Raw genomic sequence first — 72089 nt, 5'->3', positions numbered from 1 at the left:
TTAGGAATGTCCAAATTAGTGGACATTACATGGGAAGTCCTTGCTGGGCAAATAGAGATTAGGACAAATAAGTATTCTTTATATTTTATTTACATCATTCACTTTTGTTTTAAGTTGACCATATTTATTGAAAACAATGACGAACATATACAGAGCGCTACCATATGCCAGGCACTGTGCTAACCACCATATATGCTTGCAACCCAACAGTCCTATAAAACAGATAACCATTCTCTCCTCTGTAGGGATGAGGGAATAATTTGTTAGGGAGCAGTTTACTATAGTCACAAAGCAAGTAATAAACAAGCAAAACGTGTAAACAATTTCTGTGTGACTCTAAAGGTCAGTTTCCTAACGACTGTATTATACTAGGAGACTCAAACAACAAACACGACCACAAGTGTTTTGAAAGCCTTTTCCTGTTGACTGCTCAAGAATCAATTAATACTTAGGACTGATGTGACCCAAACTATTGACATTTGCTCATTATTATCATTATTGATCTGATTCAATTTTGATTCACATTGAACTACCAAAGATGATTGAGTTGTATCAGCACAAGTTTTCCCTTGGTGCCATTTTCTATAAATATCAATATTAAAAGTTTTAAATAGTAGCTGAATGGGAAACAAATTATATAAAATGTTCAATCCATGTATAATTGCCACCTGTTAATTTACTAATCCATGACTGCATGAAACTAACAAGATAGACCAATGATATTGGCAGGAAAGTTAAAAAGATTATTTTTCTGGGACCCACAAATTTATTTCCAAAAGGATATCAAAGCATTGTTCATTGTTGAGAGATGACCTTTGATCCTGAGTGTGTCCCATGATTTTTCCATTTTGGATTATAAGTCCCTCCATGGTTTCTCCCAGTACTTTGGATTTACTCCTATCAGAACACTAGCCTGTGAACCCTTGAGGTGCAGGGCTTCTAATGTTTGTCCTTCAATCCCCTGAGGGAGCTGTATTGGTTTTGCTTTGTTTAATTGTTTTTATTGAAGTGTAGCTGATTTACAGTATTGCATTACTTTCAGGTTTACAGCAAAGTGACTCAGTTTATAGATATATTCTTTTTCAGATTACTTTCACTACAGTTCATTACAAAATACTGAGTATGGTTCCCCATGCTAATACAGTAGGTCCTCATTGGTTATTCTTTTGTTATATGGGCCTAATTCTGGACATGGTCAACAATTTTTTTTTTAATGTAAAGGGAAAGATAATACATATTTTAGGCCTTTAAGATTATATCATATCTGCGGCAACTATTCATCTCTGCTACTGGAATGCAGAATTGGGGATACACAATGCACAAGTAAATGGGTATGGTTGTGTTCCAATTAAGCTTTCTTCATAGACACTGATATTTTGCTTTCAGTTTCTATGTGATACAAAGTACTATTCTAGTTGGGATGTTTTAAAATGTAAAAATTATTTTTGGCTTGCATGTACTCTCAGTCACTAAATCGTGTCCTACTTTTTGTGACCCCATGGACTGTGCCTGCCAGGCTTCTCTGTCCATGGGATTCTCCAGGAAAGAATGCTAGAATGGGTTGCCATTTCCTATTCCAGGTGATCTTCCCAACCCAGGGATTGAAGCCCTGTCTCCTGTGCCTCCTGCATTGACAGGCGGATTCTTCAGTTCAGTTCAGTTCAGTTCAGCCGCTCAGTCGTGTCTGACTCTTTGCAACCCCATGAATCACAGCACGTCAGGCCTCCCTATCCATCACCAACTCCCAGAGTTTACTCAGAGTCGCATCCATCGAGTCAGTGATGTTATCCAACCATCTCATCCTCTCTTGTCCCCTTCCCCTCCTGCCCCCAATCCCTCCCAGCATCAAAGTCTTTTCCAATGAGTCAACTCTTCGCATGAGGTGGCCAAAGTACTGGAGTTTCAGCTTTAGCATCATTCCTTTTCCAAAGAAATCCCAGGGTTGATCTCCTTCAGAATGGACTGGTTGGATCTCCTCGTAGTCCAAGGGATTCTCAAGAGTCTTCTCCAACACCACACTTCAAAAGCATCAATTCTTCAGCGCTCAGCCTTCTTAAGGACAGGAAAAGAATTCCTAAGATAGTAATTAATAGGCAAGGCCAAAAGGATGCAGTTGTTGTTGTTTAGTCTCTAAGTCATGTCTGACTCATTTATGACCACAGGGACTGTAGCCTGCCAGGTTCCTCTGTCCATGGAATTCTCCAGGCAAGAAAACTGGAATGGGTTGCCCTTTCCTCTCCCAGGGGATCTTCCCATTCCAGAGATCTAACCCAGGTCTCCTGCATTGGCAGGTGGGTTCTTTATCAGTGAGCCACCAAGGAAGCCCAAAATGAGGCAGGGCCACATAATTAATATCAAACTAAAGATTTCTGGAAAAATCCAGGTCACATGTAGACTGACTCCACATAAAAAAACTATAGTAGTCCATCCTCATCAACAGATAAAGACTTTTAGTTGCTTCTCTGACCTCTTGTTCAACATCCTGTGGACCACGGACACCTGTTCCCGCATCTCACTCTCACTCTGATCCTCTTCCAGGCTCATATTAATTAATTATTTGACCACAGTTGCCTTGATTTGAAAACTCAAAGTTTATTCATGGAGCAAATCTGAATTTTTCACAGACAAACTGCATTACTGTGCCCTGGCATTTTGTGTATTTAGTTTGTCTGGGAAAACATCTTATAGGACATACACCATCCAGGCAGATCTAGCATGGTGCTTGTAGGGCTGGGCAAATGACAGAAATGAAGATGAGACCTGAGGCAATGTTAGAAGTGGGCATACCTTGTCCTTGTCTGCCTCCTGAAACCCCTAAACTCAGAGGAACAATTTATGTCATCCCACAAGTCCCTGCTGAGGATATAAAGCAATAAGACTTTACATAAATGGATTCCACCACTTTATAGTATAGGTTTCTTAAAAGACACAGTACCCTTCCTTCCATTACTAAGATGCCTGAACTTCTAGGATATAAACAGACAACTCCTTGCCTTCTCTCTATTAGACAAGCCAGCCAATAATCCCACATGCTCACATGTCATCACTTCTCCTCTACAACCCAAATCACTCAAAGCAAGAGAATGCATGAAGAGTTACTTGGTTTATTAATTAGGAAAAATGATGTGCCTTACTTTAGAAGTTGTTCTTTGAACTTCATGAACTGGTATCTGACTGTTTACAAATATGATATTTGATCTCTGGCCTGAAATACTTGACTTAAAAAGGAAATAGTGGAGAGTATTGTGACATGGAGGAATTCGGTAGGGGATTCAAGACTGCTTGCAACAGTCATCCTAATACGTGACCATAAACTTATTTGCTGAAGTACTTATTCATTGTCACCCTCCTAGATGGCGAACCCCATTGGAGTAAGGACTATGCTTTTACAATGGTGTAAGACAGAGCCTGGTATACAACCAGGACTCAATTAAAATGTATTAAGCAAATAAACTATTAAAGTGATCAAAAGTTAGTTGACAAATAATCATGATTATTTATTTACTTATAACAGTAAATAAACAGACATTTCCAGCTCACTTTACCACAGTGCCAAGCCAAACAATGACATGTCTCTGCTTTAATTCAAGATCTACTCATAATATCCAGAACATGTGTGTCAGCTTCAGCTTCATGTGATTCTGACCTTCTGCTTCAACCATCTTATATTTTACTTTCCTTACTATAGTATTATTACTTTCTTTACCATATTACTCACTGCCTGTTTCTTTTTTTCTTTTCTTTTATCGTCTCTGTCTTCAGGAACTTCCATTACCTTCCTAGGCCAAAATAATATCTTCTGCTCTCTGAGATGACACATGCATGGTTTGTGGAGTTAGTGAGGACAGTAGCAGTTTCCTAGCTGCCACTTCTTAGAGCTAATAAAGAGAATGACATCTATATCTATATACGTACATCTGTCTATCGTTCCATTGATCTACCTATCTTTACCATTTGCTTTGATGCTGAAATAAAGCTGTCACATCATGGTACATGTCTACATCTATCTACTTCTGAACACTGTCAGAAGCATACAATGTGCGCGTGTGTGCTCAGTCACGAAGTCGGGGCCAGCTCTTCTGCGACTCCATGGATTATAGCCCACCAGGATCCTCTGTCAGTGGGATTCTCCAGGCAAGAATACTGGAGTGGGTTGCCACTTCCTCCTCCAGGGGATCTTCCTGACCCAGGGATGGAACCATATCTCCTGTGTCTCCTGCATTCTTCATCACTGCATCCTGGATTCTTCATCACTAAGCCAACTGGGAAGCCTGTTATGTCTCCTATAATCAGGAATAATGAGAAGTGGTGACCAAATTCCAAGGAACTCAGCAGCCTTAGAGGTATCAGTTCAGTTCAGTCACTCAGTCCAGTCTGACTCTTTGCAATCTCATGGACTGCAACATGCCAGGCTTCCCTGTCCATCTTCAACTCCCGGAGCTTGCTCAAACTCATGTCCATCGAGTAGGTGATGTCATCCAACCATCTCATTCTCTGTCATTCCTTTCTCCTCCTGCCTTCAATCTTTCCCAGCATCAGAGTCTTTTCCAAAGAGTCAGTTCTTTGCATCAGATGGCCGAATTATTGGAGTTTCAGCTTCAGCATCACTCCTTCCAATGAATATTCAGGACTGATTTCCTTTAGGATGGACTGGTTGAATCTCCTTTCTATCCAAGGGACTCAAGAATCTTTTCCAACACCATAGTTAAAAAGCATCAATTCTTCAGCACTCAGTCCAACTCTCACATCCATACATGACTACTGGAAAAACTATAACTTTGACTAGAAAGACATTTATCAGCAAAGTAATGTCTCTGCTTTTTAATATGCTGTCTAGGTTGGTCATAGCTTTTCTTCCAAGGAGCAACTGTCTTTTAATTTCATGGCTGCAGTCACCATCTGCAGTGATTTTGGAGCACACAAAAATAAAGTCTGTCACTGTTTCCACTGTTTCCCCATCTATTTGCCATGAAGTGATGGGACCAGATGCCATGATCTTCGTTTTCTGAATGTTGAGCCTTAAGCCAACTTTTTCACTCTCCACTTTCACTTTCATCTAGAAGCTCTTTAGTTCCTCTTCACTTTCCGCCATAAATGTGGTGTCATCTGCATATGTGAGGTTATTGTTTTCTCCCAGCAATCTTGATTCCAGCTTGTGCTTCATCCAGCCCAGCATTTCTCATGATGTACTCTGCATATAAGTTAAATAAACAAGGTGACAATATACAGCTTTGACATACTCCTTTCCCAATTTGGAACTGGTCTGTTGTTCCAAGTCCAATTCTAACTGTTGCTTCTTGACCTGCATACAGATTTCTCAGGAAGCAGGTAAGGTGGTCTGGTATTCCCATCTCTTTAATAATTTTCCACTGTTGGAGGTATAGGGATATGGAATACAAAACAGATTATAAAGAGAAATACTATTATTTGCCAACCAAATGATTATGTTATGCAAAGGCAAATTAGTTAGGATGCTTGTAGTCAACTGTCAGACACCCAAATTTAGCTACCTATATAAAAACAAAATTTATTATAAAGGTTTACCAGTCTGCCATGTGAAACCAAAGGCTAGGAATATGGCTCAACCTCAAGAAAAGGTACACTCAAGGACTCAAACGTACTGGCTATCTTATCTTTCTTTCATCTCTCTTCTCTGCAAGTGTTTAATTCTTCTCTATTTTTCTGGTTTCTTCAGCTTCTTAAGCTATATGGCCTGTTTCTATAACAGTAGAGAACCTGGTCCAACCACTTGAGGCTCTAAACCCAAATTTCTATAAAGATATTTCTTAATCTGAGGGCTTTTACCTAGACTGAGCTGTAGCCATGTGGAAGAGAGTGGGTGAATAGAGTAAAATTTCTGGAAAATGTGTCAGGGCAGGGGCTACAAACAGTCTCATGAAGAGTGTACTACAAAAGGGTAAAAATGATGAGTTAAATATGCCTCCAAATTCCCTGATTTTAAGGTGTTCACCTCCTGTGGATAGACAAGGAAAGGAAACAGGAAGGCTCACAAGGGACAGAAGAGTAATTCTCTTCAACCTACATTCAAAGTGAAGGGGAGTTCTAATACTGTAAATTTATTGTAAGATACCGAAAGTTGTTGTTGGTTGAATTATTAGACATAGATGTCCTCATCTCCTATTCTGTTCTAAATGAAGCTCAGAAAGGATGGAGAAACAAATATTAGCAAAGACTAAACAAATAGCATTAGGTAAATCTGGGGAAATTCTGAAGGAGAATTTTATGTGAAACTCAAACTAGACAATCAACAGATCTCATTTATCGGTTCCACCTTTATGTGGCATGTTTAGACACAGAGCTAATGACTGCAGGTGTGATTTTAATATGAGGCCTGCTTCCCTAAAGAATCTCATGTCCAAATACATATCTATGAAATAATGTTAACTGCTAAAAGAGAATATATATAATCAGAATTATGGGTTCCTAATGGAAGATATTATAAATCAGCTGACCATCGAGGAAGACTTCAGGAAGGAAAAAGAATTTCACTTGAGTCTTCAAAAATGAGCAGGAGTTCACCAACTAGAGAAAGCAGAGGACATTCTGCGTCAATGGGCCAGCAGAAACAGCACTGGACTATACCATGCTTTTTTGTGGTTGTTGTTTTGTTCACCTGGGAACCAGGCACTTGATGAGGAAAAATTAAGTCTGGCTCACTTAAGGCCAGATATCAATCCGCTTTACAAAGTAGTAGATGAAAATGCTTGGAACAGATTCATGGAAGTAGAAAAATACATGCAATAGTCTAAGTCATAATTCTCTGCAGCAGTCTAAGTGATAGCCTAAATGTTTGGGGATGAATGCTAAGGGATTTATTCCTATCCAAACTGGACATCTCTGCTTCCACCTGTTCAACTACTGCTGAGTCTTCCACTCTCCTTGGCCCTCACTAATATGCACTGGTCTTGCATATCATTTGTTGTTATTGGTAAAAAGTCTTATTCTTCATGATGCCCGCATTCCACCAAGTGCCACGTCTGCCATAGCCTATTTAAGAAGATTCAGTTCAGTTCAGTTCACTTCAGTCGCTCAGTCGTGTCCGACTCTTTGTGACCCCATGAATCGCAGCATGCCAGGTCTCCCTGTTCATCACCAACTCCCGGAGTTCACTCAGATTCACGTCCACCGCGTCAGTGATGCCATCCAGCCATCTCATCCTCTGTCATCCCCTTCTCCTCCTGCCCCCAATCCCTCCCAGCACCAAAGTCTTTTCCAAAGAGTCAACCCTTCACATGAGGTGGCCAAAGTACTGGAGTTTCAGCTTTAGCATCATTCCTTCCAAAGAAATCCCAGGGTTGATCTCCTTCAGAATAGACTGGTTAGATCTCCTTGCAGTCCAAGGGACTCTCAAGAGTCTTCTCCAACACCACAGTTCAAGAGCATCAATTCTTTGGTGCTCGGCTTTCTTCACAGTCCAACTCTCACATCCATACATGACTACTGGAAAAACCATAGCCTTGACTATTTAAGAAGATTAGGTTTCCTCTAAGACATGCATCTCGCATGCTAGCAAAGTAATGCTCAAAATTCTCCAAGCCAGACTTCAGCAATACGTGAAACGAGAACTTCCAAATGTTCAAGCTGGTTTTAGAAAAGGCAGAGGAACCAGAGATCAAATTGCCAACATACAATAGATCATCAAAAAAGCAAGAGAGTTCCAGAAAAACATCTATTTCTGCTTTATTGACTGTGCCAAAGCCTTTGACTGTGTGGATCACAATAAACTGTGGACAATTCTGAAAGAGATGGGAATACCAGACCACCTAACCTGCCTCTTAAGAAATCTGTATGCAGATCGGGAAGCAACAGTTAGAACTGGACATGGAACAACAGACTGGTTCCAAATAGGAAAAAGAGTACACCAAGGTTGTACATTGTCACCGTGCTTATTTAACTTACATGCAGAGTACATCATGAGAAATGCTGGGCTGGATGAAGCAGAAGCTGGAGTCAAGATTGCTGGGAGGAATATCAATAACCTCAGATATGTAGATGATACCACCCTTATGGCAGAAAGTAAAGAACTAAAAAGCCTCTTGATGAAAGTGAAAGAGGAGAGTGAAAAAGTTGGCTTAAAGCTCAACATTCAGAAAACTAAGATCCCATCACTTCATGGCAAATAGATGGATAAACAGTGGAAAAAGTTGGCTTAATGGTCAATATTCAGAAAACTAAGGTCCCATTGGAGAAGGCAATGGCACCCCACTCCAGTACTCCTGCCTGGGAAATCCCATGGGCAGAGGAGCCTGGTAGGCTGCAGTCCATGCAGTCACGAAGAGTTGGACACGACTGATCAACTTCACTTTCATTTTTCACTTTCATGCATTAGAGAAGGAAATGGCAACCCACTCCAGTGTTCTTTCCTGGAGAATCCCAGGGACCAAGGAGCCTGGTGGGCTACTGTCTATGGGGTCGCACAGAGTCGGACACGACTGAAGTGACTTAGCAGCAGCAGCAAGGTCCCATCACTTCATGGCAAACAGATGGAGAAACAGTGGAAACAGTGTTTCATTTTTAATAAAAATAAAACCCTTTTATTTTCTTGGGATCCAAAATCACTCCAGATGGTGATTGCAGCCATGAAATTAAAAGGTGCTTACTCCTTAGAAGAAAAGTTATAACCAACCTAGACAGCATATTAAAAAGCAGAGATATTACTTTGCCAACAAAGGCTAAGGTTTTTCCAGTAGTCATGTATGGATGCGAGAGTTGGACTATAAAGAAAGCTGAGCACCGAAGAATTGATGCTTTTGAACTGTGGTCTTGGAGAACACTCTTGAGAATCCCTTGGACCACAAGGAGATCCAACCAGTCCATCCTAAAAGAGATCAATCCTGGAAGGACTTATGCTGAAGCTGAAACTCCAATACTTTGGCCACCTGATGCAAAGAACTGACTCATTGGAAAAGAGCCTGATGCTGGGAAAGATTGAGGGCAGGAGAAGAGGATGACAGAGGATGAGATGGTTGGATGGCATCACTGACTCAATGGACACGAGTTTGGGTAAACTCCTGGAGTTGGTGATGGACAGGGAGGTGTGATGTGCTGCAGTTCATGGAGTCACAAAGAGTCAGACGCGACTGAGTGACTGAACTTAACTGAAGACATTCCATAAATGATTTGGCCCCAAGGACAGTATCCTCCCTTATGGAAACTGTGGCTGCTCAGCTCTGAGTCTGTGTATTACATCTATTTACTCAGGCCAGTATTCTGTACCCCTCTGGTGAAGGCAAACTCTATGCCTTCCAATTTGCATTTTGTTCCTTTGCGCTTTATGTGACAATGAGCTCCTAAACTGAAAACAAATCTCCCATTAGGCAGACAAATGGCTGCCTCCTCATTTCTGATTGAATACTATTAAAAGTCCTACCTGACTGCTACATTTTGGTCGTAGAATTTACCATTTCCCTCTGATAGTCATGGGATTTCCCAGGCAAGAATACTGGAGTGGGTTGCCATTTCCTTCTCCAGAGGATATTCCCAACCCAGGGATCAAACCCACATCTTCTGCACTGCACTCTCCTGCATTACAAGTGAATTTGTGAGAATTACAAACGCTGTTTGTAATAAACAATGTTTTTTGTTTAACCAACTGAGCCACCAAGGGAGTCAAAAAATAAAGAGAGAGAGAGAGAGGTCATATTACTTTTAACAAACACACAGCCAGAGCTGACTGGAACACAAATTAGGTACAAACAAAGTAGAGGTATGTGTTTTGTCTGTGTGTGAGTTCAAAAAGAAAATAAATTTTTAAGTTTCAGAGATTTTAAAAATAATTTCTCTTTCAGAGGGAGCATTCTCATTTCTCATTAATTATAAATAGGATAAGAGATATAATTTTTAACTTTTACGTTAACACTGCAAAATAAATCAATGAGAAAGAAACAGCTAACTGAAGAGCACTGCACTGAGATTTGAAAGACTATGAAAAGATTTGGGCTGAATTCTGTTTTCTTTTATTTTTTATAGTCATTCCTTTTCAATAATCACTCCTATGAATCTATGTGCATCAAAAAGTGAAATGCTATATATTTTCAAAACACTCAAAATAGCTCCAGTGGTTCAAAATATGCATGATGATCAAAATATACACCTATAAATATCATAGATCTATCATGTGATAAATACACATTATCAAATATTTGTATATTCACACATGCATACATATGGAGTGGAAAGGAAAGAAGAGATAGAGGGAATATTTCTGTTAATGCTCATAACTAGTTGGCAAATATATACCCCACAATATGACTACATCACACGGGACTTATGGGAATATGTATTTCTGTATTGTACACATACACATAAACATAGAAATTGGAATGTTCATATGTATACATGCATACATATTTTAAATAATGTTTTAAATGCAGTTTGAAAATACATATGTATATACATACTCACACATATTCTGAAATGCCATCATTCAACATAATTCATGATGTGTATTGAAATATATCAAAGCAGAAACACATTCCAGAAAGAAATACTCACTGGTGCAATTAAATCATAAAGGAGTTTAATTTGTTCACTTAGTAGCTAAATGTTTTTTTTCAACATTTTGGCTAGCAGTTTCTTTAATGAGAAGGTACCTGGAATGAATTAAATTTGCTTATTATTTAAGCTCATGAGTTAAAGTGTTTCTTCAGGGAGTACTCTTATGCTTTGATGCATTTCAATGAATATTGTTCTTGAAAATGCCTATTTCAACTACTTGAAACTTGAAACCTGAAAATTCTCATAATAGTCTGGTTTATGAAACTAATCATGAATATTTGTGGGATACACAGACAGGATGTGCCTCTCACCCTTTTTTTTTTACATAGCACCTTTATTAAGGTCTAATTATATATACAATTCACCTACCTAAGGCATACAATTTAATTTTTCAGTGTATTCACAGAGTTGTGCAACTAGCTCTACAATTAATTTTAAGACATTTTCATTACCCCATAAAGAAGCCTTGAACCCATCAGAACTCATTCCCCATTGTCTCCCAACCCGCCTCCCCTCAGTTCAGTCACTCAGTCATGTCCGACTCTTTGCGACCCCATGAATCGCAGCACGCCAGGCCTCCCTGTCCTTCACCAACTCCCGGAGTTCACTCAGACTCACGTCCATTGAGTCAGTGATGCCATCCAGCCATCTCGTTCTCTGTCGTCCTCTTCTCCTCCTGCCCCCAATCCCTCCCACCATCCCCTAGGCAACCTCTAATCTACATTGTGTCTCTATGGATTTTCTTATTCTGAACATTTCATATAAACACAAACAAACAATATTGAGGTCTTCTGTGACAGGCTTCTTTCACCTGGAATACTGTTTTTAAGGATTATCTATGGGGTATCATGCACTTCGTTTCTTTTTATTGCTGAATAATATTCCACTATATGGATACATCACATTTTATTTACCTATTCAACAGTTGAAGGACATTTGGGTTGTTTCCTCTTTTTGACTATCATAAGCAGTGTCACTACGAACATCTGAATAACAAGTTTGTGTGGACACCAGTTTTCATTTCTTTTGGTATATACCTAGGAGTGGTATATAACCAATGGCTGGCCATATGGTAATTCTATGTTTAAGCTTTTGAGAAACTACCAAAATGTTTTTCCATGGTGGCTGCCCATTTTACCTTCTTACCAGTAGTGTATGAGGATTCCTACTTCCTTGTGGGTCACTCACTTTGATGTCAATGATCATTCCTCCTAATTCATCAAATCAATGCATTTCCTAGATGCTGGATTATGTGCCCTCCTGTGTCCTGACGGATGCATGTGAGCATAACCATAACAGATGGGATATGAGCCCTTGTATGCTGCCTTGTCACAGCATACTGTAGACCCAGAAATACCAGCCCTCCTTCAAGCACAGCTTTCACACTGCCCTAACAACGCTGTCTACACTGAGTTTTACCTACTGTAAAATGAGGGAGCTTGTTCTAGAGTGAATCAGCCCACTTCCACCTTGTTTGTAGAACTAATTGTTTCTGTTTTAAACCCATTTGGTGGCACCTCCAGCTCCATGGGGCTTCCCAGGTGGTGCTAGTGGTAAAGAACCCACCTGCCAATGAAGTAGACATAAGAGAGGCAGGTTCAATCCCTGGGTCAGGAAGATCCCCTGGAGGAGGGCATGGCAACCCACTCCAGTATTCTTGCCTGGAGAATACTATGGGCAGAGGACCCTGGCAGGCCAAAAACCATAGGATCTCAAACAGCCAGACATGACTGAGAGATTTAGCACTCACACATACACACACACACTCCAGCTCCATGAGCAAACTAGGTATGTAAGGAGTGAGCACAGATGGTATTTTAGATCAACTTAGAATATTTTGCAAATACAAACCTTGAAACCATTTAAGCAATAGCCATGTGAGCAATGTATCAGTCCAGTGAGGGAAGATGATCCTATAGATTGTTTAGATTCTTAAATAAGTACCCTTCCTTGTTCTCAGAAAAGACTCCATTCTTTCACTGCTAGAATAATTTTAAACACATTATTGCTCTTTCCTAAAATTATCATATGGCACATGCCTTAAAATTTGAGTGAGTTATAATTTACTGGATTATGTAAAGGCTGCAGCTTGTTTCACTATATCCAAAACAGCCTTGAAAGTGTAGTTGCTCAGTCGAGTCTAACTCTTTGTGACCCCATCGATTGTAGCCTGCCAGGCTCCTCTGTCCATGGAATTCTCTAGGCAAGAACACTGAAGCAGATTGCCATCCCTTCTCTAGGGGATCCTCCTAACCCAGGGATTAAACCTGGGTCCCCTGCATTGGAGGCAGATTCTTTACCATCTGTGCCACAAGGGAATCCTCCAAAACAACCTTGAATAGGACATAATAAGGGAAACAGTAATGAAGGTCAATTTATTTAATTAATTAAATTGTTCACTTTTTCATGTTTTTAGCACACAGTAGACAATCTCAGAGAGAAGGCAATGGCAACCCACTCCAGTACTCTTGCCTGGAAAATCCCATGGACGGAGGAGCCTGGAAGGCTGCAGTCCATGGGGTCGCGAAGAGTCAGGCACGACTGAAGCAACTTAGCAGCAGCAGCAGACAATCTCAGTGAATAAGGAGACTATATGCCACCTTTCACTATAGTGAAATACACTATCATATACTGAGGTTAAGGGGGTTAATGGCACAAGAAAAGCAACAATAATAATGATATAACAATAACATCCGTATGTGCACAGTATGTGCCAGTAAATATGCTAATTGTTCTACCTATAAAGTAAGTTCGTCTTCACAGGTACCCACTAGAGTGGGTGCCATTACTCTCTCCAGTTTAGAGATGAGAATACTGATCTTGGGATGTTAAATTACTCACTCGTCTTTTGTTATGCAGCAAGTAATGCTGGGCCAAAACTAGAACCCAGGTTTATCTGATTCCTATGTAACCTCTAGGCCATGCTGCTAACAAAAAAGGTTTTGAGCACTAAAAAATGAGACAGTTCTATAATATATTTTCTACAGCTGCAATTCTCAGCATCTCTACTCCTCATTGAAAAGCATGTTATTTCAGGGTCACTGACAACAAAACAGTCCATGGATTAACAAAAGAGTATGTCTCTCACACATATTTACTCTTTTAAGTATGTAGAATATCTCATGCTTGATAAAATACAAGTTCATTACTGCTAAATTACACTAGCCTTACTATGACTATGTAATATTTCAATCAACAGATAATTCAAATACAACTATCAATATGTTAGCATCTGGAAAATTGTATTATTTTGGAAAGAGAGGAACGTCATATCTGAAAATGATAATACCTATAAGAACTAAAGAATTTTCATAGCCTTAATGAATAAAATGTACTTCTAAGCATAGATAAAGCAAATATATGCCTATTAACTGTAAAAATGTTATGAAAAAAACTATAAAATACATGTGCTTGAAAAATCTCTTATTTCCATTTTATAAATATGGAATCTACAATACTAAAAGACTAATTTTCTTGGTATTAACAGAAATAAAGAATCATTATCATAACAAATAACTACATCTTAACTATTCACTTAGAGTCCAGCTCCTATAACATACTATGAATTTAACCAATATCTTAAATGCGTAATTTGTGACCCTCATTCTGTGCTACCCTCTGGAGACCATTTTTGGGGTTGCTAAATTTAAAGCAGCAGTCTTAGCATTGTCTTTAATTAAAATTCAATAAAACCCCTCAGTTTAAAAGTTACCATGGTCAAAACTGTGGGTGAGCTACAGAATCCAGAGATAAAGGCAGTTAAAATGGATTTAGCCACCTGTGAGGTGTAATAATCATGCTGAAAAGCATGGCCCAGAGTGTTTTCATTGCTTTTACAAAATGAAACACACATATAAAAGTAAAGAAAGCATTCAGAGATGACCATAAATAAATTATTGCCACAAATGAACAGTAAATAAGGAATCACTTATTAATCATGTTACTTAACATTTAAAAACAAATTCAAAATCACATCTGGTAAAATCTATGAATTTATGAATCATACACATGTAAAAATGCTACGCATTGTCTAGACTGTGTATTCTCAATATTAGCAGTGAAAACTGTAGAGAGATCACTGGATCCAAAGAGGGTCTGTATCTGAATCATTCAAAGGTATGTCATATAGCACAGACAATTTATATAGAGGTAAAAGAGGTAATTCTACATTTTGAGAATCATAGACCATGATTCTCAAAATGTAGAATTACTGTTGCATAAATCTAACCCATGAATGGGCTTCCCAGGTGGCTCAAATAGTAAAGAATCTGCCTGCAATGCAGGAGACCTGGGTTTGATCCTGCATCAAGAAGATCACCTGAAAAGGGGATGGGTACCTACTCCAGTATTCTTGCTTGGAGAATTCCATGGGCAGAGAAGCCTGGCGAGCTGCAGTCCATGGGGTAACAAAGAGTCAGACAAGACTAAGCAACTAACACTAACCAACCAATATTCACTCAGTAATATAATTTTGTGATAGATAGATCATATTATAAAAGAGAGCTTTTAATAATATTCATTGATTAACAAATATTTATTGAGTATATATGGTGTCATGCTATAAAGTGAATGGCATTTTGAAAGATACTGGCTTAGAATCCAATATCCAAAATCTTATATCACTGCAACCCAGCTAGCTATGAGTATTGAAAAACCTAAATTCTTTATCATAATTTGATTTTGTCACATGTAAAATAAGTTAATTCCACCCATCTCATAAGGTTGTTTGGAAAATTAAATAGTTATAATATTTTGTAAACTGTGAAGTAAATAACAAAATTGGCCAAATTAGTAGTTTGTCATCAATTTACATGAAATACAACACTGCCTAATTTTTTAAAACATTTTGAAAACATCCATTTTGGCAAGCAAAAACCCAAATATATTTTTAATAAGACAAAATGGTTATAATTTATAAAACATTAATAATATTTATAGTTACAATTCATGTAAGTAGAGTGGCTTTGATCCAGCTGATTCAAGCCAATATTCATTAGTCCAAATATGAGTACCTACTAGTGCAAATATCCTGTATGACCACAATGGTATGGATATTTTCTTAACCTTTTTCAATTTTCTTTTATCTATATGATATCAAAGTGATCAGTTTCTTTTATTACACACAACTAAGAATAATAAGTTAATTTCCCCTGTAGCATATTCTCCTAGACTACTAAACAGAGTTGTGAAATCCTCTCCAAGGCTCTCATCAGTTTCTTTTTTTTTTCTTTTTTGAAAAAATAAAGTTTATTGTAGATACAACAAAGCTGACTCAACCTTGAGTATAATTATAGAACTTCGAAGTGACCTTCCAGATAATGTCTTTCTGAAAAGGAGATTTAGACGATCAAGAATTAATGACAGTGTTGATAAAGAGCAAGCAACTAGAATCATCTGGGAAAATACTGAGAATGCATATAAGATGCGCAAATGTTAAACTCTTAAGCATATTATTAACTCACGCAACAGATATTTGAGGGTTTAACGCATCAAGCAACAAGCAGTAGGATTATAATGATAAATCTTACCAAGATCGTGTATATGAGGATTTTGCACCAAATAATAGAGTTGAGAACGACACATTAGATACAGATGCAGATAAAAATATGGATTCAAATAAAGCTGCGTAAGAGAATTGTACCACAATATAAAAATTGGTGTGGCACACAATATGTATAAATATAAAAACATTTCAGGAGTGATGACCTAAGTGGAAAAATTGGAGAAAACATCTTCAAGCATAGGGTCTTGGAAAAGCGTGGTGCCACTGAACATAATAATGGGGAAAAAAGTTTTGTTAGACCTAGAACCATGAAAGTAAAGACACAGCATGGGAAACTATCAATTGAATTCAGATAGTAGTGAAACCACTTTACTAGAGTAAGAGAACCTATAAGTAAATATGTGGAGATAAGTTTGTAAATATCGTAGAGCCATATTAAAAGAAGGCATTGAGCATCAAGTTAAGAATATTTGATTAATATCTGGCAATTTTTTTAAACTTTAGAGACATTTTATGCCAATATAGTACATACCATTGTATTACATTTTAGAAGTTTCATAGGAATATTAAACTGGTAAACATTCATAAAAGGAATTAAAATGAGGAAAAACTAAAGAAGAGAGTAATGGGACCTATTGTAGCAGCAAGATGCAATGTAACTGGCAAGTGGGAAATTAAGGAGGCCTGCACTTAGCTACAAGAATGAGCAAGAGAAAGAATGTCATAAAGACGTTTTAAAGAGACGATTGGCAAGCAGTAGTAACCATTTGGATTTAGAATTAGAAATTCTATTTTTTCCCTCTTTGGCAAGTATTATCTGGCATTTATCCTGTAAATTTCTGTATCTGCAAAAGCTATTGGGGTAGAAGTAGAACGAGAAAAGAAAGAAGGATGGTGATTTCCCTATTCTTCTCCATCTTTCCAAGAAATATTTGATAAGGTAAACAATTCTATAATACCAAGTGCTCACTATCCATTTAATTTTTCATCTATAAATAGACTACAAACCTATATTCTCCCCCGACCCTAACCTTGATTTAAAAACATCTCCGTTTATGTGCTGATGCTCTAGAACCCCGGGAAATAGCAGTGGAGTCCCCACAAGCTGAGGTTAAAACACCAGCAGGTTGCAACAGCACCAATAATGATTTAAATGATAATTTTTTGATGTGTGTTGTATCGAGACATGTTCACATCCTAAGCTGAATAATGAGCTGAAGAAAATGAAAGATTAAACAACAAAAAAAAAATCATCAAATCAACAAGATGAAAATAAAAATATGAAACGCAAAAAAAGTCAATAAATTTGGATAAATATCAAAAGAACTTCATTCCATCAGTACCTCTGTGTCCTAAATGTTTACCATCTGCTATGTTTTCTCCAATTTGCATTTTAAATCTCTTGGTTCTATCTTTCTCTTGCAACTTGGTCTAATCCTTTTCCGTGTCCCAACTTTCTATCACTTATTTCTCACTCTGAACTTACTAATTCCTTCACCTGGGATTGAACTAGCATTTTCACATTTATACTTATTCTTCTTTCTCTATTATATTCCCTCTTGAATGACTCATTCCAGATACAGTTCTGAATGCCTGAGCACATCATTTTGCTGACAAAGGCCCTTGTAATCAAAGCTTTCCAGTAGTCATGCACAGATGTGAAAGTTGGACCATAAAGAAAGCACCAAAGAACTGATGCTTTCAGATTGTGATGACAGAGAAGATTCTTGAGAGTCCCTCGGAGTGCAAGGAAATCAAACCAACCATTTCTAAAGGAAATCAACCCTGAATATTCACTGGAGGGACTGATGCTGAAACTGAAGCTCCAATACTCTGGCTACCTGAATCAAACAGCTGACTCATTGGAAAAGACCTTGATGCTGGGGAAAATTTAGTGCAGGAGGAGAAGGGGGCGACAGAGGATGAGATGGCTGGATGGCATCACAGACTTGATGGACACGAGTTTGAACAAACTCCAGGAAATAGTGCAGGACAGGAAAGCCTGGCATGCTGCAGTTCATGGTGTCACAAGGAGTCAGATACGACTGAGCAATTGAACAGCTACAACCTGAGCACAAACAGTATCAGCAGCTTTAACCAGTGATGTAAGGGATCAAGGTGCCAAATGCACGGTCAGTATCGCCTCAGAACTAATAGTTTTGTTATCTTCCAGTCTCCTGTATTCTTTCAGGTTCTAAAGTCAGAGGATTTTCTTGACTATTTTTTCTGAGGAAATATTTCAAGTTTATGAAAACTTAAAGCTAGTCACAGAGTCAGAAAAACCTAGCAAAGTCTGAAAGATGTACAAGCACTTCAGCATGATAGGGAAAATGAGTCATCCAAAAGAAAAGATGAAAAATAGATCTAAAAAAATAAGAAGATGGGAAGCGTGGAGTGAGAGCAAAGGGTAGAGGTGGGTGTGGTAGACAGGAGAGAATAGTATTCTATCAAATCTTTCCCACCAGTACATCTTGTTTGGATCATGCAATTTGAGCAGAATTTGAGGGTCAGTTTTTGTTCTTCTCTGCCATTTTTAGAATTAGTTTGCCCAAAGTTATGACACACATGTTCCCAGTTACCATAATAGACTACATATGTAACGTTAACTACATCATTTCAGAGCTCCATTTGCAGATTCTACATTTTATTTGTCTCATACTCCCCCCTACCCCAAAGGAGACAGGCTGTTAATCCCCTCCTCTGTGGGAAGGTTATGCTATGGCTGGCAAAATATGAAAAAAAAAAGTCTTTGTATTCCAGTTGCTATGTTAGCTGTGATATACACACATATACATTTCCTCTCCAGTGTTGGTCTTCATTAATTCATTTTGGAATTCATAATGCAGCATTTCAGCATCGTCTTAGAGAAGCTCAGAGCAAATTTTTCTGAAGTTTGCAGCTAATGTGAATAGGGACATCTAAATTTGTACTCTTTAGAGTGAATCTTAAACTTTTGATAAGCCCTGCCTGGAAATCCAGGCTCAGGATTTGTCACAGAGAATGTGTCCCATAGTACTGAGGGGGAAAATTAAAAGAGATTGGCTTTTTCCCACTATGTGTCTGATGTGAAATCTAAGTGGAACAAGAAAAGAAGAAAGTTCTAAATCATTTGAATAAATAGAAGAAGGGATTCAGTCATAGAAACACAACATTTTCATATATATACTTTCCAGCTATGTTAAATGTTAAGTATATCTTACTTGCTAAGAGTGGAGAGTTAATAAAAGTGACTGTTTGCTTTTATGTTAAAAAATGTAGTTAAAAAGATATGTATTAGGAAATGAAATACAAAAGCAAAATGATTACTAAACGTTTTGATTCTCACATTAGAATATCAGCACTTTGTATTTTGACACTTTAGAAAAAGATTTAATTCACCAAACAAAGCTTTACTATTAGTTCTGGTAGAGCTTTGTTCGAGAGAAAACATTTATGCTTCATTTATGACTTCTTAGGAAAAGTATATAAAGATGGTACGAGTGTTAAAAAAAAATGCATTTAAAGTAGATTTCTCCAACTACAGGAAAATTGTATATATATGTATACATATATATATATAACTGATATATATGTAGCTGAATACTTCAATAGGATTAATGCTTTCCTAGGATAACAACTTTTTCAGATATAAGTGCAATTTTCTAAGAAAAACTTTTCCATAATGCACTATCTCTGTTTTTCTCTCCAAAACGTTACAAAACAGGACTTACAAAAAGACCATCAATTATGTCCATTGTCCTTTGATGCTTTCCTGCATGTTCACTTTTGGAAATTCTTCCAAAATTTAAAGTTTCTCAGTTAAAAAATACTCTATTTATATGCAATCATAATCTGATATAATACACAAAAAAACCTTTCACTCTTTCTCCACTTACTTTTGCTTATTTCTTAGAGAACTCAACAATAAAATCATTAAACAGTATGATTTCTGAGACCTGGACAATCAAAAATATTTTTTTTCTTATTCTAAAGTTGCAATGTCACCACAGACATATAAAGAATACTTTTTTATTTTAAAATGACAATAATTAATATATAAAAACACCAAGGAGAGCCTTTGGAAACCTTAAACTTAAGCAAAATTAAATAGTAACTTTCCAAAGAAGAATATAAACTAGAAAACATGATTGCAGAATATCAAATTAAATATAGTAGCAAGAGTGTTGAAAAATTATCTGAAGTTTTATTGCCTTTTTTTTATTTGAGGATTTGTATAATTTTCATCCAAATAAGAAAAGTGATACAATTATATGCACAAATTATATAGGTCAGTTTTCCACTCTAAAAGTATGTATTCCCTCAATTAATAGTATCTGGTCAATTCAATGTGCATCAAGAAACTCTATATTAAAGACAATATTATATTTTTCTTTTGAAATGCTGCTTGGAGATTGACAGAATCCCATATTGTATGGTACATACCTTGATCTCTCACTCTCATCTATCACTCTGCATTTCATATCAAATTGATTTTGACACATCACGTTTGAATAAAACAGTGGTAGAACATGCATACTCATTTACACTTCAATATTAATTGTTACACTTTTTATGCACTAAATAAATGTACATAATTGGTAAAATGCATGGGAATTAAGTCAAATCAGCCAAATATGCATTGTAAAAAAGAAAGCATTTCCCTATCATAGGCATAGCTATATATGAAGATGTATAGTAAGATATACCCTGTTATAGAAAAATGATGCATATATTTATGTAAAATTACATTTTAAGTAAATATTCTCCCTAGTCTAGTGAAAACAGAATAAACTTTCATTGGGTTTAGAGTTCAGAAAACAGAGTTTGTCTTTATTCTAAAATTGAAAGAAATTATTTCCTACATAGAGACGATTAAGTGAGAAAGTCAGAACTTTTGAGATTTGCAGCCCCAAATCTTAGGCAATGAGATCTTCTTCAGGGTCAGTGACCTCTAACTACTGGAAAATCTATGAGAAGGGCTGAAGAAGGCCAAGATTGGAATTAATCGATTGACTTTCAACAGAATCTCCGTTTAAAAGAGCTATGCCACTATCGACATTTTACCCTTTTTCTGGCCAAAATCATGTATCCCCAAAGAATGTTGTTTTTAAAAAGTAGGGGGCAGGGGATCAGTTGGCCACAAATTTTTCTAATTCTATCAAATCAGAGCAGAAAATCGTGTCTGATGATTTAAACAATAAGGTCACTATTACCAAAAAAATGATCTGGAAGAGAAACGTGAAAGTCTCTTAAAAATACTACATACTACAATATTGATATCAGTGATAATTTTTTCAGATAGCAATAGTGTTTGAGCCAAATCACTATGGAAGAGAAAAAAACTGTGAGCTAATATTTCTTAAATGAAAATGGTTTGCGTGTGCACAGAAGTGTTAAATACCTTAGTTCAAGGGCAAATACTAATGGCTTACTCAAATTGAGGTCAAAGAATTTCAATCCATGAGAATACTTTTGTTCTTATTAGGTAGGAAGTTAGGCATGAGCAATGGGGGGTGTCCTAGCCTGGAAGGATGCAAACTGATCTGTAAATGCCATCCCAGACACACCCAGGAGAGCACACAGATATGCTACAAAATAACCACAGAGACTTTCCAACTCCTACACATGCACCCTAAGCACACAGTGGATACCAACTAACCACAGGGACTTCCTCAAAGAACCTTAGGCAGCTAGGAGAACATTAAGGGTTCATAAGTATTCTACACATAGATACATCTGATTATAATAGACTGAATTATGGGAAGACATACACAACAGAACCCACTGGTATATAACTTGCAACTGTCAATAGGCCTTGGGCGTATCCCCATTTGCCTTTCCTTTCTTGATTGGTGGTAGGTACAAGCCCTATTTTGCACAGGGCACAACCAAAAGGAAGGTGCAGCAAGTATAAAAAGCGGGGGAAGACAAAAGAGATTAGAGATGACTCTTTGGGTTGGCTTGTTCCCATGTCTAGGGAGTGTCTGTTTAAATAAAGATCTACCTGAGCTGTAACTTCTCTGTTGTGTTAAACCCTTTAGTCTGTCATTTCAAATTTCATTGTGACAAAATAAGAACCGAGAGAGAAACAAAGCAACCTGACATTCTTAAAAATAAAACTGGCCCCTGACCTTACCAATAGCCATGAACAAACACGGATCGTATTTTTTAATCTTAGACAAAGCTTCTGGATCCTCCTTTAGAGCCTACTCACTTTCCCACAGTTCTAGAACAGTGTTTCTAAACCTGGGCCCTATTGACTTTTTAATGCAGATAATTCTTTGTTCTGAAAGTCTATCTTGTACATTGTAAGAGATTTAGTAACATGACCTCTACCCACTAGATACCAGTATCCCTTTCAAATTGTAACAATAAAAATGTCATCATACTTTGCCAAATGTCCCTTGGGAGTAAATTTGCTCCTGTTGGATCTGATGTTCTAAAGGGTGGGGAATAACTTTTCTTAAAGATTGGCTCACCACATTAACAAATTGAAAAATAAAAGTCATATGATTATCTCAATAGATGCAGAGAAGGCCTTTGATAAAATTCAACATCCATTTATAATAAAAACTCTCCAGAAAGCAGGAATAGAAGGAACATACCTCAACATAATAAAAGCTATATATGACAAACCCACAGCAAACATTATCCTCAATGGTGAAAAATTGAAAGCATTTCCCCTAAAGTCAGGAACAAGACAAAGGTGCCCACTTTCACTGCTACTATTCAACATAGTTCTGGAAGTTTTGGCCACAGCAATCAGAGCAGAAAAAGAAAGAAAAGGAATCCAAATTGGAAAAGAAGAAGTAAAACTCTCACTGTTTGCAGATGACATGATCCTCTACATGGAAAACCCTTAAGACTCCACCAGAAAATTACTAGAACTCATCAATGAATATAGTAAAGTTGCAGGATATAAAATCAACACAGAGAAATCTCTTGCATTCCTATACACTAATAATGAGAAAGTAGAAACAGAAATTAAGGAAACAATTCCATTCACCATTGCAACGAAAAGAATAATAGGAATAGATCTACCTAAAGAAACTAAAGACCTATATATAGAAAACTATAAAACACTGATGAAAGAAATCGAAGAGGACACTAATAGATGGAGAAATATACCATGTTCATGGATCGGAAGAATAAATATAGTGAAAATGAGTATACTACCCAAAGCAATCTACAGATTCAATGCAATCCCTATCAAGCTACCAGCCATATTTTTCACAGAACTAGAACAAACAATTTCAAGATTTGTGTGGAAATACAAACAACCTCAAATACCCAAAGCAATCTTGAGAAAGAAGAATGGAACTGGAGGAATCAACTTGCCTGACTTCAGGCTCTACTACAAAGCCACAGTCATCAAGACATTATGGTACTGGCACAAAGACAGACATATAGATCAATGGAACAAAATAGAAATCCCAGAGATAAAGCCACACACATATGGACACCTTATCTTTGACAAAGGAGGCAAGAATATACAATGGAAGAAAGACAATCTCTTTAACAAGTGGTGCTGGGATAACTGGTCAACCACTTGTAAAAGAATGAAACTAGATCACTTTCTAACACCACACACAGAAATAAACTCAAAATGGATTAAAGATCAAAACATAAGACCAGAAACTATAAAACTCCTAGAGGAGAACATAGGCAAAACACTCTCAGACATAAATCACAGCAGGATCCTCTATGATCCACCTCCCAGAATATTGGAAATAAAAGCAAAAATAAATAAATGGGATATAATTAAAATTAAAAGGTTCTGCACAACAAAGGAAAATATAAACAAGGTGAAAAGACAGCCTTCTGAATGGGAGAAAATAATAGCAAACGAAGCAACTGACAAACAACTAATCTCAAAAATATGCAAGCAACTTATGCAGCTCAATTCCAGAAAAATAAACGACCCAATCAAAAAATGGGCTAAAGAACTAAATAGACATTTCTCCAAAGAAGACATACGGATGGCTAACAAACACGTGAAAAGATGCTCAGCGTCACTCATTATTAGAGAAATGCAAATCAAAACCACAATGAGGTACCACTTCACACCAGTCAGAATGGCTGCTATCCAAAAATCTGCAAGCAATAAATGCTGGAGAGGGTGTGGAGAAAAGGGAACCCTCCTACACTGTTGATGGGAATGCAAACTAGTACAGCCACTATGGAGAACAGTGTGGAGATTCCTTAAAAAATTGCAAATAGAACTACCTTATGACCCAGCAATCCCATTGCTGGGCATACACACTGAGGAAACCAGAATTGAAAGAGACACATGTACCCCAATGTTCATCGCAGCACTGTTTATAATAGCCAGGACATGGAAACAACCTAGATGTCCATCAGCAGATGAATGGATAAGAAAGCTGTGGTACATATACACAATGGAGTATTACTCAGCCGTTAAAAAGAATTCATTTGAATCAGTTCTGATGAGATGGATGAAACTGGAGCCAATTATACAGAGTGAAGTAAGCCAGAAAGAAAAACACCAATACAGTATACTAACACATATATATGGAATTTAGGAAGATGGCAATGACGACCCTGTATGCAAGACAGGAAAAAAGACACAGATGTGTATAACGGACTTTTGGACTCAGAGGGAGAGGGAGAGGGTGGGATGATTTGGGAGAATGGCATTGAAACGTGTATACTATCATGTAAGAAACGAATCACCAGTCTATGTTCAATACAGGATGCTTGGGGCTGGTGCACAGGGATGATCCAGAGAGATGATATAGGGTGGGAGGTGGGAGGGGGGGTTCATGTTTGGGAGCTCATGTACACCCCTGGTGGATTCATGTCAATGTATGGCAAAACCAATACAGTATTGTAAAGTAAAATAAAGTAAAAATAAAAATTAAAATATATATTTAAAAGAAGACTGGCTCATGTAGGAAAGCAAGGAGTAATACCTGACAGCTTTATAAGGAAGGAAAAGACAGGAATGAGACAAAATGATAACAATTCTGCATAGCAATCTTGATCACTTGTGAAGGAACTTCATTTACTACATACACTAAGTATGACCAGATAATGAGAGTGTTAGTCGCGCAGTCATGTCCAACTCTTTGCAGCTGGCCATGCTCCCCTGTCCATGGAATTCTTCAGGCAAGAATACTGGAGTGGGTTGCCATTTCCTTCTCCAGAGGATCTTCCCAACCCAGGGGTCAAACCTGTGTCTCCTGCACTGCAGGAGGATTCTTTACCTTCTGAGCCGTCAGGGAAGCCCTGTAAGTATGACCAACACTACAATAAATATAAATAGCAATTATTTTATTCTGCACTAATATACAGATACCCTACAGTGACAGCATCCTAACTTAGTGCTAAATAATATAAATTATGTTCACTACAGTGAGCCCGAATCAAGAATTGTTAAGAGTTTCCTCAGTGTACTCCATCAAAGAAAGTAAAAGAAGATATAACACATTTCAGGGAGACTTCCATCAAAAAAAACTGAACTTTCCTAAATTCGGGCCTTTTGATGTTAACTGGGGAAAAAGAAATTTGTGTTGGTACATATTTTAGATTTTACAAAACAATGTTGATTTGGAATTTTTTTTTTTAGCCATTCCTTAATGGTGATTCAGAAAAGAGACATCACCCATAAAGGGGACACCTTATCCCTTGATAAAATCTTACAATTATAATGTGTGCCTAATTCAGCTCACAGGTCTGATCAAAGATGAATCCTGCAGCTCCCACCTGGTCAGGGATGCCTGTGTGAATGCTAGAGAGAGGTGTGCAAAACTAGAAAAACTTTGTCAGTTTCCAAAGCCCAGCTCAATGAAATCTTTATCAGACTGGATTCTCCAGGGAAACAGAATCAATGGCATACACATATATAAGTATATATACATATAAAGGGGCTTCCGAGGTGGTGCTTGTGGTTAAGAACCTGCCTGCCAATGCAGGAGACATAAGAAACATAGGTTCAATCCCCAGAGTGAGGAAGATCCCCTGGAGGAGGGCATGGCAACCCACTCCAGTATTCTTACCTAAAGAATCCCATGGACAGAGGATTCTGGCAGGCTGCAGTCCATAGTATTACAAAGAGTCAGACAAGACTGAAGCAATTTGGCACACACACATGCATACACATACAGAAATAGGAAAAGAGATTTACTATAAGGAATTGCCTTACGTGATAATGGAAGCTGAGAAATCTGAAGGTATGCAGTCAATGGCCCTAGAGACAGAGAACTGATGGTGTATGTTCCAGTCCTGCACCAATCTAAGTCCCAGTAAAGGCAGGAGGAGACCCATGTCCTGGCTCTAAGACAGTCAGGCAGACTGAAGGTGAATTCTTACTCAGACTTTTGCTCTCCTCAGGCCTTTGCCACCTTGGATGAGACTCACCCAGGTTGGGGAGAGTAATCCTCTTTACTCAGTCTACAAATTCAAATGTTAATCTCATCCAGAAACTTCCTCATAGACACACCCAGAGTAATGTTTAACCAGAAACCCTGTGGTCCAGTCAGTCTGAAACAGAACATTAACCATCACAAAACTTGATATGAACAGAGCCTGTAAAACACACTCAGGATTCAAAGTAGGAGAAAGAACAGCAGAGAAAAAACAAAGGAGCTCACTACCCCCAAGCAAAACAGTGTGGCAAGAGTCAGAGACCAGATGGATATGTATAGAACAAAGTCTTACCTTGGAGAAATTTCAGAAATTTTACTTACCCACTACTAGAGTAAACAAATAATGAGCAAGCCCACTTGTGCACAGTACATGTTTCATTTTCTTAAGTTTTGTACTTTTTGTCATAGAACAGACCATCTAAAAAGTATTGTTTCTTAGTAACTTTGCAATAGTACAAATACGTAATTTCTGTGACTAAATTTCCTGAATATCCTTTTGGTGTCATGGTGACATTTTACAGTATCTACTTAATAAGGCAGGACAAAGCAGGTCTAGGTTCTGTGGAGTCTTACATTAATACAATTTTGTAAGCCTTTTTTAAGAAAAAAATGTACAAAATCATAAACAAAGATGGGCTCAATAAAGGACAAAAATGGTATGGACCTAACAGAAGCAGAAGATATTAAGAAGAGGTAGCAAGAATACACAGAAAACCTGTGCAAAAAAGATTGTCATGACCCAGATAATCATGATGCTGTGATCACTCACCTAGAGCCAGACATCTTAGAATGTGAAGTCAAGTGGGCCTTAGGAAGCATCACTACGAACAAGCTAGTGGAGGTGATGGAATTCCAGTTGAGCTGTTTCAAATCCTGAAGGATGATGCTGTGAAAGGGCTGCACTCAATATGCCAGCAAATTTGGAAAACTCAGCAGTGGCCACAGGACTGGAAAAGGTCAGTTTTCATTCCAATCCCAAAGAAAGGCAATGCCAAAGAATGCTCAAACTACCGCATAATTGCACTCATCTCACAGACTAGTAAAGTAATGCTCAAAATTCTCCAAGCCAGGCTTCAGCAATATGTGAACCATAAACTTCCAGATGTTCAAGCTGGTTTTAGAAAAGGCAGAGGAACCAGAGATCAAATGGCCAACATCTGCTGGATCATGGAAAAAGCAAGAGAGTTCCAGAAAAACATCTATTTCTGCTTTATTGACTATGCCAAAGCCTTTGACTGTGTGGATCACAATAAACTGTGGACAATTCTGAAAGAGATGGGAATACCAAACCATCTGACCTGCCTCTTGAGAAACCTGTATGCAGGTCAGGAAGCAACAGTTAGAACTGGACATGGAACAAACTGATTCCAAATAGGAAAAGGAGTATGTCAAGGCTGTATATTGTCACCATGCTTATTTAACTTATATGCAGAGTACATCATGAGAAATGCTGGACTGGATGAAGCACAAGCTGGAATCAAGATTGTCGGAAGAAATATCAATAACCTCAGATATGCAGATGACACCACCCTCATGGCAGAAAGTGAAGAGGAACTAAAAAGCCTCTTGATGAAAGTGAAAGAGGAGAGTGAAAAAGTTGGCTTAAAGCTCAACATTCAGAAAACGAAGATCATGGCATCTGGTCCCATCACTTCATGGCAAATAGATGGGGAAACAGTGGAAACAGTGGCTGACTTTTCTTGGGCTCCAAAATCACTGAAGATGGTGACTGCAGCCATGAAATTAATAGGCACTTACTCCTTGGAAGAAAAGTTATGACCAACCTAGACAGCATATTAAAAGGCAGAGACATTACTTTGCCAACAAAGGTCCATTTAGTTTAGGCTATGGTTTTTCCAGTAGTCATATATGGATGCAAGAGTTGGACTATAAAGAAAGCTGAGTGCCAAAGAATTGATGCTTTTGAACTGTGGTGTTGGAGAAGACTCTTGAGAGTCCCTTGGACTGCAGGGTGATCCAACCAGTCCATCCCAAAGGAAATCAGTCCTGAATATTCATTGGAAGGACTGATGTTGAAGCTGAAACTCCTATACTTTGGCCACCTGATGCGAAGAATTGACTCATTTGAAAAGATCCTGATGCTGGGAAAGATTGAGGGCAGGAGGAGAAGGGGATGACAGGAGATGAGATGATTGGGTGGCATCACCGAATCAATGGACATGAGCTTGAGTAAACTTCTGGAGTTGGTGATGGACAGGGAGGCCTGGCGTGCTGCAGTCCAATGGGTTGCAAAGAGTCGGACATGACTGAACGACTGAATTGAACTGAACTGATACAAAATAATTAATATAATACTGGGTATCAGAGAAATGTTTGTTCAGAATGTGAAAGAAAATTAGAGTCTTTTTAATGAGAAATTTTAAAACGGGACATTGGAAGGAGCTATTGTAAGTGAATAGCCCAGGAAATGTAAACTTTAGTAGCTTCTGGGGCTGGATGAGGATTAAACAAGGTTCTTCTAGAAATAGTTAATGCCTGATAATAAGAACTTATCTTCTGCAAACGTTAGCATTATTATTATCAGTGTCAAAGTGGTTAATAATCATGATGATCGAGCAGGTACCAAGTGAGGACGTTGAGGACGTAAGAGGTTTGGAGGAAGGCTGTGGTGATGGATCAAAGCTTTCTTACATTCTTTGCTTTCTCCTCTTTCTGAGAAACCTGGCCATCATAGCCCAGCACAGAGTAGGGAAAGTTTTCATATGCATAAGTATCAAGTAAAGAAAGGGGCCACAGCCCTACTGGCCTGATTAGTAGGGTCAACCTGGGAAAGTCAGATGTCAAAGCTATATTGTCTTCTGGTGTTATAAAAATGAGAAACCAACGATAGAACCATTTTGTAGTAATAACCAAAAATATATTTACAATACAGTATAATCAGCGAAACACATACATAAATAAACAATTATAATAGTACAAACAAAGTAAAAGTAGAACATTAATTGCCTCCAGAAACATTAGAGAAGATGTCTAAAGGAAGAGATGCTTGAGTAAAATTCTAAATGGGAGCTATGACATGCAAGGAAGATGTGCAGGAACAGGTGTGGGCCAAGTGAGACAAGCAGGTAGTACTCTGGAGTAAAGTAGGATGACAGGAGATGAAACTGCAGCAGTAGTTTGGGATGGAATTGTCTGCCAGGGTAAAGTGTTTGGCCTGATGCAAATGGGAAGCTAATTAAGCACTGATCTTTTTTTTTTTTTTTTAATAAGCTTTATGATAACAGCCTTGGGGAAGTTGTGCAAGGGTCACTTTTAGAGGGGTGAAAGCTACTGTTGGGCAAAGTGCCTTTGTATATGTAAGGCTGCACAGGCTGCTCACGGCACAACTCCATGAGCATGTCATTCACATAGACTATAGTGAAAGCAATGCTCCGTAGAATTTTTGACATGGACAATGAGGGATCATGAAGAACTTAACCAAGCAGATGCAAGAGGATGAAGACCGGATAACAGCACCAAGAAATATTCACACTTCTGAGAGACAGTTAGTGTGTATGGGACACCATACTTCTCTTCGGTTTCTCATACAGTTGCTGATGCATTAAGGAAACTTGGTGCACACTTGAAAACACAAGCTAATACAACCTTAAAAGCACTTGGGGAAAGATTTATTTCTTCTTAGGGTCCATGTTGACCAACCTATCATTACTGATAGATAAATGTTCAGAATGAAACATTGCAAAAATGAGAAGCTGGAAAGTCAGAGTGCTTAGCACTGACTTTTCAGAACACTTAGGAACACTTCCCTGCCCAGGCGCTTCTTGTTTGGAAAAACAAAATAAGACAAAATAAACAGATGAACAAAAACATCGTTTGTTTCCATTTATAGAGAGTTCAGGAAAATTGCATTTGTCTTATTTTTCTCACCAGTTTCATTTACTACAGATTTATGGAATTCATGCTCACATTACCTTTAGGGCACAAGAAATCCACAATTATACAAGAATGCCAAAACGGGGGAGGAAAGTATCAAATGTCTGTAAATACTAACTACGCACAAAAATCATTCTGCCAGTTCAGTTAAAACCAGAGTCTTCACCTGGTCTTAATCTATTTCTAAACACCGTTTACCTAAGCTAAACTTTGTTCTTGTTTAGTTGCTAAGTCATTTCCAATTCTTTGCGACACCATGGACTGTGGCCTGCTCCTCTGTCCATGGGATTTCCTACGCAAGAATTGCCATTTCTTTCTCCAGGGGATCTTCCTAACCCAGGGATCCTACCAGCATTTCCTGCCTTGACATGCTGATTCTTTAGCATGGAATCACCAGAGAAGCCCTAAACTAAATTTTTACTCAAGTCATTGACTTGAGATTTTCCATGTCATTTATATCAAAAGGAATTCTCTTGGCTTTAGCTATATCACCCAGACTCAAAATAAATCTATTTATTGATAAGCCCAGTAAGTCCGTGGTTCTTAGTCTGCCATTTCTTCATTACCAGGTCATTATCAACAATCAGAAAAAAAAGAATCAACTACATGAAACAGTAGTATTTATACCTTCTTTATTTTCCTACCATCACAATGTCTTTCTGATATTTAAAAGACCTAATAGATTTTGCTGCTTATGTCATAATCTAATGGGAGATTTTCAGAAATGCAGAATCTCATTGAAAGTTACTCAGTTGTGTCTGACTTGCGACCCCATGGACTGTAGCCCACCAGGGTCCTCTGTCCATGGGATTTTCCAGGCAAGAATACTGGAGTGGGTTGCCATTTCTTTCTCCAGAGGATCTTCCCAACCCAGGAACTGGACCCGAGTCTCCTGCATTACAGGCAGTTCTTTACTGACTGAGCTATAAGGGAAATCTGCAGAATCTCAGGCCCTACCCCAAACTTATTCAATCAGAATCTATATTTTCATAAGAACCAAGATGACTCTGTAAGGTAGAGTTTGAGAAACACTATTTTAATCGGCTTCAAGGGAGGTGAAGGTACCATGCTAATTAGTTACTTTCACAAAACCACCTTAAACACACATTACTAATAAACCAAATGAAATACATGAGTTTTCCAAACAAGTAATTTGGCTCAAGTACAGTTCAAATAAAATGATGAGAAGATGAGACAGTTAGAAAAGGAAAAAGACCACCAAGAACATGGGAAAATACAGGCTCCAATTAGAAGTACTGAAGTTTCCAAGTTTTGAGGCTGATTTCAATAATTCGACTCTTAAAGACTGCCCACAAAATACAGAGTATTTAGTTCTTTCTCCTTACTTGCATGAATACAGAACTTCCAATGAGGGAAGTATTCACTTCATATCATATTTTAAATGATTATAGCCAATCTCAGGTGGCTAAAGTTGTTCAGCCATCAGTCTTGTAACTCATATCCCAGCTGAGGCATGCCTAGCTCCTGGAAAATGGGCTGCCTGTTGTGCTGTACGGCTTAAATATTATATTAACATACTGAAGCTTTCTTTGAATTAGCTCTTCTCTGTGAGTATGTTTATTCTATAGAAAAGCCCTTCAGTGATTTGCAATGAAGGTAATTTTTCTTGTCAGCTTACTTCAAAAATCCAATAAGTACAAATCCAATGCAATTTGAGTTTTGTAGACACTTTCCTTCCATTTCATTCTGTTTGTTTCCTTCAGTTCCCTTTTTCCCTTTAAACCTCAAGTAGAAATCTTCATTTCCTGAATGCAAAGCAGGCTGAAGCCTCTCCCAGAACACACAGTGTTGCTCTGCTGTTCTGGTTCCTGTGATGCTGGGCACCTCTGCCTACAGTGGGCAGAATTCAGGCTGCCTAATAAGACTACGTCAGAGCACACTGAACTTTGGCCTACTTGGCAAGATTTGCACATTGACTAATTGAAAACTGACGGACGTTCCTATCCATAAGTATAGAGCAAGTAAATAAAAGCTTTTTTGGAGCAATGCACATACAAAACTGCCATCCCCAGATTCACAGTCATCTTTATACCTGTTTCCTAAATCTAAACCTGTAGGGTACTGGCAAGTAATTCTTAGTCAACAACGTCAAAAAAAACAGACAGGGATATTCTGTGGCATTCCAAGTCAACATTCACTTCTCTGGCAAGTTCCCTTACAAGTAGTGAGCCCTGTTTCTAATTATTTTCGCCACACCCCTGCACTGTGTTCTCTTTAAAATTTTAGCATATGGTAAGGACTAAAGTAAAGAATAAATATTGATTCTTATTTGAGTTGTATGCGTGCTCTCATGATTTTTTATTATTTAAGATTCAGGGGAAGAACTGCTCCCCCCGCAGGCTATAAGTTAGCCAGAGCAGAAACCAAATTTTATTCATCTTTGCAGCCCCCTCCCATTTGCACTTGGACTAAAGACTGGTGCTTAGCTGTGCTCAATGAAGCTGCTAAACTGCAGTTACTCTCAACTTTGCATCAGGATGCTCAATTTTCTTTTTAGCTATACATGACAGAACAATAATAAGAAAACAAACAAAAAACAAATAAAATCAAAGACCTCTACTCCACTACCAAATGCAGACTACTGAATAGATGAGGTATTTGAATTTATCTATACCTCTCATCCAAAATAAGCCTCCCTAACCGTCCTCTTCTGACACAGTAAAATGTTTCCAGAAATTCCTCTTTATGGTGTCTTCTGAATGAACTATAGTCTTTTAAAGATGATTTATTTGTAGATTTATTTTCAATATTTTATCTAATTTTCCTTGTCTTAGTTACACAGACCTGACTCATTGCCTCACCTACGTGAGACAGTACTTTAGACGCAGGATGTCATTTTATGACTAAGGACTACTGTCAAGTTAAAGCAAATGGCATTGGTAACACACGACCTCAGAGGAGAAAGCAGAGGACAAATGAGCAGTAGCTACAGGACCACAGCGTAACCTCATTTGTATCACATGTATTCACCCCTCAGTGTGCATAGCTGATAGGTTGGCAAGAAGACTCAGAATAGGTCAGTTCCAACCAAGGGTGATCAAGTGGTGGCAGCTGTAGATAGGTCAGTGAAGTTTGGTGGTTACAAACACTGACTTTGAACTCAGACAAGCCTGCGGTCCCTTGGTTATCTTGTGCGGCACTTGAGAACAAAACACACAGAGAAATTAAGAACAAGACTCCCAGAGCCAGCAATTTCAATGAAAGGCAATGAAAGAGGTAGCCAGCACCAGGAAACATCAGCCACGGAATTCATCAGCAACTTTTATCTTCAATCTTCAGGTTCAACGTCTCTGTAAACGATTTTCTATTCCTATGCAACAGAAAAATAAGCGGTGCCTTTTTGTGCTAAGCATTTGAGCTTTGCTGGGGAGTCATGTAAGTTTTAATAAAATTACTGCAAAGCAATGTAAAACTTGACAAGGGAGGTATGAATAAAGTGTGAAACACATGAAGATGCAGTTAATTTGGCTTTGAAGGGAGGTCATACTCAAGGTGAGCGTTCAAGCAGAGGAGGACTTTGCCAAGAAGACAAAGAGGGAAAAGAATTCAAAGTGGAAGAATCAAAGGCAGAGCCAGAGAAATGTTGACAATTTCCAGAATTGTTAAATATCCTGGTATACTTAGAGCAGATGGAGAATGGAGATAAGACCAAAAATACAGGTGTAGAGGTGAAGGTTCCTGCAGGAAATGTAAAGGAATTTTAAAAATTTTAAAAGGTAATAACTGTTTAAGTGAAAAGTTGATAAGCCCATATCTATGTCTTAACTTTTTGGTTTTTCTCCCGAAACCATGACATTTAATCATGGTGTCAAGTCCTACCTTTCCTCTGCAATGTCCTTAATACTGGATGTCTTTATTTCTCTTGCTATCTCTGGCACCAGTTCAGGCCTGCACCATCTCTGGCTGTCTAATATAACCCTCTAACAGATCACTTGACCTCTCACCTCTCTTTCTTAAATCTAGTCTTTGCTCAGGTGCCAGGCAAAGTTCAAGCTTCTAGGACTCCCCTGTCCTTAGATTGAAACTTTTTGATAGTCATGACAAATTGACTGACATATTTATCCAAATAAACAAACAAACAAAAAAAGCACATATATTCGGGAAGACATTCCAATTATGTGCTGCCCACGAAGAACATTGAGTGGAAAAAGAAACTGCCTATGGCTAAGGCCAGAAGCCCAGAATCCTACCGGAGGAATCTGGAATTCCTAATAGACCTTGGAAAATAAGAACTTGTCAGCAAATAATCTAACTCTTCTCCAAAAGCTCTCAGCTATCTTCTTTGGACATTTTCCCTTTTATTTATTCCTCTGGAGCATGTGCTGTAACCTAACACACTCATGATTTCTCAGCCTCATACCTTCTTACACACTGCCCTCAAAATAAGGAATGCTTGCATCTTGTACGGTTTCTTTGCCAGTAAAATCCCTACCCGTCTTTCAAGGCTTAGCTACCACCCACCTGTGGATGACTTGCTTATCCACCCATCTGGGTGTGACCTCCTTCCCTACACTCACATTGAAATTGCTCAGAGAACTTTGCCCTTCACTCAACTTACTTGCTTTACTATACATGTATTATAATCACAGTAACTTGACGGCAGGGTCTACTTTTCCCTCATTACTATATCCTCTGGAAATTTACCAATGATTTATTTGGTAATAACAATTTATTAAATTCAATAAATTCTGGTCAAACATTGTATTAGATATCTACTGATATGTAACAAATCACTCCAAAAACTTAGAGGTTTAAAATCACAAACATTTAGTATCTCACACAATTTCTGAGAAGTTGAATTGGAGGAGTGACTTAGCTGGTGGTTCTGAGTCAGGGTCTCTCATGAGGATTGTTAGTAGGACTAGAGTCATCTGAAGGCATAATGAGAGCAGGAGGATCTGCATCAAAGTTCACTCAGATGGCTGCTGGCAGACGTTTGAGCTTCTCACTAGATGTTGGCTGGAGGCCTTGGTTATTTGCCACATGGGCCTCTTCTTAGGGCTGCTTATGACATAGAGAATTACTTCCCCCAGAGTGATCAATCCAAGAGAAGAAAAGAGAATGAGGAAAAGATCAAGGCTGAAGTGGTATGTCTTTTATAACTTAATCTCAAAAGTTAATCTTAGTATCACCACTTCCATGGTATTTGCCAGACAGACCAATCTTGGTATACTGTGAGAAGGGACTGCACAAAGGCATGTATGCCAGAAGAGAGACTCACTGGGGGCCGTATTGGAAACTGTCTATCATAGGTACCTCCAAATTATGCAGTAAGAAATGGTCTATTCAATCACTGACTCAATGGAAGGCTAATATTAGCTTGATATTCTTTATGTTTGATCAAGATCATATTTTGCAATAACTTTTTAAACGTAATAGAAACTAATCCAATGACTTAGATTATCTCATTATTTAGTAAGCAAAAAAGTCTCAATAGATGAGTGGTAAATTGTCCAACAATCAATATCACTGATGAGTGGGGTATATTCCTTTTTTTCATATCTCACCAAAGAAAACATGGTGGCTCAGCTGGTAAAGAATCTGCCTGCAATGTGGGAGACCTGGGTTTGATCCCTGGGTTGGGAAGATCCCCTGGAGGAGGGCATGGAAACCCACTCCAGTATTCTTGCCTGGAGAATCCCCATGGTCAGTGGAACCTGGCGGACTACAGTCCATAAGGTAGCAAAGAGTCAGACATGACTGAGCAGCTAAGCACAGCACAACACAAAGAAAACATTTTTTAAGTTAATTTCAAAGTCCTTACCCTGGACTAGTGCTGTCCTTTAGAACTTTCTACACCAGCAGAAATGATTAACATATACAAACAACACTACTGTACATGAAATAGATAACCAGCAAACACCTACTGTGTAGCACAGAGAACTATACTTAATATTTTGTAACAATCTACAAGGGAAAAGAATCTGGAAAGTATATATATATAAGTATATATATATATTTATATACATATATATATATTTATTGGTGTTTAGTTACAAATCATGTCTGACATTTTTGCAACCCAGAGAGTGTAGCTCACCAGGCTCCTCCATCCATGCATGGGATTTTCCAGGCAAGAATATTGAAGTTGGTTGCCATTTCCTTCTCCAGGGGATCTTCCTGGCCCAGGAATCAAACCTGACCTCCTACATTGGCAGACAGATTCTTTACCACAGAGCCGCCAGGGAAGCCCATATAAATTATATACAAAACTGATTCCCTTTGTCATACACCTGAAACTAGCACAGCACTGTAAACTACCTGCACTTCAATTTGAAAAGGAAAAGAAGTGTTTTATATTTGTTTTATCCAAAAGAGCCACTAGACACATGGAACTATCAAGCGCATGCAATGTGACTGAGGAACTAGATTAGGTATATTTTATTTAATTTATTAATTCAAATTTAAATATAAATAGCGACACATGGCTGACAGGTATCACACGACTGCTCAGGCAGGTCTTGACTAATGTTTATTCTTTTACTTTGTTTTGATATAGACCTGAATCAGAGTTTATAATGATATCTTAGCAAATTAGCAAGTTCTAGGGTCAAAGTACTTGGATTCCAACTTAGAGTCTTCATTTACAAGTGATTTGAACTTGGGAATTGTACTTCACTTCTCTTGGACTCAGTTTCCCCTATCAGCAAAATAAAAGTACTTACTCCTATAGGCTTGTGGGATGGATTAGCACCAGACACATAGTAATTGTGGTAAATATGATTACGGTCTCTAATACCATGTAACTATTTCTGAGCATATTTCTCCAATGCCAGATATTACTTAGTTTAATGGGAATAAGTGCATAAAATGAATCTTCACAATCCTATTATTAAGAACAATGTAGCAAGTATAGCAACTTCAGAGGAAGGTTTTATTTCTTTGAAAATAGAAAAACCATTAGCCGAAATATCTTTTTCTTTCCTTAGTTTGACATCAAAGTTTTGTGGAGGTTTTTGCAATATCAGTCATAACTTTGATGATCATCATCATGAAAAAAAACTGGAAAGTGGCCTTAACTAAATTTGTAAAGTTCGCAAGTGTTCATTTGCAGTTATCATTCCTTGAAAGATGAGAAAAATATGGCCTTGTTTCCAACAAAAGTAAATGTTTCAATCCCCTACCTGTAAGTATGAAGATACTGTATTTTATTTGCACAGGTAATACCATAAACTTCATTAGTTTCCTCTGGGGGAATAAGTAAAGTTTAGTTGCTGGCATTAAAAATATAACAGATTTTTCATCTAACATAGACTGAGATAAAGAGAGATGGTAGGTGTTGCAAGAGGGCATCAGAGGGCAGACACACTGAAACCATACTCACAGAAAACTACTCAATCTAATCACACTAGGACCACAGCCTTGTCTAACTCAACGAAACTAAGCCATGCCCGCGGGGCAACCCAAGACGGGCAGGTCATGGTGGAGAGGTCTGACAGAATGTGGTCCACTGGAGAAGGTAATGGCAAACCACTTCAGTATTCTTGCCTTGAGAACCTCATGAACAGTATGAAAAGGCAAAATGATAGGATACTGAAACAGGAACTCCCCAAGTCAGTAAATGCCCAACACACTACTGGAGATCAGTGGAGAAAAAAATCCAGAGAGAATGAAGGGATGGAGCCAAAGTAAAAACAATACACAGCTGTGGATGTGACTGGTCATAGAAGCAAGGTCCAATGCTGTAAAGAGCAATATTGCATAGGAACCTGGAATGTCAGGTCCATGAATCAAGGTAAATTGGAAGTGGTCAAACAAGAGATGGCAAGAGTGAACATCGACATTCTAGGAATCAGCAAACTAAAATGGACTGGAATGGGTGAATTTAACTCAGATGACCATTATATCTACTACTGCAGGTAGGAATCCCTCAGAAGAAATGGAGTAGCCATCATGGTCAACAAAAGAGTCCAAAATGCAGTACTTGGATGCAATCTCAAAAATGACAGAATGATCTCTGTTCGTCTCCAAGGCAAATAATTCAGTATCACAGTAATCCAAGTCTATGCCCCAACCAGTAATGCTGAAGAAGCTGAGTTGAACAGTTTTATGAAGACCTACAAGACGTTTTAGAACTAACACCCCAAAAAGATGTCCTTTTCATTATAGGGGACTGGAATGCAAAAGTAGGAAGTCAAGAAACACCTGGAGTAACAGGCAAATTTGGCCTTGGAATGCGGAATGAAGCAGGGCAAAGACTAATAGAGTTTTGCCAAAAAATGCACTGGTCATAGCAAACACCCTCTTCCAACAACACAAGAGAAGACTTCTACCCATGGACATCACCAGATGGTCAACACCGAAATCAGACTGATTCTATTCTTTGCAGCCAAAGATGGAGAAGCTCTATACAGTCAACAAAAACAAGACCAGGAGCTGACTGTGGCTCAGATCATGAACTACTTATTACCAAATTCAGACTCAAATTGAAGAAAGTAGGGAAAACCACTAGACCATTCAGGTATGACCTAAATCAAATCCCTTACGATTATACAATGGAAGTGAGAAATAGATTTAAGGGCCTAGATCTGATAGATAGAGTGCCTGATAACTATGGAATGAGGTTCGTGACATTGTACAGGAGACAGAGATCAAGACCATCCCCACGGAAAAGAAATGCAAAAAAGCAAAATGACTGTCTGGGGAGGCCTTACAAATAGCTGTGAAAAGAAGAGAGATGAAAAACAAAGGAGAAAAGGAAAGATATAAGCATCTGAATGCAAAGTTCCAGAGAATAGCAAGAAGAGACAAGAAAGCCTTCTTCAGAGATCAATGCAAAGAAATAGAGGAAAAGAACAGAATGGGAAAGACTAGAGCGCTCTTCAAGAAAATTAGAGATACCAAAGGAACATTTCATGCAAAGATGGGCTCGATAAAGGACAGAAATTGTATGGACCTAACAGAAGCAGAAGATATTCAGAAGAGATGGCAGGAATACACAGAAGAACTGTACAAAAAAGATCTTCACGACCCAGATAATCATGATGGTGTGATCACTCATCTAGAGCCAGACATCCTGGAATGTGAAGTCAAGTGGGCCTTAGAAAGCATCACTACGAACAAAGCTAGTTCAGATGATGGAATTCCAGTTGAGCTGTTTCAAATCCTGAAAGATGATGCTGTGAAAGTGCTGCACTCAATATGCCAGCAAATTTGGAAAACTCAGCAGTGGCCACAGGACTGGAAAGGGTCAGTTTTCATTCCAATCCCAAAGAAAGGCAATGCCAAAGAATGCTCAAACTACTGCACAATTGCACTCAACTCACATGCTAGTAAAGTAATGCTCAAAATTCTTCAAGCCAGGCTTCAGCAATATGTGAACCATGAACTTCCAGATATTCAATCTGGTTTTAGAAAAGGCAGAGGAACCAGAGATCAAATTGCCAACATCTGATGGATCATCAAAAAAGCAAGAGAGTTCCAGAAAAACATCTATTTCTGCTTTCTTGACTATGCCAAAGCCTTTGACTGTGTGGATCACAATAAACTGTGGACAATTCTGAAAGAGACGGGAATACCAGACCACCTGACCTGCCTCTTGAGAAACCTGTATGCAGGTCAGGAAGCAACAGTTAGAACTGGACATGGAACACCAGACTGGTTTCGAATAGGAAAAAGAAGTGTGGCAAGGCTGTATATTGTCACCCTGCTTATTTAACTTATATGCAGAGTACATCATGAGAAATGCTGGACTGGAAGAAGCACAAGTTGGAATCAGGATTGCCGGGAGAAATATCAATAACCTCAGATATGCAGATGACACCACCCTTATGGCAGAAAGTGAAGAGGAACTAAAAAGCCTCTTGATGAAAGTGAAAGAGGAGAGTGAAAAAGTTGGCTTAAAGCTCAACATTCAGAAAACGAAGCTCATGGCATCCGGTCCCATCACTTCATGGGAAATAGATGGGGAAACAGTGGAAACAGTGTCAGACTTTATTTTTGGGGACTCCAAAATCACTGCAGATGGTGATTGCAGCCATGAAATTAAAAGACACTTACTCCTTGGAAGAAAAGTTATGACCAACCTAGATAACATATTCAAAAGCAGGGACATTACTTTGCCGACTAAGGTCCATCTAGTCAAGGCTATGGTTTTTCCTGTGGTCATGTATGGATGTGAGAGTTGTACTGTGAAGAAAGCTGAGCGCTGAAGAATTGATGCTTTTGAACTGTGGTGTTGGAGAAGACTCTTGAGAGTCCCTTGGACTGAAAAGAGATCCAACCAGTCCATTCTGAAGGAGATCAGCCCTGGGATTTCTTTGGAAGGAATGATGCTGAAGCTGAAACTCCAAACTTTGGCCACCTCATGCGAAGTGTTGACTCATTCGAAAAGACTCTACTGCTGGGATGGATTGGGGGCAGGAGGAGAAAGGGACGAGAGGGGATGAGATGGCTGGATGGCATCACTGACTCGATGGACATGGGTCTGAGTGAACTCTGGGAGTTGGTGATGGACAGGGAGGCCTGGTGTGCTGCAATTCATGGGATCGCAAAGAGTCGGACACAACTGAGCGACTGAACTGAACTGAACTGAGATAAATTCCGATTAAGTATTATATAAAAAACATGGTTACGATGCTTATTATAAAAACAGCACATATAACTCTATTTTATTTCTATCATGTCTCTCTCTCTCTCTTTCTTTCGCTCCGTCTCTCTCATACACACACATGATTTTAAATCGAAACTCAGACAAGTACCATAGAGAAGAGGTGAGTTATACATCTTCCTTTCACAATTTATTATTGATCTGCTCTCACTGTCGTTTATTTTCTTCCTCAGGGGAAACTAAGAACTTCTTTATCAATTTGGTCAAAGTTTTTATGACTACCCTTTGTCTGACATATAATGTAACATGATATATTCAAACACATCACTTGATAGTATCTTCCTGGTCTCTGTTCTAAATATCACTCCTCCTCATACTATGATTCAATTTAAAGACTCTTTCCAAAGATCAGTCTAAATAAATAACAAGTTAGCTTTCAGGCAAACAAATGAATTTGCATTGTTTTATATTCATCATAAATATTTCACTTAATTACCGAGGTACCTTGTTCAGAAACACAAAACAACATTATAAATTAATTAGCACTGTCCCTGCTGACTTTTTAGAAGTTCTGTGGAATGTAAAAGTCAAAAGTAAAAACAGCCTGCAGAGCCATCCAGAGCACACATTATATCCAAACGCAAGTCCACAAACATGTCATAGTAAAATTTTGAGATATATTTTGAACACCAAGAGTTTATCATTTGTCAGGTGTTACCCTGTTTATTTTTAAACTCAATGTCAAAGAAATTCTCCTCCCTTTTTTTTTCCTTCTTTTGCTTTATATAATCCACATGGACAAAATCTCGTATTATCTTAAAAGTGATTAAAAGAGTTACTTTTGTCTCATTTCAGGGTAATAACATTCTAATATAACTAAAATGTAACAACACATTTTCAAAGATAGGGAAGATTATCATCATGAAATGTACTCTCAATATATAAATGCTGACATATTAGAATAAGCACCTAATACAAAAAATTCAAGTCCATTTAATATTATCCAAAACAAAGGTAACAGATTTTTACTTAGCTTACTGTAATGTGATAAAAAAGCTGTTCTTGAAATTATTACTTCCAAATACTTGATAATCTATAATGTCTCTAAGTGGAATTATAATGTAGTCTCAAAGGAAATAGTAAAAGTTTATAATTTCTGAGCATGAAACTAAAATAACAAGGTGTCCATATTTTATTAAAATATAGCCATAATGTTTTATGAAAAAACATGAATTTAAATCTAAATCTTATAGAATAAGTGATACAAATATCAAATTAGTTTCCAAAACTTAATGCTCCAGTCCATTTAAAAGTTTTAAATGCTTCATTATATAAGTATATATAGGGTTTTTTCAAATGATCTGAATAATCTATAATATCATTATAAAATACTTGAGCTTTTTCATTATTAGACATTAAAGTATCTGCTAATTCTTCACTGAAATCTCTGCTAAATCATGTTGCTTTCCTTCTTGGTGAACTAACAACAGCCTGAAGGAATTAGTGCAGAGGAGAAAAAGTCAAAAAAACAAAAACATTTTGTTTGACCAAGCAAAAGGCACCAAAAATGATTTGGTTTAAACAATGCAATAATTCGTAAACTGGGTCTGATTCTGCCTGAGTTAAACAGCTGGGGCTTTTTTCTGAGGAGCTGGGGAATCAATTAAATCCCTCTAATACAAGTATCATATCTTCAACATGCCTTTTTTGGCAATATTAGTGAATGTTTTATAGAAAGACTGTTGTAAAACAGAACACTAGTCACATAAAAAAAGATACTTAAAATATGCATGTTTTGTACAACATGTATTAGAAGTGAGTGTACATGCAACATTCCAGCAAAACTAAGAAGCAAATTATAATATCTTTTCTTAATTAAGGACTGAAAATAATAGCACAGCACATGTATAGGAACCCTTGGTCACATTCCTTGATTGACACTTTCTACCTCCTGAAACAAAAAAGAGTTAATTGGTAGATTTACTCATTGACTGTTGGTTAGTCATCATGCTGACAGTTTCTAAGCCATCTTTTCTAGGCATACATGGAATGAGAAGATGGAATAAATGGCTAACATTTAATTAACACTTTCCCAGAGTTTTCTTAGTCACTATGCTCTGCTCTCAGAAATATGTGAAGTACATTCTCAGTGTTCATATTGCCTGGTCCCTAATTCTTTATCTTGCCATGTGGTATCTTTCAGCATGTAGCTTCTGTTCTTTCAGTGGTCTGTGTTGGGATGCTCCATAAAATGAAGTCATTTTGCCCTGACCTTTATTAATTTGAGATTGCTATTATTATTTCTGGTACAGAATAACATTTTAAAAAGTAAAATCATATGAATATGTGTGTATGAAGGGACTGAATAAGAAGCTAGCTATATATTTATACTAATGATAATAGGTATTTTATACTATCACTGCCATAAAAATGTAAACTATTACTAGTAAAATTTTATACTACTCTTTAATTTCAACATGTTTCTCATGTTTATTGAACTATAATCTAAACCAAATAACTGAAAGAGATGTTAAGTAATGATTGACACCCAAGCTAGCTAAGTTATAATCTTATTTAAAGAAAAGATAACCAATGATGCAGCTATTGTGCTGACCATAAAGAGAGATTGTAGATTATATTTTCCTGAGAAGGGTAAAATATGAAAGGTAGGTTATAAAATATAGGTTAAATATCTATGTACATTTGTTTATATGTATGTATGTAAGGTATATTCAGGAGATTTGTCTTAGCACTAAAAAATAGAGAATTACCCAGTGCTTAAAATGTGACAAAGTATAGGTTGCTAGAAGCAGGGATGTATAAAATGAGATACTTCATATTTCATATTATCTCCTAGCTATTTGGTCAATATGCGATTAGTTCAATGACACTGTACCACCAACTGATTCCACCAACTGAACATCATTCTGAAACCTCACGTGGATACTCTCTGCTGCTCAGAAACCCTCCCATTCATCTCTTCTGGACTACCAATAACAGTCACACAGTAGCTGTTTCAAACCATCTCTTCTGTCTATAATTTCAGTCCTGCTTCAATTCACTTCATTGCCTACCATGACTCCATTTTTTCCTTTACTGAGAAGAATAAGGCCATGTGCTTGATATGCATTCTTAAATTCTATTTCCTCCATCTCAAAACTACCACTATGTCATCTTTTCTCTCTGACCTCCATCTCAACAGTTTTAAAATAGTTTAAAATTTCTCAAAATTCAGTTGTTCTATGTGCTTTCTATCCCATCTGAACCCACGTCTTCTATTCACTCAATCATTCATTCATTCTATCAGTAGGCCAGTCAACACTTACTGGGCAGACAGTACTACTACACTTAGTACATAGTAAACTTAGAAGCAAGAAAATGCTAATTTCTAGGGGTGTAAAATTGAAAAACGTGATCCTCAGGACATTGTATCTTTCGGGGATCATGTCTTTCAATTATATATGATAGACACACACAAATCTATGTGTGTGAGTTTAAGTTGTTGTTCAGTCCCCAAGTAGTATTCAAACTTTTCCAACCACATAGACTGCAGCAACTCAGGCTTCCCTGTCCATTATCTCCCAGAATTCACTCAAACTCATGTCCATTGTATTGATAATGCCATCTTTCCATCTCATCCTCTGTTGCCCCCTTCTCCTCCTGCCCTCCATCTTTCTGAGCATCAAGGTCTTTTCCAGAGTCAGCTCTTTTCATCAGCTAGCCAAATTAGTAGAGCTTCAGCTTCAGCATCAGTCCTTTCAATGAATATTCAGGGCTGATTTCCTTTAGGACTGACTGGTTTGATCTCCTTATAGTCTGAGTGATGCTCAAGAGTCTTCTCCAGCACCACAATTCAAAAGCATCAATTCTTAACTCTTACATCCATACATGACTACCGGAAAAACCATTGCTTTGACTATACGAGCCTTTGTTGGCAAAGTGATGTGTCTGCTTTTGAATACTCTATCTAGGTTCATTGTAGCTTTTCTTCCAAGGAGCAAACATCTTTTAATTTTGTGGCTGGAGTCACTGTCTGCAGTTATTTTGGAGCCCAAGAAAATAAAATCTGTCACTGTTTCCACTTTTTTCCCATCTATTTGCCATGATGTGATGAGATTGGATGCCATGATCTTCGTTTTCTGGATGTTGAATTTTAAACCAGCTCTTCACTCTCCTCTTTCACTCTCATCAAGAGGCCCTTTAGTTCCTCTTTGCTTGAGTTTTAGTAGTGCAATATAAAATGGAATATAATATGGAGTATAATAATATAATGATCAATTTTAAGCTATAATTAATAAAAGATAAGCTGAGAGGCCAAGTACAAATAAATTTACAAAAGTTTACACTGTTCCTATATTATTAGATTCCCACATAGAGACAAAAAAGATTTTATTTATAATTACTATAAAAATATATAAGAAAAAATTTTATGTGAAAAACATGAGATTTGCTTAAATAAAACACTTAAGGTTGACTAAAGCATATAAAAGCTTAGAATAAGTTGAAAGATAGCTCCCTTCCTGGATACTATAATAAATAGCCAGAATATCTTGTATTCCGAACAAAATCCAAATGAGATTTGTTTTGTAGTTGAAATAAAAGAAAAAGATTCTAAAATGCACCTGAAAGGATAGACAGGTGAAATTGGAATTGGAAATTTGAAAAATGCAGCCATATGATAGGGCACTTTTCCTACCAGATGTTAAGAGATATTATGTAAGTACAATGGGCTTCCCAGGTGGTGCTAGTGGTAAAGAACCCATCTCCTAATGCAGGAGACATAAGAGACCTGGAGAAGGACATGGCAACCCACTTAGTATTCTTGCCTAGAGAATCCTATGGACAGAGGAGCCTGGGAGGCTATGGTCCATAGGGTTGCAAAGAGGCAGACATGACTGAAGCAATTTAGCATGCACATGTAAGTACAAAAACTAAAAAAATGGAACTGTCCCTAAAATCAGCAAATAGAAAATGGAATACATAGATAGCTCAGGAGGAAAACATAATTCATATGTTAAAGCATAACATACAAGAATGGTGACCTAATCTGTTAATGAGGAAAATTTTATTTAATAATTAATTCACTATTTGGGATTTTAAATCTAAATTATATGTTTATCCCATTAATAGCACTGACGATAAAATATTAAAAAGAAATTCTCACATCGAATAACATAATTAAAAGGGAAGCAACAGGCTGTGAAATTTTTGATACATATCAATTATAGTACTAGTACATGAACCCCTCATGCAAATTGATAAATAAGACCTAAAACCTAATTATATGAACAATCAAGTGACAAAAGGAGTGTAAAAGTTAATAAGAATGTAAAAAACAATTTACAGCCTTTCCTATTACAAAAGAAAAGGAACCGTAAGATACTCCTTCTGCCTGTCAGAATTGGAAAGGGAGAAGAGTAACGCAATAGTCCATGTTTGTTATGGTGTGATCAAGCCTATATGGGCTTCCTGGGTGGCTCAGTGGTAAGGAATCTGCCTGCCAAATCAAGAGACACAGGAGATGTGTGTCATGAAGACGCAGATCCCTGGGTCAAGAAGATCCCTGGAGGAGGAAATGGAAACCAGTTCCAGTGATCTTGCCTGGAAAATCCCACAGACGGAGAAGCTTGCCGGGCAACAGTCTATGGGGTCATAAAGAGTTGGACACAACTGAGTAACCAAGCACACACAGACACACATATACTGTTGTTTGGAGAGTAAATCAGTACATATGCAATTTTATTGGTTCATTCTATCCATTCAGCAGGTATTTTGTGAGCATTTGCTCTTTATAAAGAATTGTTTTATGTAGTTGGAAAATTTGTATCAAAAGCTTTTCAATATTTACTTTTTTTATACTTGGAATTATTTCTAGGAAATCTATCCTAAAGAAATAAACATTGATCAGCAAAACTATACATGTATGTGATATTTATAATAACTTTAACAGTTAAAACTGTAGACACACCTAAAAGTGCAACAATAAGAATGATTAAATGAATATTGAATTTCCGTATGTTTGCTCATATGTTCTTTCAGTTCAGTTCAATTCAGTCGCTCAGTCATGTCCGACTCTGCGACCCTATGAAGCGCAGCATGCCAGGCCTCCCTGTCATCACCAACTCCCAGAGTTCACTCAGACTCACGTTCATCGAGTCAGTGATGCCATCCAGCCATCTCATCCTCTCTCGTCCCCTTCTCCTCCTGCCCCCAATCCCTCCCAGTATCAGAGTCTTTTCCAATGAGTCAACTCTTCGCATGAGGTGGCCAAAGTACTGGAGTTTCAGCTTTAGCATCATTCCTTCCAAAGAACACCCAGGGCTGATCTCCTTCAGAATGCACTAGTTGGATCTCCTTGCAGTCCAAGGGACTCTCAAGAGTCTTCTCCAACACCACAGTTCAAAAGCATCAATTCTTCAGCGCTCAGCCTTCTTCACAGTCCAACTCTCACATCCATACATGACCACTGGAAAACCCATAGCCTTGACTAGACGGACCTTATCTAGGTTGGTCATAACTTTTCTTCCAAGGAGTAAGCGTCTTTTAATTTCATGGCTGCAATCACCATCTGCAGTGATTTTGGAGCCCAAAAAAATAAAGTCTGACACTGTTTCCACTGTTTCTCCATCTATTTCCCATGAAGTGATGGGACTGGATGCCATGATCTTCATTTTCTGAATGTTGAGCTTTAAGCCAACTTTTTCACTCTCCTCTTTCACTTTCATCAGGAGGCTTTTTAGTTCCTCTTCATTTTCTGCCATAAGGGTGGTGTCATCTGCATATCTGAGGTTATTGATATTTCTCCCAGCAAGCTTGATTCCAGCTTGTGCTTCTTCCAGTCCAGCATTTCTCATGATGTACTCTGCATATAAGTTAAATATAGCAGGGTGACAATATATAGCCTTGACGTACTCCTTTTCCTATTTGGAACCAGTCTCTTGTTCCATGTCCAGTTCTAACTGTTGCTTCCTGACCTGCATACAGATTTCTCAAGAGGCAGGTCAGGTGGTCTGGTATTCCCGTCTCTTTCAGAATTTTCCACAGTTTATTGTGATCCACACAATCAAAGGCTTTACCATAGTCAATAAAGCAGAAATAGATGTTTTTCTGGAACTCTCTTGCTTTTTTGATGATCCATCAGATGTTGGCAATTTGATCTCTGGTTCCTCTGCCTTTTCTAAAACCAGATTGAATATCTGGAAGTTCATGGTTCACATATTGCTGAAGCCTGGCTTGAAGAATTTTGAGCATTACTTTACTAGCATGTGAGATGAGTGCAATTGTGCGGTAGTTTGAGCATTCTTTGGCGTTGCCTTTCTTTGGAATTGGAATGAAAACTGACCTTTTCCAGTCCTGTGGCCACTGCTGAGTTTTCCAAATTTGCTGGCATATTGAGTGCAGCCCTTTCACAGTATCATCTTTCAGGATTTGAAATAGCTCAACTGGAATTCCATCAACTCCATTAGCTTTGTTCATAGTGATGCTTTCTAAGGCCCACTTGACTTCACTTTCCAGGTTGTATGGCTCTAGGTGAATGATCACAACATCGTGATCATCTGGGTCATGAAGATCTTTTTTGTACAGTTCTTCTGTGTATTGTTGCCACCTCTTCTTAATATCTTCTGCTTCTGTTAGGTCCATACCATTTCTGTCCTTTATCGAGCCCATCTTTGCATGAAATGTTCCCTTGGTATCTCTAATTTTCTTGAAGAAATCTCTGCTGCTGCTGCTAAGTCACTTCAGTCATGTCCAACTCTGTGCGACCCCCTAGATGGCAGCCCACCAGGCTCCCCCATCCCTGGGATTCTCCAGGCAAGAACACTGGAGTGGGTTGGAGTACGAAATGCAGTACTTGGATGCAATCTCAAAAACAACAGAATGATCTCTGTTTGTTTCCAAAGCAAACCATTCAATATCCAGTACTGCATTTCGGACTCCATGATGGCTACTCCATTTCTTCTAAGGGATTACTGCCCCCAGTAGTAGATATAATGGTCATCTAAGTTAAAGTCACCCATATCCAGATCATGATAAGTCTATTTTAAATTCAATTTTCTCCATCTTTCTTCTACACTTTGCTCTATCTACATTGTTTGATTTTACTCTTCTTGTGATAATTTTCTAATCAATACTTCATTGGTCCATCTTTTTCCTGTTACACTTTAGATAATTTTCTCGACATTCTATTATGAGCCTTATTCTCATATCACTTTCTATACTCTTTATCTTAAAAATATTATCTATTTTCATATATTAATTTATCTCTCCCATGCATATAATTCACAAACTGATTTCTGATTCTCCGTTGAATCATATCCCTTCTTTTTTTCACCTTCAGGCTAGAAGCTGCCACCTGGATGTTCTTCAAGTGTGTCAAATGTAATAATCTCAAATTGTAAATATTTACCCTTCCTTTAATTTTTTTTATCACTTGACTTCTCTATTTCTATTTACTTTCCCACAATTGTATGCATACCAAGCTCAAAATATCTTAGACTGCATCTTTGTCTTGTTCCTACTCATCCAATTGTCCAAGACCTATATCTGACTATTTATCTATATCTTTTCATTTCTTTTGTCATGCTTTGAACTCTGACATAACTACCCTTACTTTAATGTAACTTGGCCTACTCTCATAGAAGTATTACTCTGATGGTTAGTCAAACTTCTTCCATAATCTCCTGCTTCCCAAAACACAGCCAGATTTATCTTCCTACAACACTACTATAATTTTATCACCACCTACTCAAGTGACTTCCAAATGTCACTCAAGTTATATAAATGCAGTTATCTTGGCATTTAAGATCTTCTTTAATCCAGTCCAACCCTTTTTTCACTGATACTGTACAGATTCCCTCTGCTCTAAGATGAACCGCTTTGTGTGTATGAATTACCCTGTCAGAAATCGATAGCACTCTTCCTAAAGGCTCAGCCTAAGTATCACCATAATAGTGCAGCCCTCGCTGGCCATCCCCACTGCTATTGCTCTCTAGGCTTAGTTGTGTCCAACTCTTTTCAACCCCATGGACTGCAGTCCACCAGGCTTCTCTGTCCATGGGGATTTCCCAGACAAGAATACTGGAGTGGGTTGCCATGCCCTCCTCCAGGGGATCTTCCCAACCCAGGGACTGAACCCAGGTCTCCCACATTGCAGGCAGATTGTTTACCATCTGAGCCACTGGGGAAGCCCCCATCCCCACTAGTTCCTTATTTTAATCATTCTTATGGCAATTACTGACTTCTATTTCTGATTCTCCATGAAAGTGCTTTCCTCTCAAACTATACTGTCAGGTCCTTAAATATAAAGGTTGAATCAATTTAGCTTAGAATACACAATACCTGACGCAATATCCTGTATATAGCAAGTTCTCAAATACTGAGAAACAAATCAAGAAATTTACAGACAGCAAACAATTTAACACTTTTTAGTCATTGTATTCATGTATTTCTCTTAGCATATGGCTTGTTGATCTACTCTGTAAGATTATTAAAGTCTTGGGGATAGGTATCACACCTATCCTTTTATTTATAAATGATATAAATAATATAAACTTTATATTATTCATAAATTTATTTATAAATAACAGATTATAAATAAAGTCTTAGGAACTTATTATATAATAATAATATTTCTCATTATGATTTGTCAATGATTAATCCATAAAGAGATACTGATTATTAGGGTGACTATTCAGGTTAAAGCTACTTCTTGATCCAATTAAAGCTTTATAGAAAAGCTTAGGTAGATGTATATGTTCTTAAACATAGGCACAATTAGATCTCCCAATGGTAGATGAATCAGGCAACTCTTTTATTTGGCAGATTTTTCAAGGAAAAAAAGCATAAAATGACCAGTCATTTCCCTGAGCGCCTCTCTTATTTTAATAGCTATTACTCTCACTCCATGCTCATCTCCCCTGAGATTCTGTGTTGGATTCTTTTCCTGAATAAGTCTTTCAAAAATTAAAGATAAATACAAGTCTCAGAATACCAACAACATTTCTCTCTGAGACATTTCTTATATGTTAAATCAAAACAGGGTGACATTAGAACCCAGTATTGCTCAGATCAGGTAAAGCTTTCCCTGGGTAAATCTATTACACAAGACTGTTCCCTCAGCTCCGAGCCAAAAGAAACAAGAGTAAAAGCACAATAATATGGTAATATCATTCCAAGATCCCAAATGTATCTGTAAAACCTCAGCTGGAAGTTGATTTAACCTCTCTGGTATTGTCGTGTGACCCCTGAGGTGGTACCTTGCCTTCTATAAGTGAGTAGAGAGATTACCATTACCCGTGGAAGCCAGAGCTCCCCAGTGACTTGGAAGAGTCTTGAGAAGGGATAAAGTTTCATAGCTTATTGCAATTCTTCCAGCACTGAAATCTCCTGGAGCTGAAACTCATTCAGAAATGATGAGGCATTTGAAGCTGCCTCAAATAAGGGTTCTCTACTAAAGTGACTGGCTAGTCCACATTCCACCTGAGAAAATGACGAAAAATCACATTCTGGGGGGAGAAATCCATTCCTACAATCGTACAATGGAGCAGAGACAATAGTTATTAAACTGACTTTGATTCAAGTTTGTTGAACTCTTTAGATTCTTTATAGCCCATCCGTACTGGAGGTTTTAAATTTAATTTCTCCCATCTGATTCCTGTGATAACTCCTGTACACTGGATAATTAGGGAACTGAGCAAACAAACCACCACCCTTCCAGTATCAGAACACACACACTGTCCCAGGTTTACCCAGCCTTACAGAGGCCTTCTCTCCTAGCACCATGATCTCTCTCTCTCGCTCTTGCTCTCACTCTCTCACTCTCTCTCTGGGCAGTTTCCCACATTGCAGAGTGGAGCAAGGAGAAACTTAACATGTGGGGACTTCACTGACGCTAACTCAGAGTTTGGCTGTTATCCCACAAGAAGCAAAGCAAGAACAACAGGCCCGCTTTGCATTCACAATATTCTTGTTGCCACGTAGGAAAGGATTTTCAAGTGCAGTGGTGATCATTGGCTCATGAGCCTCCTTTCCCACTGGCTTCCTTGGTTACATACCATGTGTGTTTTAAAATGAGCATCACTGGAGCAGGTTGGTGACAATAGCAATTTTGGGCAGCACGCTTACAGCAGGACAAACTACGTAAATGGGGGGAGGCTCTCAGCAGAGGCCCTGTGTTTAGGCGAGAGGGGGAATGGAGAAGCGGGAAGAGTTGTAAAAGACAGGAGGGACATTCACAGAAGAGAATGAACAACTGTATCACATGAAATGGTAAGTGAAAAAACTAAGCATTTCAAGCACAGTGTAGCAAAAATTTAAAGTCAGCTGAACTGGAGCAGAATGGCAGAAGGCTATGGGAATCACTGCATCTGATTTCTTATGTGCAGAGTAGCCTGGCTCCAAAGAGAGGTGCTTTTGTATTAGTTTGCTGAGTGGAGGTAAGAAAGAAAGGCAGCTACAGGAAATGGATGTTTAAGGCAACTTGCAAGCCCACGTAGGAAGCAAGCCGCTGTTCTGCTCTGGCGGCCTTGCTGCCTTCTACTGGTGACCCTCTGCGGACACTGTCATTGTAGAAACAAGCAAAAGCTGCCTCCAAGGAAAGAGAAACATTTTAAAAGAAACAGAACGATCTGGCAATTTTTTCTTTTAAGAACACAAATAACGAAGGACAAAGTAAATGGGTGAGAGAGGCAGAGTCAACTTTTTCAGAACTGTGAAGTGAGGAGCAGGGTGAGCAGGAGCAGAAGAGAGAGAGGGAGGAAGAACTCTAGAGAAAGAGGAGAGCCTACTAAAGAAGCCAGCCCCCTGTACAGACAGCCTGACGCCAGATGGCTTCTTCTAATAAATATTCAACCTTAACTCTGTTCCCATGTAACTTTGTTGTAAAGCTGCCAGCACACCCACACAGATCTGGGCCAGCAAAATGATTACAGTAGTACAAACAAAATAGTGCAATAGAGGAAACAGACAGACAGGGTCCTGTCCACAGACAGGCAGGGCTGGAAGATGTGAGCCGATGGACCTTTAGATTTAATGCTTCAGAAGTCCTAATAATAAGTAGCATCAGAGGGGAGGGGACCTCAAAAGAAGAGAAGAAACGTTTAACTCTTATCTGTGCTCTGTTTCAGGTTTTAGCACTGAAACATGTACAACTTTTACTTTAGAGATTACATAGGAAACATTAGATCTCAAATAATATTTTCCAGTGCAACCTTTATGTTTAACTACATTTAGAGTAATAACAACCTCACTAAAATCACCCTCATTTTTAATTGCATCAGTATATAATAAGACTATGCACTTTAAGAGTTACTATTTGGGAATAAAATAGATGTTCACCATATATTTTAGAAAAACACAAATAATCTTTTTGAATGTCTTTTTTCTCTTCTTATCCCTCTTTGAGCTATTTGGTATTTAAATTCTATTTAGATATATAGGCACCTTTTGATTCTAGAAGGAGAGGTATTCAGTATGCATTTCAATGTTTCTTTGGAAGAGAATTTGAAAATATTGATGTCAGAATAAAATGTTTCATTAATAAACTAATTTATGGAGATTTTGAACCAAATAATGCTAAAACTCAGCTTGAGGGAATGGTGATATAGTGAAATATTATTTTAGAAAAACATATTATGAAATGCATTGTGTGATGTTAGAAACGACTATTAGAGAACTATATCTAGCTTTTTAAATTTTAGTTTTCCAATGATATATATAAACTTATTGTTTTAGAAATGAACTGAACCAACTTAGTAATGAAATACAGCAACTCAGAGCAAATCATTTAAAATGGTTGGTATAAAAATGAGTTTCCAACTATATTTTATGTTCTAATTCCCAACTTGATATCAAGAATTGTCCAAAAAAAAAAAAATCTCTAAAAGAGTTCATCATAAAACAAGCTTTCTCTTACCTCAAAATCAAGAATATATTTTTGTGGGGTTATCTGTGAGCACTGATAAGACTGCAGGAATGGAGACATAAGAAAAACCAACAAAACAAAAAAATTAAACACTTACGAAAAGCTAGATAAGTTTTGTTAAGTGCATACTGTTGTTTTGACAGTTTGAGAATCTGCACAGATTTTACATTTTATTACACTGACATCAAAAGCTGTATTGATAGGAAAGGACCACATTTCTAACAAAGAGAGACAGATAAAAATTAGCATTTATCTTCTGGTGACATTGAGCTTTCTAAGGGTAAAGCATATAGTGTTTTCCCCTTTCTGCAGAGAACTGTCTCAGGGAACTGAGAAAGCTTAGAAGGTTAAGGCTTCCCAATTAAGGACACGATGGAGACAAATCCTTGAAAAGATATGTATAAATTGCACACATGAAATACAAACAATACAAACATATCTGTATACAAAATATGCAGTTGTGCATTCAAAGGAGCTAATGGCATGCAATAATGGGAAATTATTTGAACATCTGTTTGCACATTAATCTGCATATTTTTGCACATGCAATCATCCATTTGCATCAGCATATTTTGCATGTCGCATGCACACGTTAGACACCTGTTATTAAAATCCAAGTCCCTAATATGATGCTGATTCCCTTGAATATATTTTGTTTTCATGAGATTGATCACAGAGTCCAAAGTGTAGTGCATTTTTAAGAAAGGGGCAATACACACAGAATGATATTAGTTGAAATACGTGCACTTCTACCTCATCTATGCATGGGCAGTAGACTTCAGGGTTCAAGAAGGGAATAAGCTTGGTTAGTAATGAAAAAGCAAAACAACATGATAGAGATGAAACATGACACCAGCTCCTTGCTTCTGGTAGAAAAATGATCAGCCGCTGAAAAATACATTGAGAAGTCAACTGTGACAAGTATTTACTAGCACATAGTATATGGTCAATAAACAGTTGCTGATTCCTTGGTTAATAAAGAGATGTATAATTTAACTAAAATGTTACATTTAGCTAATGGTTACCGAGGCTCAATGATCTATCAGATTTTATTCCGACTGCTTTTACAGGCCTATCTCATTTAATCCATATGGAAATAGCCTTTGAGCAGCTATTGAAAGACTGAACTAAAAAGACTAGGCTGTGCTACCAACTAGGAATGTGAACTTGGATTAATTTGTCTAGTAAGTGATTTTGTAAAATGGTAGACTGCATTGAGTCAGCAAATATGCCATACATATGGTGCTACTACCCCCTTTTTTAACCGCGGCAGAAATAAAAACTCTATCCCAGCACTTTTCCCACTGAGCCTGAACTTAGCCATAAATTCTTCCTTAACACTGCACTCCAGGCAACCACCACCAACTGATCAAATTTGGCACACAAGATGAATCTATTTTCTATCCTTGGACTATATTTTCTCTAAGACTCTCTCCATATACTGAATCAAAAACTCTTATAGGACACTAAAATCCTTTGTTTTGAAGGAACTATTCTAATTATTTGGTTGTTTTCTAATTACAATCTATCAAATATGCTCTGAAACTAATTGACCATTGTTTAAGACATAGAACATGCAACTCTTGCTCTATGTGGAATTTCAACTGTAATAGAGTATTTTTAATGGATTTAATCTATATAATATGCTATAGCAAAGTAATGTTCAATATATTTCCCCCTTTGGGATTATCCATAAAAGTACTTTCTTCCAGGCAGTTATGCAAGGTGGATCAGGAAAGCAGCATGAAGCAATACTTTGCACAGCACAGCCCTTGGGCATGGAAGAAAGACAGCAGCCGTGGTACCAGCTTCTGCCAGACAAAGCGTTGGTGGTGTGATAGAAAGCACAGAAACCTGTAGGCACATTAAAAGGACATATTCAGACTCTTCAAAAGATATGGAAAGATGGGAAACAAATGGAGCTCTCAGAGAGGATGGTTTTTTTGAGAAAAATTGCTAGGAAATCCTCCAGTGTGATAAGCATTGCAAACAGCTGAGATGAATCCATCAAAAGTATATACTGAGTGTTTGCTTTATGTCTAGAGCTGGGCTATGCTCTTAGAGAAGTACAATAAAGGACTGTGACATATTGCCTGCTTTTGTAGAAACCGCATCCTAATTGAAAGGAATAAAACTTACAGATAACATTGCAAAACTGCTCATACACCAAGAATATTCTTCTTTCCAGCTACTTCTATACCCACAAGGACATTTCAATCCCCTGTATCACTTTGAATGGCAAGGTTCCAACAAAGAATGCCCAGAATACTTTTTATGAGGTAGCAAAATGATTCCTGATTTGATCTTGACACTTGGGTTATTGTCCTAGTTATTTATTGTGCCTTGCTTCTTCTTTTCATGATGGTACCTGCTCATCACACATATCTTTTGTTTCTAGAACCATCATCCAAATTCCCCTAAAGAATCACCATTCACCCACATTCAGTCATGTGGATTGGGTGGAACTTCACATCTAGCTCCAAGGGTGGGCAAGTGATCTTCATCAGACAATGGCAAGGAGACTTAGCATTTACTAGGGTTATGGTGAAAGAGAAACTCTGGGCAACTGGACTAACTGGTGGCCACAGGTAGAAACTGCCTAATGAGAAAACCCAAAAAAGGAAAACAGAACTTTCTTTTTTTTTTAGAAATGGAAACAGACCAATCCCTAATGGCACAATATGAGCATTGCTGCTGCTGCTGCTAAATTGCTTCAGTCGTGTCCGACTCTGTGCAACTGCATAGATGACAGCCCACCAGGCTCCACCGTCCCTGGGATTCTCCAGGCAAGAACACTGGAGTGGGTTGCCATTTCCTTCTCCAATGCATGAAAGCAAAAAGTGAAAGTGAGGTCGCTCAGTTGTGTCCGACTCTTAGTGACCCCATGGACTATAGCCTACCAGGTACCTCCATCCATGGGATTTCCCAGGCAAGAGTACTGGAGTGGGTTGCCATTGCCTTCTCTGAACATGAGCATTGGGATATAGCAAAGTCCAATTCTAGCTACATTCCTGGACTTTTCAGTTGCCCAAACTATCAAATTCTTACATCCCAACTACCACTCAGCTTAAACTAGTTTAAACTGGAGTTCTACAATGAACACCTTAACCTGGCAAATTCAGTCCATATCAATGACATACATTGAGGCAGTCAGTTGGTCCCAATTAATAAATCACATGCTGAGAGAACTTAAATCACTTTCCCTAAATCACATAATAAAGGTCAACAAAAGTACAGAAAGTAAAGGCCTCAATTTTATGAACAAAATTGAAATACCACATTCTTAGAAAGTATTCTCCATAGCTATTTTCTTACCTTTGCAGGGACTGAGAACCAAATCCTACATCCCTTCACCTCATCCAAGTCCCTCCTAATATACCCTCTGGGAAATAGAAAATAAGATAATCACCACAATTGCCCTTCACTATAATCCTCCCTTGATTTAGGATTTTTTTTCAAGTTGCTAATAGAGAACCTTTATGAAAACAAGTGTATCTAATTATTGGGGAGAATTATCAGAATTCCAAGAAGTTTCTTGTTAGGCCTATTTATAGGACTATTAGTGTTAATTTTCAATTTAGAGACTCTTCTCCTGCTTATTTCCCCTATGAATTCAACTGGCTCTCAACTGAGTCCCTCAGAGGGAGAGGCCCAAGCAGTACAAAGTTCACTCAGAATTTAGGGCATTGCCTAGGGACAACAGTCAATGATCACTCTTAATGTCATCCCAGGATACTGACAGAACACTACGGTGTTTTAGCCTGATTCCAGGAAGTAATTTATGCAATGAATTTTCTAGCTGGTGAAAATGAGTAATAAAGAAACAGCCAAGATCAGGAGGAGCTAAATTTCTCACACATAATATGGGGAAAGGGGAGGGTGGGATTAATTGGTAGATTAGGATAGGCATATATACACGGCTGTGTATAAAATGGGCTTCCCTGGTGGCTCAGTGGTAAAGAAACTGCCTGCAAGGCAAAAGGCATGGGTTCTGTCCCTGGATCAGGAAGATTACATGGAGAAGGAAATGGCAACCTACTCCAGTATTCTTGCCTGGAAAATCCCATGAACAGAGGAGCCTGGAGAGTCCATGGGGTCACAAAGAATTGGACACAACTGAACCACTAAACAATAATGTATAAAATAGATAACTAATGAGAACCTACAGGATAGTACAGGGAACTCTACTCAGTGATCTGTGGTGAACTAAGTGGGAAGAAAGTCCAAAAGATAGGGGATATATATATATATATATATATATGGCTGATTCACTTTCCTGTACAGCAGAGACTAACACACCTTTATAAAGCAGCTATGTGTGCATGCTCAGTCGCTCAGTCATGTCCAAGTCTTTGTGACCCCATGGACTGTAGCCTGCCAGGCTCCTCTGTCCGTGGGATTCTCCAGGCAAGAATACTGGAGTGGGTTTCCATTTCCTCCTCCAGGTGAATCTTCCAAATTCAGGGATCAAACCTGTGTGAGTGTGGCTCCTACATCAGCAGGCAGATTCTTTACCACTGAGCCACCTGGGAAGCCTGTAAAGCAACTATATTCCAATAAAATTAAAAATAAATAAGTAGAAGTCACAGAAGCTCCTACAATCTCGCCACCTCCATGGAAACCTTTCTCAGTACCCCAATAGCTACAGACTATACCTTCATAAGGACTTCCCTGGTGGCTCAGATGGTAAAGAATCTGCCTGCAAGGCAGGAGACATGGGTTCGATCCCTGGGTCAGGAAGATCCCCTGGAGAAGGGAATGGCAGCCCATTCCAGTATTCTTGCCTGGGGAATTCCATGGATGGAGGAGCCTGGCAGGCTATAGGCCATAGGGTCTCAAAGAGTTAGACAGAACTGAGTGACTTTCACTTTCATAAAGCTTCATTAGGGGGTCCTGGAGGGTTGGGTAGATTTTAAATTAAACTGTAAAGATTTAATTTAAAAAATAATAATATTAAAAATATCAGAGTCAATCCATAATAGCTGCATAGGTGAACCACTGAGTCCTTAGCTCATTGCCTAACCTAAGAAGTCACCCACTGAACCCACTGACAACGTGAAAGTATCTCCATCACCGACTCCTTACTACTAATATCACATTTAAACTAAGTATTTTTCTTTTCAATCTACTTTCTGTTTAGAAATTGCTTCAATTATTTTGAGCTTGTGTTTACTTTTTCACCTTTTTGTACGAAAAATTGCATTTTATTAGCTAGAATCCAAATACAGCTAAATGAGGAAAACTCAATAAAAGGACTAAAAGAATTTTTTCATCCAATAAATTTGCTGTGAAATGCCATGTTTGTGGCTGTGCCTGTAGTCATTTCAGTTACAAGACACATAGTAGGAAACAGTTTTGGGATTTTCAGCCATTAGTTTATAAATTGAATAAGCTAGATGTGTTCATTCATATAAAGTTAATGTAATTTTTCTTGGGAAAGTTTAATATTCTACAAATCTATTATCATATTTACAAATTAATCTTCCCTTAGGAAAAAAGATTGAAGATTTACAGAAGGAAGTATTTTATTACTTTTAAAACTGCATTTTTAAAGAAAATAAAAGAAAAAGAAGGAAAATTATATCAAACTATAAATGCCTTTTTATGACTAGCAGTTTTGTAACACTGAAATTTATGAAAGGAGAAGGGAGAATAAATCAGAACACAGAAAGATTTTTCAATGAGCTCACAGAAATTGCAACTCCTATATCACAAATTGCAAACTCCTAAAACATTAAACCTGTTGATGTAACTACAGACTGAATGGTGTTAAATTCATTAGACACTTAAGGCTATTATGGATTTCTCTTGGATAACTTTTTGGGGTTTTTTTTGCCTAAACTCTCAAGCTACTTGTTCCAATTTTTGACAAGTTGGGATTTTAAACCTTTATAACACCAATGACAACAAAATTCTGTGTTCATTTAATTTCTTTCTCAAACTTTCAGTGACTTGTTAATGTTGAACAGGTAACTGACAACATAATTAATTCCTAACTTTCCACTGTCATAAAACAGAGTTTCCTAAAGAGTAAAACTAGAGTGTAAAGTGAAGAAGTCTCTACATACACACAGATTTCTGACATGTTGTTGAAAGGAAGAAAAGAATTGATTTTCCCCCAGATAGTCTCTTTTATGTTCATCCCTAGCATTTATGTAGCATAATGTTAATGACAATCTTATAAACAAGAGGCAAACTATAATGATTTATTAATAACCACTTTTTGTAACATTTCTAACTACTGAAAAATATCAAAGTATTACCTTTATTAAGATGTTCTTCTACAGGAAAAATTTGTTGCTGTATTTTTATTATAATATCATCATATACAATTCTTCAGATTGCAAGTCATATAGTAATAATTAATAATAAAAATAAATGACTACTATTTATTTTTTGATCACCTCCTATTTTGCAGGACAGTGCTAAATACTTTTGATACATTATCTTATTTAATATGTAAAGTAACCCTATCTGGTGAATATTGTGATCATTTACATTTTACACATGAAAAATTAAGCTTAAATATATTAAATATATTAAATATCAAAGGCATCTTTGATATTTAATATCAAAGATGATAGATCGCAGAATGGAATTCCAGTTCCTCTAATTCCTGAGTCTGCCCTCTTAATTTTACTCAAATAACTCAAGTAATTAAACTTTCTTCCCAGTATTTTCAAACATTTAATAAGTGAAGTACTAAAATTATCCAGCGGAGAAGGAAATGGTGAACCACTCCAGTATTCTTGCCTGAAAAACCCCATAGACATCTTTGTCTGGAGGCTTACAGTGCATGGGATAGCAAAAGAGTCAGGCACAACTTAGAGACTAAACAACAACAATATCATCTAGAATAATTTCAGTGATCTGGACCTCAATACTACAATTTAGCAATGCCAGATAGTAGAAACTTTATTTCAATTATCTTAAACCAAATTTCACTTCTACACATTATATCCTCTTGTTCTGTCTTGTCTTCACCTTCTTTTGTTGCCGTCTTCTGATTTTCTTCTCTAGTACATTACACTAGCGTTGTACTATTATGGCTTTTGTAAGCATCTAATTTCCCACTGAACATCCTCAATTGTAGTGCAGTCCTTGGAAGGATACGTTGCCAAGTCCTCTCACTCCCTGTTTTCTTTTCTTTAGGCCCGCTGTTCTTCAATGTCCCTCTTTAAAAGGGTGCCTCAAATGGGCACAACCCTCCACAAGGAGTTAATCACCAAAAATGGTAAGCCTTCTGATTTTCAGCTCCAGTCGTTTTCACCTCAGAGCTCTCACATTATCTGAAAAGCCACAGCAATTAGATTATGGGATTAGCTAGAAGATGTATCATTTGCCAGACAGTATCAAATAGTACTCCTCAAAGGGCTCATCTTTTTTTTTTCTTTTTGGATTATTATTCAGCCAAAGTGTATTCAGTAATAGTTTTGGATAGGAAAGAAATGTATGAGGGAAATTCTCAGAGCCAAGTGTGAGAAAGAAAGAAGGCTCTTCGTGATCCTTTACTGATGGTCCAGAAATCAACCAGAAGTCCAAAAAGTAGTGCTCTCTCTTTGCAGTCAACCAGGCAAGTTTCATCACAGTGACAGAATGGAAGCCCTTCCTGATCTGTGTATATAGAAAGAACTAAATTCACCAAATTTCACTGAAATACTTGACAATCAGTTTGAAAGGATACTCCCCCAAGAGCCTTTTTACTCATAGTGAAACACTAAATTTCTATGACAGTGATACTGGTGTCAAAATATCATGAAACACAGGTAAAAGTATCAAGTGTGATAGGTGTTTGTACAGTATTTCTACTTTCCATTTATCACTTCATATTAATAGGCAAGGCAGAAAGGGACTGCTGTTGGTTCTCCATAGTCAAGAGAGAAATTGAGAACTGAAATTGCTTAATACCTCTTTATATTTCACCCAGTAAATGACAGTGGAACTGAGAGAAACAAGACTGGCCTTCCAGATTAATGCATTCCAAACTTCCTCTCATGAAATGGGCTGCAGTCCATCACACTTAACCTACACTTTCCACACCTCCAGGAGGAGATATCCACAGATATACCTATTTACTTTGGCGTGAACTCAAAGAAATTAGTTTGCAAATCTGGTCTTTTCTTTGTGCATTAACTAATTTCTCCTTTCCACACATACACTGCAAGAACATCAGGTAGATCCATTTACTTCCACCCCCTCATCCCACTGCTTCTCCTAAAGTGACATATTAATTATGGCTCATTTGAAATTTTCTTTTACAAATGTAGGCTCAGATTTCAACACCTAAATAAATTATATATACACCGTGTAAGCCTGTTTGTTCCAGGTTTCTTAAAAGGAGAAAATGAATGCAGTGTATTAATCATCAAACTGATGTCCCTGATTGAAAAATGAATTATTTAAATGAGTAACACTTCAGGTTTTTTTTTAATATGTTACTTTCTAGAAAATCTCCTCAACATGTAAGGTGAAAAGAATGAAAAAAATCACTACTACCACAGTGATACGTGAACAAAATTAAAGCCATGAATAGACTACAGGATCATGGTCAGTCCAAAATGCTGGGCATTACTGCCATGGGTTCTGTAGTTAAAAATCAACTTTTATGGATGATACTCCAAATCAGTTTTAAGAAGTTCTAAAAATTCAGCTTGACTACTACAGATTTAAATGAATTTTATTCTTTTCAGAGCACAAAAAACAAAGACAACCCCTAATGTAGATTTATTAAAAAAAAAAAAAAGCTTATGTTTCTTATGTTTCTAAATACATGGAGTAGGGAAGACATATAGAATAGCCATAGTACATATTTATCCAGTCTACATTCCCTCTGATTTAACTTCAGAGCAGATTCCTCATGTTTCCCATTTTATTTAAAACCATGTTGCAGATATACCATGCATGACTAAAATTTACAGGAATAAAACTACCAATAAGATCAAACACAAGGAGAGAAAGAAAACGAGGGGAAAACTCACCTTGAACAGAATGTAAGAAGTCTGAGTAGTCACTGAAACCACAACTTAGAGTATGCATGACTCAATTTAAAAAAAAAGGAATACCCAGTAAGCACAGTTTATTGAACTAAGCAGGTACAAGAAATGCATTCAATGATGAGACATATTAGTCAGTGGAGGACAATTGCTTTTAAAAAATTGTGTAATGATACAAATTCAAGGAAAATTTTATTTAACTAATGGTACTGAGTAGAAAGGGCTTTCCTTGTGGCTCAGCTGGTAAAGAATCTGCCTGCAATGCAGGAGACCTGGATTCGATCCCTTGGTTGGAAGATCCCCTGGAGAAGGGAAAGGCTACCCACTCCAGTATTCTGGCAGTGGGATCAGTGCATAGGATCGCAAAGAGCTGGACATGACTGAGAGACTTCCATGGAGTAGAAAAACATTGATAGGGCCCTGCTCATGTAGTCACTCAAGGGCATAGTCTGATGGGGGCTCTGCCATGTTTTATACACAGCTACTAAGGTCACCATGAGCCAGTAGGTAAGGGGCAAAAAAATGGAAAAGAGCTTGCAGTGATTTTTAATGGGTAAGGTCTGAATAGGATTCACATTCTCTTCTATCCACATTCTATTGGCTATACCTTATCACATATCACATGATCATAATTAAACATAAGATGCTGGAAAATGTTGTAGTTGTGTGATTATGAAGAAGAAAAACCTATGGAGTACTTTTTTTTTGAACAGCTAGCAATTTCTGTCATTGTCTGCCTTTCTGGTCACTATAGACATGTTCATCCTTCTTCCTACACATATAACACATTTAGTAATATCCTGGAAAAAGATAATCCATGTAAAGCCCAGGAGCCACTGCATTATTGCATTTCTCTGTATTCAAACTTGAAGTGGTTTCTTGTGGTTCTATGAGCTATGAACCAAGAAGACACATCCTTCTTCACCCATACACACCTCTGCATCAATGGCAGAGTAGAAATAACTCCAATAAAGACTCCAGTTATGAAGAGAGGAAAAGAGCAGAGAGTAATCACAGATCCATAGCAATGATGAAACCTGTGGCTTGGTAAAGTCACAGTTCATAACTCTCTAGGAGAAACTACTCTGCTCATTGTTCTCCATGACTGTGGCTACAGAGTCATGACTGTATCTGAAATGAGCACTGAAAAACGCACTCAGAGGTCAAAACCGCTACTCTCTACTTCAGGTTAATCTAAATTTTGGAAACTGAGGGTTGTTTTATAATCACAGAGTTTTGCAAGGCCAGGCTTTTTGTTTCATTAGCAATACAGTCCCCTTAAAATCCTGTTGCCTTCTAATCTCTTTGGTTCTAGTCAGTTCCCTGAGTCAGTAATAATCACTTAAATTTTCTTTCCAATTTATGGCTTGGGCTTCTTTATGATTTTGTTTATTTAATTTTTTGCCTGTTTCTTAACTCATTTTGCTTCCTACCTCTCATGCTTTTCTCTCAATGTAATGGCAATGAATTCGGATCATCTAAAACAAAGCAAGAAGCTTAAATGGAAGGCAACCCACTCAATTATTTTAAGGTATATATTTGAGATACAACCCAAATGCCATTCTATTCATCCATTTAAAGTAAACAATTGATTGGTTTTTAGTATATTTACAAATCTGTGCAACCTCATCACAACCTTAGAACATTTCCATCACCTCACAAAGAAACCTCATTCTCTTTAGGTACCATTACTAACTCCTCCATCCCTCTGGCTCCAAGTGAATTACTGCTTTCTGTCTCTATAGATTAGCCTATTCTGCATATTTCATAAAAATGAGAGTATATGCAGTCTTTGTGATTGATGTCTCTCACCTAGTATAATATTTTTCAAGGCTACTTGGAAGCATGTATCAGTACATTATAGATTCCTTTTTATGGTTGAATAGTATTCCATAGCAGAGTTATATCATATGTGTTTATCCATCCAGCAGCTGTTAAATGTTTGAACCGTTTCTACCTTTTGGCTATCATAAATAATGGTACCATAAATATTAATGTACACCTTTTTCTGTGGACATATTCTTTCACTTCTTATAATTAGAAATATTGGGTAATATGTAACTCTACATTTAACTTTAAGGAACTTCCAGACAGCTTTCCGAAGTAGCTGTACCAATTTATATTGCCATGAAGAGTGAATGAGTATTCCAATTTCTGCACATCTTCACCAACAATTACTATCTGGCCTTTTGATTATAGCCATTCTAGCAAGTGTGAAGTGGTAGTTCATTGTGGTCTTGATTTGTTTCTCTGATGACTTATGATACCAAGCATTTTTGTATGTTTATTGGCTATTTGCATATTACTTTGGAGAATGTCTATTTGGCTCCTTTGACAATTTTTCAGTTGAGGTCTTTTTCTTATTGAGTTGTAAGAGTCTTATATATTCCAGATTGTTGTTGCTGTTCAGTCTCTAAGTCATGTCCAGCTCTTTGGAACCCATGGACTGCAACACGCCAGGCTCCCCTGTCCTTCACTGTCTCCCAGAGTTTGCTCAAATTCATGTTCATTGAGCTGGTAATGCTATCTAACCATTTCATCCTCTTGCACCTCTGTCTCCTTTTGCTTTTAATCTTTCCCAGCATCAGGGTTTTTTCCAGTGAGTCAATTCTTCACATCAGGTGGCCAAAGTATCGGAGCTTCAGCTTCAGCATCACTCCTTTCAGTGAATATTCAGGGTTGATTTCCTTTAGGATTGACTGATTTGATCTCCTTGCTGTGCAAAGGACTCTAAAGAGTCTTCTCCAGAACTACAATTTGAAAGCATCAATTCTTCGCTGCTCAGCCTTCTTTATGGTCTAACTCTCACATCTGCATGTGAACTACTGGGAAAAGCATAGCTTTGATTATACGGACCTTTGCCAGCAAAGTGATGTCTCTGCTTTTTAATACTCTGTCTAGGTTTGTCATAGCTTTCTTCCAAGGAGAAAACATCTTTTAATTTTATGGCTGCAGTCACCATCCACAGTGATTTTGGAGCCCAAGAAAATAAAACTGTCACTGTTTCCGCTTTTTCCTTTCCATTTGTCATGAAGTGATAGGACTAAATGCCATGATCTTAGGTTTTTGAATGTTGAGTATTAAGCCAGCTTTTTCACTTTCCTCTTTCATCCTCATCAAGAGGCTCTTTAGTTCCTCTTCATTTTTTGCCATTAGAGTGGTATCATCTGCATATCTGACATTGTTGATATTTCTCCCAGAAATCTTGATTCTAGTTTTTGATTCATCCAGCCCAGCATTTCACCTGATGTACACAGAGTATAAGTTAAATAAGCAGGATGACAATATGCAGCCTTGTCATACTCCTTTCCCAATTTTGAACCCATTTATTTTTCTAGATACAAACTCCTTATCATATATGATCTGCAATTTTTCTTCCTACTCTGTAGTTTGTCTTCGCTTTCTGGAAAGTTCATTTTGATGAAGTCTAAAGTTATCTATTTGTTTTGTTGTTGCTTATCCTTTGGGTGTCACTTTAATTTTTTTAACTACTTTGTAAATTATTTTTTTCTGTTATTTCTTTAAGTATTGCTTTATGGCTTGCAATATACCTCTTAACTTATCGGAAGCAGCTACAGATTTATACTAACTTAATTTCCATAAGATATGGAAATATTACCCCTATATAGCTATATTCTCTTTCTGGGGGTATTATTTTGATACATATATTACATTTATAAATTTTATAAGCCCAATGATACATTATATTTTATATAATTTTATATATTTTAAAGAAGATATATGGAGGAAGGAGAGCAAGTATATATTAATAGCTTTTGCTGTTTTAACCTTCTTATTTATTATTTCTAGTTCTCTTCATTTGTTCCTATGAATTTAAGTTACCATCTGGAATCATTTCCGTAACCCAGGACAGCTTTGCTCCCACCCACCTCCTTGTGCTGTATATAATTTTTAAAGTCAGTCAAGAAAATAAATGAGAATAAATATATATTTGTACTGTTGTTTAGATTTGAACTTCTGTCTGAGGTCACTTGCTTTCAGTCTGAAGAAATCTGTTTAGTATTCTTGCAAGTCAGGTCTGTTAAATACTGTTTCTGTTTATGTGGGAATGTCTTTATTTTGCCTTTATTTCTGAAAGATAGGTTTGCTAGATATAGGATTCCAGGCTGACAGGTTTTTTTCCTTGAGCTCTTGATTTTGAGAAAGAATAGAATATGTTATTCCATTACTTTCCAGGCTCCATTGTTTCTGACAAGAATTCAGCTGTAAACCTTGTAAATAAGTCATTTTTCTCTTACAGCTTTCAAAATGTTCTCCTTCTCTTTGCATTTCAGAATTTTTACTGTGATGTGTCTATTTCTTTGTGTTTATCTAATTTGGGATTCACGGAGCTTCCTAGATGTATAAACCAATGTATGTCAATAAATACTGGAAATTCTTGGCTAATATTTCTTCAAATATTTACTCTGCTATTCTCTCTCTCTTCTCTTTCTGGTCGTTCCACTAGGTATATGTTGGTGTGTCAATAATATTCTACATTTTTCTTCAGTTCAGTTCAGTTCAGTCGCTCAGTCATGTCCGACTCTCTGTGACCCCATGAATCGCAGCATGCCAGGCCTCCCTGTCCATCACCAACTCCTGGAATTCACTCAGACTCACGTCCATCAAGTCGCTGATGCATCCAGCCATTTCATCCTCTGTCGTCCCCTTCTCCTCCTGCCCCCAATCCCTCCCAGCCTCAGAGTCTTTTCCAATGAGTCAACCCTTCGCCATGAGGTGACCAAAGTATTGGAGTTTCAGCTTTAGCATCATTCCTTCCAAAGAAATCCCAGGGCTGATCTCCTTCAGGATGGACTGGTTGGATCTCCTTGCAGTCCAAGGGACTCTCAAGAGTCTTCTCCAACACCACAGTTCAAAAGCATCAGTTCTTCGGTGCTCAGCCTTCTTCACAGTCCAACTCTCACATCCATACAGGACCCCAGGAAAAACCACGGCCTTGACTAGACAGACCTTAGTCAGCAAAGTAATGTCTCTGCTTTTGAATATGCTATCTAGGTTGCTCATAACTTTTCTTCCAAGGAGTAAGTGTCTTTTAATTTCATGGCTGTAGTCACCATCTGCAGTGATTTTGGAGCCCAAAAAAGTAAAGTTTGACACTGTTTCCACTGCTTTCCCATCTATTTCCCGTGAAGCAATGGGATGTTTTTCTTAGGCGCTGTTTATTTTCCTTCATTCTTTTTCTCTGTTTTTCAGGTTGCATAATCTCTATCAATATAAAAGCTTGTGAAGTTTTCTTCTAGTTTCAAATCTACTATCAAGCCCTTCTAGTAATTTTTAAATTTTCAATTATTAAAAATTTTTATTGCAAATTTCCATTTAGTTGTTTTTAAAATTTCTCTTTCAGATATTCTATATTGATGCATCATTGTCATTATGCTATCTTTTAATTTTTAATCATGTTTTTCTTTAATTCTTTGAATATATTTGTAATAGATATTTTGAAGCCTTTGACAGTTTTGTCCACCATCTGATTTTTATCACAATAGTTTTTGTTGCTTGTTTGTTTCTGGCATATAAGGTTTTCTTGATTACCTTTTGTCTCAACGTTTTGTTGGAAACTAGACACTTTAGATCATATATTATAGCAAATTTAAGCATTTGGCTCTTATCTTCTTGGTCTTGTTTCTGTTATTTATTTACTTGGATATTTAGTGACTGGCTGGATTATTTTAGTAAAGTCTACTGTTCCCATTCCCCCAGAGCAGGAAGCTTCTGTTGTTGCTGCTAAAGGGGCAGAGTTTGCATCTGCCTCTAGGATGCCTGGGGATGACAGTGGTTTTGGCAGAGCTATTTTGACTATGTTTTTCCTGACCAAACTGTTAAACTCCACTAATTGCTGACTGATTGTTCTATTGTCTCCAACAATGCTCTGGGGCATAAATTGCTTCATACTCTAAGACAATCAAGTCAGGCTCTTTGAAGAGACTGTTCTTAGGTCAGTGTTGAGATTTGTTCTGACACGAGGAGGGCTCTTCCCAGCTGTCTCTCTCTCCACTTTTATCCAAAAAACTAGCCAGCTTACAATTTAGCCTATACCTGCAATTAATCTATCAAACACCTTTTACGACAACTTCCACTCTTTTTAAAAGTGCCCTCAGATTTGGACTCCTCAGACTCTATTGCAAATAAAGGCAATTGCTCTGGGGGAAATTTAGAGATATCAGTTCCAAGGCTTGCTTCTCCTTCCATGCCACCCCTAGATAAACTGCTGAGCCATACAGTGGGGTGGGGAAGACAAAGACATGTTCTCTCTAAACATCTCCACTTTAGTAGTTTTGCACTCAGTAGAAGAGGGGAGTGGAACGCAGCAGCTCTAAATCTCCTTAATTTGCCTCTCTCAGTGTGGAAACTCCCACCTCATGATCCAGAGCAAGTTGATCAGGGCTCAGGCTCTCAGTGGTGCACCACCCAAGGTAGAGCCTCCAGCCCATGAGTGGAAGCTGGAAAGATGAGGGGGACCCATTTAGCCACGCTTGCCCAGAACTTAACAAGAGGTAGCTGGATCGTGTTAAGAAATGCTGCTGACCTGTCCCTCCCAGGAAGATAGCCCTCCAACTGGAAATAGGAAAGTAAAGGTAGCCCTGTACTCTTGGCTGTAGTAATATCAGATGAAGTATGTATCTCTTTAAGATTAGAGGCAGAGGGAGTCTTCAGGTCTTGGTTCAAATACCACACAATCTTAGAGTTCTTAACAATTTTAATAGATTGTCTTGGATAAATATGTCTGCATTTGCTATACATCCCATAAAGTCATTTTCAGAGAACTTAATCTTATTATTTTAATTTTCACTAGCTTTATTGGGGAAAATATCTGAGAATCTACTCACACTGTCATGCCAGAAATAGGATTCCCAACACCCTTAATTTTATATTTGCTATAATAAGTTTTTTTTTTTCCTTTAATTGAGAAGCATTATCAGGACTTTGACAATCTAAGTCTTTCACCTACATTTTAGAGTTACAGAAGCAGTTAGCCTTTACATTCCTAGGAGGCCATTTATATTCACAAATCAGCCTATTCTTTCCTGAGCTCATTTCATCCTTGTAATGCCACGCCAAATGCAGCAAAAAGCAACACACTAAGATTCTAGCTCTTTCTAACAACGTTTTCTAGATTAGCAAACTCAGTATATATGGCTTCCAGGTTGTTGTAACCAAAGTTTTACCAAATATTTAGCTACTGCATAACATAGATCTCCAATATCTTTCCACTCTGCCTTTCCTTGTTTTCTGCTCCCCAACAATAGAAGTCAATGACATGCAATTTTAAGTTTTTAGTATGGGAGCGATATACATCAAGATACTAATTTCTGTTTTAATTACATGAAGCAAACCAGTAAAACAAATAAATTTGATTGAAGTTTACTTCTTGCTAAGGTAATAGTTCTGGGCTAGAAGAGATCAGATCAGGAGGTCAAACTTTTACTCAAACTAATATAGAGTTTATAAAATAAAGAAACTATCAATGCTTTGTGAATGATATGTAGGACATTTCTCAGGGAACACACAACCTAAAAGACATTTTTATCTTAGTATAAAAATTATATATATATATATATACATATATGTATATAATCTTTTCATCATAGACTTAGAGACTTCTGTGGGCCATTATAGACAAAGCATTATTAGGTTGAAGCTTTTTTTTGAGGTAGTTTGCAAGCATGTTGAAAGGAGCATTTACTGGACATGCTAACATTTAAAAGGAGCTTTATTTCCTCACATCTTCTGCATTTCACTCATTTGTGGGAGATGTATCTAGAGAGAAAATATATCAGTTCCACAATTCCCATATTTTCAGACAGAGGTAGAATTTCTACTCTACCACATATAAGGGAAAATTAATAAAGGAAGTGTCATTTTCAGCTTCTCTCTACTCCCACTCTGTTTCATGGCTGAATTGTGTCCCCTCCTCCCAGTTCACATGTTGAAGCCCTAAATCCCAGTATCTTAGAATATGACTGTATCTGGAGATAAGGCCCCCATAGAGGTAATTAAGATAAAGTGGGGTCATATACAAGGGTTGGGGGGAACTTCTAGTCCAGTATGGCTGGTGTTCTTATAAGAAGAGAATAAACCACAGAAAACATGGAGACCTAGGTACAACCATATGGGGACACGGCCAGCTGCAAATCATGGAGAGACCTCAGGTAATCCCAACTTAACTATTTTCTTGATCTCAGGCTTCTAGCCTCCAGAACTGTGGGAAAATAAATTTCTGTTGTTTAAGCCACCCCACCTGTGGTATTTCGTTAGGGAAGACCCAGAAAACTAATACACATGGTGAAAGGGTAGCGTATAGTTAAGTTTAGGAGAAGTTAACAGGGCATGCTTGAAACCTTCCAACAGTTAACAGTAGCCAGTGAGCAAGGATTATTCATTCATCCAGAAGATAGCTATTGAATAAGTACTGCAGACAGGCACTGAGTTAGATACTGCTAATTCAGTAGTAAAACATTCTGATATGATTCCTGACTGCAAGAAACTTAAAGTCTAATGGAGAGAAAAAATGAAGAGACTGTGTACTCAAGACACCCCTGAATATGATGAAAAGCCAGGTTCTTCCTGGAGAAATCTGGAGAGATGATATCCACATTGGTTTACATTGGATGGTGGGGAATCTCTGGGGGAAAATGGATTGGGTCAAAGCAGCCAGCCAAACGTATTTTCTCATCTGCTGACCAGATTCTTTTGACCCTATACTGTTGAGGGGCAGCTTACCCTTAGATGGTAATTTATTTTGAACAGATGGAACAGGGCTTGGAGATGAACCACAGGGACAATTGCTGACTAAAGTTTCTCCAGTTTTCCAATAAGGAGTGGCTTATAGCTTTCACCAAACCCATACCAGTTAACTGAAGTATACAAAAAATACTAATAATAAATAAAGCACACTCTAAATACCATATAGTTAAAGCTAACACAATTCAGTAATTGTATATAGTTTAGTTCAGAGTATGGATGCTATAACAATTATGAGGAAAGCACAGGTTTTGGAACTGGATTCAACATAAGATGAAATATACATGTAATGAGTACTACTGAGGTGCCAACTATTTCTAGGTACTAAGAGAGAGGGTAATGAGAGGAGGAGGGAAAAAGACACGGTTCCTGCCCTCATCAACTTGTGCAAGTTATTTAATTTCTCTGAATCTATGTTCTTATATGGTAATTGAGGATCAAGAAAGCTATTCTGGATAGCTCTTATAAAGAGAAAATTGTTATTAAAGGGGCATTTAAAAGCACTTAGCCCAGTGCCTGGCAAATAACTATCTGTTGAATGTTATCCCTTTTCACTTCT

This window comes from Capra hircus, chromosome 2 (assembly GCF_001704415.2).
Source record: "Capra hircus breed San Clemente chromosome 2, ASM170441v1, whole genome shotgun sequence".
Lineage (NCBI taxonomy): Eukaryota > Metazoa > Chordata > Mammalia > Artiodactyla > Bovidae > Capra > Capra hircus.
This window is presented reverse-complemented; position numbering follows the sequence as displayed.